Genomic DNA, 72,089 nt, shown 5'->3' with positions numbered 1-72,089 from the left:
TAACGCGTTCATCCGCGTCGGGTTTGGGAACGTCGGAGTCGCGAGTGAAACTCCAATGCTCGGAGATCATGCCTTCGTTTTGAAGCTCCCGGAGCTCCGCGTCAGTTGTCTCGCAGGGCCACCATTGACCCCGCACCCCTTCACGGCTCCGGGCCTTGGAAGCTTTCTTGTTTTCCACCTCTTGTACCTTGGCTGCCATTCTAGCTTGGCCTTGTAGTTCCTCTTCGAGCTCTTGGGCTGTTGGGATCCGGCCTAGTAAAGTACTGGAAGAGGTGGAGAACGGTTGAGCAAGCCTAACGTCGGAAACATATGGTGGTAGATACGCAATGGGATCAGGGCAAATTGGTTCCACGGCACTGGGATCCGGGCTACTCGGAGAACTACCAGTGCAGTGAGGAGAACCATGAGGCATGCTTCCGGCTGCACCCATGCGAGCTAAGTTGAGTAACCGGAAAATCTACACTACAACTACTTTTTCTTCTACGAGACCGGTGCACGTACCGGCAATGGCGCGACGGTCCGGCGAAGCTCCGGTGAAGTAGAGGTCGATGAGCTAGCAGTTTCGAGCCTCCGATGACCACGAATCGGCGGCGGAGTTGATTTCCTGGTCAACCGTGGCAATCTTAGTTCGAGGAGAGGTTTGGGATGGCGGCGCGCGAAGCTCGCTGTGGCAAAGTTCGCAGGAGTTGAGATCCGTCGGGCGGCGCGGCGCGAGGAGGAAGATGAAGTGATGAGGAGCGGTGAAAGAATGAAGGGTTACCGCGGGCGAGGGTTATATATAGACCTCGCGCGGAGATTCGTGTTTCAGATCTGACGGTAGAAACTGAACAGTCACGCCGTTGGATGATCGACACGTGTCTTAGGTCAAATAACGGTAAAATGATGTGGAGGTAACTTAACTGTGCGCTCCCGAAATTTCCGGCTAGAAGATTTGTATCTCCGAAAATTTAGCGCGGGAAAAAAGGAAGTTGTGCGCGGGAGAAGTGGGCTTTCCGTTTCATTACCAGTCCAGAAGGAAGGAAGATTTCCGAATAGATGATACCAGAAACAAGTAAAGGTTTTTGAAGCTCTCCAAGATTCTCTTCGGATCCAAGCTGAATGAAGTCGGAGGAATGATGAATCTCGGAAAACTTCGGAGACTCTCTTGTTGTGGGTATACTTTATGGGTATATCGACGACATGGCCTGGATCCGGCAAGCCGGGTGGCCCACCGACGGTGATGGTGGCATGTGGCCCATCGGGCGGCCCGATTCTTGTTGATCGTGAAGGATGAAGTCCAGTCCAGGAACGAGGAGCCGGATCTTAACCGACCTACGAAGGAGGCCGGATCCGTGGAGGCCCATAAAGTATCCGGATCCAGCACGGCCTAGAAGGAAGGCGGATCCTTGACGTACACGGCAAGATATTGTACCGTAGTTAGGTAACTTGTATTCCGGCTAGGACTCTCCATGTAAACCCTAGATCCGTGCGCCTATATAAGCCGGATCCTGGGAGCCCTAGAGGCACAACCACAACTCATTGTAACATCGCGAAAGCGCCCAGATAATTCGGACAAGCGACGAGGCCCTGTCATCGTGCAGGTGTTCCGAAGCTGGGTAAATCGCGTACCACCGTCCCGAGTGCACTCCGCCCTATGGCCCCTACTTCTTCTCCCCCTCGTGAGGATCCCTCCTCCGGGGTACCGTCGATTAGGCAACGACAATTATATACATGTAACGTATGATATTACTACATGATACTATGCATTGTGAAGATAGTATCGTACACTAGTATCGTATGCATGATATACTATTATATGATACTCCATGTGACTAGTTTTATTCCAAAATTGATGACAAAGTAATGCCTAACTTATATGCATTCAAAGAGGCTTTCACGGTTCAACCATCCCCTATTTTCTAGTAAATGGAGCACCACATTATAATTTGGAAACAAGTTTGTTGATTCGTTCGAATGCTTGAGAATTTATTTTTGCATGGGTTCTCTTGGTTTTCTCCAACATCTCTCCATGTCTACACTATATTTGGTGTATTTGTTTCCAATAATATTTGCTTTGGTTTTTGTTTCCAATAATATTCTGTTTCCGCTATACTTTCAAGCCTACATAAACGACAGTTTGAGAAAAAGCTGCTGGCGTCGCGTCGGCCGTCGCGTCCGTCGCCCCCCTAAATTTCGGACGCCCGTGCGCGACAGTGCGTCGCCCGATCAGTTGCACGACTCCCGGATCCTGACGACCAGATCCTACGACAATTATTTACGATACCGGCGCCGCGCGCGGCCGCGTATACGTACGAACTTCTCCGGTCCTTGCTCGACATTTCTAGGATCCCCTCCCGGCTATGCCTCGTCGGATCCAAATGCGTCCAGTCATCTTGGCCTTGGACCATTTCTTGGACCAGATTCTGCGCATCCTGTTCATTCGACGCCACACGAGGCCACGAATACGGTATTTCCGTCAATGCGATACGCCGAATGTCTGTCGACTGTCGACCAGCCTGTCGCTAGGCGTGCCTCGTTTGTACAGTACCCTTCTTCCTGCCGCCGGTCCTATGTGCTGACAGAGTGACAGCAGTAGTACGTCGTATGGAGTGTGGACCTAGTCGCGAAGGGCAACGGGAAGCTCGTGCCGGCACTCAACGGTACTATAATTGCGTGAAGCAAAAGCTTGTGAATACCACACCCTCTCATCCATAATACTCCTTGGTAATGTATAGGAAGAAGGGGTCATCTTTTTCTTTTTTAGGGATAGGCAAATTTCGTCTATATGGTTCATTTTATATATAGCATAACAATCTCGGGCAAGAGTTTCCGATCATATATGTATTTCAACAAGGAAGGAGGATTTTCAATGTGGGATATAAAAACATATCTCACTCCGTCCATAAATAGATGCCAAAAATTTATTTAAATTTGGATGTATCTATACACTAAATCGTGTCTAGATACATTCAAATTTAGATAAACTTTTGGCATCTATTTATGGACAAAGGTAGTACTTGTTGCTGGATCGCATCTTTATATATAATATACAGACACCTAAAAACATCACTCCGCTCATCTATCAACCTTGTTCAAATAAATAAAAAATCTATCAACCATCAACTAGGAAAAAATGGAATGTTGAGCAAGCCATCTGAGGGAATGCTTGTATCCCAAGGATCAAGATGGACATCGATCTGACAATCCCTCATCTTAGGGAATTTGTGGCTTTGTGGAGGATGCTACATGAGTTGACACTTGGAGAAGAGGTCGAGAAGAAGGAGGATACTATCACATGGAACCTCATTGCGAATGGGGAATGCACTTCGGCTTCGGCATATGGGGCCCAATTCTTTGGCGGCGCTAGCACCTTAATGAATACTACTAAGATGGTGCGAAAGATGTGGGCCCCACCCAAAATTAAATTATTCGCATGGTTGGCAATTCAAAATAGGCTTTGGACGGCATATAGACTAGAGAGGAGGTGTTCACCTAATTGCGACTTTTGCCCTCTTTGCAAGCAAGCTCAAGAAACGGTAGCACATCTTTTCTCTCATTATTGCTACACTAAGAGGCTTTGGAATTTGATCGAGCAGTGGCTTTGGCATTGAGTCGATCAACACTAGGCTTTGGTCGAAGGACCTCTCCATTAGCAATTGGTGGACGCGCATGTAGAGGAAGAATAGAATGTTGCCAACCGTAAGGCCATGGCTAGCCTCACTATGCTTACTAGTTGGTCCATTTGGAATGAAAAAAAAAACATGAGGGTATTCAAGAACAAATCCTCTCCAATAACAATCCTCCTAAAGACTATCAAGGATGAAGCAAAAGTTTTAGTCTCCGCGGGCGCTAAACTGGAGAGTAGTTCGAATGCGCTAACTTTTTGTACTTTAACTTTATTTTGTCAAGGTACTTTTCCTTATTTAATGAATGGTGGCAAATCTTTTACCTCCTTTTCTGAAAAATAATATATAGACACATATTCAATCGTTTCAAACATGCGTGCGCGTAGCTTAAAACTAAAACTTTAGCCGTTAATTTGGTTAACGAAACATGAATTATATGTCTTGCCAAGTGATACGTCTCCGATGTATCGATAATTTCTTATGTTCCATGCCACATTATTGATGTTATCTACATGTTTTATGCACACTTTATGTCATATTCGTGCATTTTCTGGAACTAACCTATTAACAAGATGCCGAAGTGCCGATTCTTTGTTTTACTGCTGTTTTTGGTTTCAGTAAATCCTAGTAACGAAATATTCTCGGAATTGGACGAAATCAACGCCCGGGGTCCTATTTTGCCACGAAGCTTCCGGAAGTCCGAAGAGGAGACGAAGAGGGGCCACGAGGGGGCCACACCCTAGGGCGGCGCGGCCCCCCTTGGCCGCGCGGCCCTGTGGTGTGGGGCCTCGTGCCGCCTCCCCTGACCTGCCCTTCCGCCTACTTAAAGCCTCCGTTGCGAAACCCCCGGTCACAGAGAGCCACGATACGGAAAACCTTCCAGAGACGCCGCCGCCGCCGATCCCATCTCGGGGATCCAGGAGATCGCCTCCGGCACCTGTTGGAGAGGGGAATCATCTCCCGGAGGACTCTACGCCGCCATGGTCGCCTCCGGAGTGATGTGTGAGTAGTCTACCCCCTGGACTATGGGTCCATAGCGGTAGCTAGATGGTTGTCTTCTCCCCATTGTGCTATCATTGTCGGATCTTGTGAGCTGCCTAACATGATCAAGATCATCTATCTGTAATTCTATATGTTGCGTTTGTTGGGATCCGATGAATAGAGAATACTTGTTATGTTGATTATCAAAGTTATGTCTATGTGTTGTTTATGATCTTGCATGCTCTCCGTTACTAGTAGATGCTCTGGCCAAGTAGATGCTTGTAACTCCAAGAGGGAGTATTTATGCTCGATAGTGGGTTCATGCCTCCATTGATATACAGGACGATGTGAGAAAGGTCTAAGGTTGTGGATGTGCTGTTGCCACTAGGGATAAAACATTAGTGCTATGTTCAAGGATGTAGTTACTAGTTACATTACGCGCAATACTTAATGCAATTGTCTGTTGTTAGCAACTTAATACTGGAGGGGGTTCGGATGATAACCTGAAGGTGGACTTTTTAGGCATAGATGCATGCTGGATGGCGGTCTATGTACTTTGTCGTAATGCCCAATTAAATCTCACTATACTCATCATGATATGTATGTGCATGGTCATGCCCTCTTTATTTGTCAATTGCCCAACTGTAATTTGTTCACCCAACATGCTGTTTATCTTATGGGAGAGACACCTCTAGTGAACTGTAGACCCCGGTCCAATTCTTTATACTGAAATACAATCTACTGCAATACTTGTTCTACTGTTTTCTGCAAACAATCATCTTCCACACAATACGGTTAATCCTTTGTTACAGCAAGCCGGTGAGATTGACAACATCACTGTTTCGTTGGGGCAAAGTACTTTGGTTGTGTTGTGCAGGTTCCACGTTGGCGCCGGAATCCCTGATGTTGCGCCGCATTACATCCCGCCGCCATCAACCTTCAACGTGCTTCTTGGCTCCTCCTGGTTCGATAAACCTTGGTTTCTTTCTGAGGGAAAACTTGCTGCTGTGCGCATCATACCTTCCTCTTGGGGTTCCCAACGAACGTGTGAGTTACACGCCATCAAGCTCTTTTTCTGGCGCCGTTACCGGGGAGATCAAGACACGCTGCAAGGGGAGTCTCCACATCCCAATCTCTTTACTTTGTTTTTGTCTTGCTTAGTTTTATTTACTACTTTGTTTGCTGCACTAAATCAAAATACAAAAAATTAGTTGCTAGTTTTACTTTATTTGCTATCTTGTTTGCTATATCAAAAACACAAAAAAATTAGTTACTTGGATTTACTTTATCTAGTTTGCTTTATCTACTATTGCTAAAATGAGTAATCCTGAAGTTGAAGTTCGTTCGTTTAAGCAACAAGGGGGAGAATGTTTAAGAGATGCTTGGTATAGAATTAGTAATGCCCATAATAGGTGCACTAAGAAACACTCCACCACTATTTTACTCAGGAATTTTTATGTTGGTATCTCTAGCTGGAATAGGTATGTTCTTGATTTTCTCGCAGGAGGTAACTTCTTAAGTACTCCTGCATTAGAAGCTAGCTGCATTATTGAGAGTCTATTTGGAATACCCCCTGTTGATGAAGTTAAAACTGAAATCTCTCTTGAAGATGTTATAAAAAAATTGGAAACCATAGAGAAATTTTTTCCAAGTGTTGAAACTAAATTGGAAATGTTACTTGATAAAACTGATGAACTTGATAAATCCTTAGGAGGAATTGATGAAAGAATTAGTGTCCTAGGAACTTGTGTTGTCCATGATGATCAAATTAATAGGATTGATGAACTTGAAAAAGCTATGGGAACCTTGGGTTCAACATTTTCTTCTCTTAAATATAAGGAGAAAGCTTATGTGGGTAAGGAGCAAAAGTTTATGTATGTCTCTAAAGTGCCTAAACCAAAGAAATATTACTATAGGACTAAAATTGATAAAGCCCTTAGTACCACCACGGATGGGGGAGCTTGTGATAACGATACACCATCTCTCGATAATACTTGATACACACTTTCTGCGCCTAGCTGAAAGGCGTTAAAGAAAAGCGCTTATGGGAGACAACCCATGTTTTTACCTACAGTACTTTGTTTTTATTTTGTGTCTTGGAAGTTGTTTACTACTGTAGCAACCTCTCCTTATCTTAGTTTAGTGTTTTGTTGTGCCAAGTAAAGCCGTTGATAGAAAAGTTCATACTAGATTTGGATTACTGCGCAGTTCCAGATTTCTTTGCTGTCACGAATCTGGGTCTACCTCCCTGTAGGTAGCTCAGACAATTAAGCCAATTTACGTGCATGATCCTCAGATATGTACGCAACTTTCATTCAATTTGAGCATTTTCATTTGAGCAAGTCTGGTGCCTCGATAAAATTCGTCAATACGAACTGTTCTGTTTTGACAGATTCTGCCTTTTATTTCGCATTGCCTCTTTTGCTATGTTGGATGAATTTCTTTGATCCACTAATGTCCAGTAGCTTTATGCAATGTCCAGAAGTGTTAAGAATGATTGTGTCACCTCTGAACATGTTAATTTTTATTGTCGCTAACCCTCTAATGAGTTGTTCTAAGTTTGGTGTGGAGGAAGTTTTCAAGGATCAAAAGAGGAGTATGATGCAACATGATCAAGGAGAGTGAAAGCTCTAAGCTTGGGGATGCCCCGGTGGTTCACCCCTGCATATATCAAGAAGACTCAAGCGTCTAAGCTTGGGGATGCCTTGGGCATCCCCTTCTTCATCGACAACATTATCAGGTTCCTCCCCTGAAACTATATTTTTATTCCATCACATCTTATGTGCTTTGCTTGGAGCGTCGGTTTGTTTTTGTTTTTTGTTTTGTTTGAATAAAATGGATCCTAGCATTCACTTTATGGGAGAGAGACACGCTCCGCTGTAGCATATGGACAAGTATGTCCTTAGTTTCTACTCATAGTATTCATGGCGAAGTTTCTTCTTCATTAAATTGTTATATGGTTGGAATTGGAAAATGATACATGCAGTAATTGCTATTAATGTCTTGGGTAATGTGATACTTGGCAATTGTTGTGCTCATGTTTAAGCTCTTGCATCATATGCTTTGCACCCATTAATGAAGAAATACTTAGAGCATGCTAAAATTTGGTTTGCATATTTGGTTTCTCTAAGGTCTAGATAATTTCTAGTATTGAGTTTGAACAACAAGGAAGACGGTGTAGAGTCTTATAATGTTTTCAATATGTCTTTTATGTGAGTTTTGCTGCACCGGTTCATCCTTGTGTTTGTTTCAAATAAGCCTTGCTAGCCTAAATCTTGTATCGAGAGGGAATACTTCTCATGCATCCAAAATACTTGAGCCAACCACTATGCCATTTGTGTCCACCATACCTACCTACTACATGGTATTTCCCGCCATTCCAAAGTAAATTGCTTGAGTGCTACCTTTAAAATTCCATCATTCACCTTTGCAATATATAGCTCATGGGACAAATAGCTTAAAAACTATTGTGGTATTGAATATGTAATTATGCACTTTATCTCTTATTAAGTTGCTTGTTGTGCGATAACCATGTTCACTGGGGACGCCATCAACTACTCTTTGTTAAATTTCATGTGAGTTGCTATGCATGTTCGTCTTGTCTGAAGTAAGAGAGATCTACCACCTTATGGTTAAGCATGCATATTGTTAGAGAAGAACATTGGGCCGCTAACTAAAGCCATGATCCATGGTGGAAGTTTCAGTTTTGGACAATATCCTCAATCTCATATGAGAAAATTATTAATTGTTGTTACATGTTTATGCATAAAAGAGGAGTCCATTATCTGTTGTCTATGTTGTCCCGGTATGGATGTCTAAGTTGAGAATAATCAATAGCGAGAAATCCAATGCGAGCTTTCTCCTTAGACCTTTGTACAGGCGGCATAGAGGTACCCCTTTGTGACACTTGGTTAAAACATGTGCATTGCGATGATCCGGTAGTCCAAGCTAATTAGGACAAGGTGCGGGCACTATTAGTACACTATGCATGAGGCTTGCAACTTGTAAGATATAATTTACATGATACATATGCTTTATTACTACCGTTGACAAAATTGTTTCACGTTTTCAAAATCAAAGCTCTAGCACAAATATAGCAATCGATGCTTTTCCTCTATGGAGGACCATTCTTTTACTTTCAATGTTGAGGCAGTTCACCTATTTCTCTCCACCTCAAGAAGCAAACACTTGTGTGAACTGTGCATTGATTCCTACATACTTGCTTATTGCACTTATTATATTACTCTATGTTGACAATATCCATGAGATATACATGTTATGAGTTGAAAGCAACCGCTGAAACTTAATCTTCCTTTGTGTTGCTTCAATGTTTTTTCTTTGAATTATTGCTTTATGAGTTAACTCTTATGCAAGACTTATTGATGCTTGTCTTGAAGTGCTATTCATGAAAAGTCTTTGCTTTATGATTCACTTGTTTACTCATGTCATATACATTGTTTTGATCGCTGCATTCACTACATATGCCTTACAAATAGTATGATCAAGGTTATGATGGCATGTCACTCCAGAAATTATCTGTGTTATCGTTTTACCTGCTCGGGACGACGAGCGAACTAAGCTTGGGGATGCTGATACGTCTCCGATGTATCGATAATTTCTTATGTTCCATGCCACATTATTGATGTTATCTACATGTTTTATGCACACTTTATGTCATATTCGTGCATTTTCTGGAACTAACCTATTAACAAGATGCCGAAGTGCCAGTTGCTGTTTTCTGCTGTTTTTGGTTTCAGAAATCCTAGTACCGAAATATTCTCGGAATTGGACGAAATCAACTCCCAGGGTCCTATTTTGCCACGAAGTTTCCAGAAGTCCGAAGAGGAGACGAAGAGGGGCCACGAGGGGGCCACACCCTAGGGCGGCGCGGCCCCCCCTTGGCCGCGCGGCCCTGTGGTGTGGGGCCCTCGTGCCGCCTCCTGACCTGCCCTTCCGCCTACTTAAAGCCTCCGTTGCGAAACCCCCAGTACCGAGAGCCACGATACGGAAAACCTTCCAGAGACGCCGCCGCCGCCGATCCCATCTCGGGGGATCCAGAGATTGCCTCCGGCACCTGCCGGGAGAGGGGAATCATCTCCCGGAGGACTCTACGCCGCCATGGTCGCCTCCGGAGTGATGTGTGAGTAGTCTACCCCTGGACTATGGGTCCATAGCAGTAGCTAGATGGTTGTCTTCTCCCCATTGTGCTATCATTGTCGGATCTTGTGAGCTGCCTAACATGATCAAGATCATCTATCTGTAATTCTATATGTTGCGTTTGTTGGGATCCGATGAATAGAGAATACTTGTTATGTTGATTATCAAAGTTATGTCTATGTGTTGTTTATGATCTTGCATGCTCTCCGTTACTAGTAGATGCTCTGGCCAAGTAGATGCTTGTAACTCCAACAGGGAGTATTTATGCTCGATATTGTGTTCATGCCTCCATTGATATCTCGGGACGATGACGAAAGTTCTAAGGTTGTGGATGTGCCGTTGCCACTAGGGATAAAACATTAGTGCTATGTTCAAGGATGTAGTTACTAGTTACATTACGCGCAATACTTAATGCAATTGTCTGTTGTTAGCAACTTAATACCGAGGGGGTTCGGATGATAACCCTTTGAAGGTGGACTTTTTAGGCATAGATGCATGCTGGATGGCGGTCTATGTACTTTGTCGTAATGCCCAATTAAATCTCACTATACTCATCATGATATGTATGTGCATGGTCATGCCCTCTTTATTTGTCAATTGCCCAACTGTAATTTGTTCACCCAACATGCTGTTTATCTTATGGGAGAGACACCTCTAGTGAACTGTGGACCCCGGTCCAATTCTTTATACTGAAATACAATCTACTGCAATACTTGTTCTACTGTTTTCTGCAAACAATCATCTTCCACACAATACGGTTAATCCTTTGTTACAGCAAGCCGGTGAGATTGACAACCTCACTGTTTCGTTGGGGCAAAGTACTTTGGTTGTGTTGTGCAGGTTCCACGTTGGCGCCGGAATTCCTGGTGTTGCGCCGCACTACATCCCGCCGCCATCAACCTTCAACGTGCTTCTTGGCTCCTCCTGGTTCGATAAACCTTGGTTTCTTTCTGAGGGAAAACTTGCTGCTGTGCGCATCATACCTTTCTCTTGGGGTTCCCAACGAACGTGTGAGTTACACGCCATCACCAAGACACTTCTCCTTATTTAATAAATGGTGGCAAATCTTTTGCCCTCTTTAAAAAAAAAAGATATAGACACATATTCAATCGTTTCAAACATGCGTGTGCACATAGCTTAAAACTAAAACTTTAGCCATTAATTTGGTTAACGAAATATGAATTACATGTCTAAAAGATATACTCCCATTAAATTCAAATATAAGAATAGTTTTTGATGATATAATTTTTGTGCTTTAACTTTTTCCTGTCAACATACTTCTCCTTATTTAATGAATCGTGGCACATCTTTTGCCTCCTTTTCTAAAAAATAATATATAGACACTTATCCACTCGTTTCAAACATGTGTGCGCGTAGCTTAAAACTAAAACTTTAGCCGTTAATTTGGTTAACGAAACATGAATTACATGTCTAAAAGATATTCTCCCATTAAATTCAAATATAAGAATAGTTTTCGATGATAGTTAATATTTTGTTGATCGAAATAATGATCAAAGTAATTTCTTAAGAATTACTCCTACAATTGATTACTGAAGTAACGGTGGGTAAGTAGAAGAGCTGAGTGGACTATAAGTGCAGTGTATCACAGAAAAGATGTGCGCATCCGAAATCAGAATCCGCAATTACTCCGCCAGCAAGGCACTAGCTGCTCTCCTCGCAAAATGCCGATAAAGGCGCTGCGTCCCTGCCGGATGGATGGAAAGCTACCTTGCTTTCCAATACATCGGCCTACACACCAAAGGTAGGGCAAGAGAAACAGAGCCAAAGCCGAGGAGCCGGCGATATAGAGGAGAGCAGAGCAGAGGAAGGAACAGAGGAGAAGCTGAGTCAAGTATATCAGCAATGGCGTGTCGCTTCGTTTTGGTCTTGGTCTTGGCCGTCGCCGTCCTGCTGGCGCCGTCTTCTTGCTTCGCCGCGGACGAGCTCCTGGTCCCGCTGCCGGAGACGGCGGCGCCGGCGCTCACCTTCGGGGAGGGCTATACGCAGCTGTTCGGGGACTCCAACCTCAGGCTCCACGGCGACGGGAGGCGAGTCCACATCTCCCTCGACGAGAGGACAGGTAACTGCCCGCACCGACGCCTACATTGATTGACCGAGTAATTCATTGAGTAATTCATCGATGCAACAATCGACGTTACGCCTGCCTCTGTTCCGTTTCAGGCTCCGGGTTCGCCTCGCAGGCCGCGCACCTCCACGGCTTCTTCGGCGCCAGCATCAAGCTGCCCTCCGACCACACCGCCGGCGTCGTCGTCGCCTTCTACGTGAGTATATATATGCAGCACCCCCCGCCCTCCACACGCTAGTGAAAACGAAACGACGCCGAGCGGCCAACAGAGATTAACTGTGTTGGCATTGTTGCGAACGCTTCTGGTGGTGGTGGTTGCAGATGTCCAACGGCGACGTGTACGAGAAGACGCACGACGAGCTGGACTTCGAGTTCCTGGGGAACGTCAGGGGCAGGGAGTGGAGGGTGCAGACCAACGTCTACGGCGACGGCAGCACGGCGGTCGGGAGGGAGGAGCGGTACGGCCTCTGGTTCGACCCCACGGAGGACTTCCACCGCTACGCCATCCGGTGGACCAATCGCACCATCATGTAAGAACAACCCCGCCTGCTCTGCTCTCCCATTATTACTCGCCCGATTTACTGTACTCTACTCGTGATCGACACACTGCATTGCCTGCACGTACGGTTGCGACTCTGGGCTGTTGCATTCATCGATCACTGCAAGGGCTGATGAGCTCAAGCTCTGAATACGCACGTTTACACGAGTTCACAAATTCGGAATTCAGATAGGGGAACCTAAATATAGGCTTCTGCCGTATGTACAGAAGAGTTTACTTTAAACAGCTGTAGCCAGTTGCCTGAAGTAAGGTTTAATGGGATCAAACTTTGAACACGCACGTTTACACGGGGACCTGAAGTAAGGCTTCTGCCATATGGGTACAAGAGTTTAGTTGAAACTGTTGTAGCCAGTTAGTTCTACTCCATTAAATTTACTTGCTCGAACTATACATGATCGCTGTTCTAGAATGTTTACGATATTATTACCATCGAAACAAGTTTCACACTAACTTTGCAATGCCGGACGTCTGCGTCACAGCTGTTGATCTGTACTTTGTATATACAGTTTCGAAGTACAAAATGCAGAAAATTTGTGATTTTGAGTATGAATAAGCATCTTCTATGCTTGTGGAACATAGTACAGTAAGATCTTTCCGCACATAAATGAAATAGTGCCAGCGATTGATTCATCTTCTTCCTGGTACTAGTACTTAGCAATGCTGCATGCGCTAGGACAATGAGGTTAATCTTCACTATCATTAGCTTCAGGTAGTACCTCTTTTTCCCTTCTTCTTTCACTTTCTTTATCCTTTTTTTTTTCACTCTCGTGACATGATTGAGCGTTATTGGCTCTTCTTCTTTACAGCTTATAGATTCCTTATGCCACTGCCGCTTTAATAATTTCAAGTACCGAGGGCCCAAAATCGAGTAGATAGCGTTGCCACAACGGGTATGGAAATGCATGACAATGCGTTGCTAATATGCTTCAGGATTGCTGGCTTGGAACAAGAAATGTTCCAAGATGAAAATCTAGCCGAGAAACCAATGTCTTCTTCCACCTGAATTACTAGCCCAGATTGCTGAATCTCTTAACTGATTAGCATACCCGTAACATTGCGCAACATTTGGTATTTGGGATTAGAAGGGCTACAGCTTATAGTACTGCAAAATACCAATGCATAGTACTGCAAATTACCTATGCAACTTACTAGTTACTACTCACATTATTATTACCTGCGAAAGAAGTTTCTGTTGAATCCTGCAATGTCGGCCGTCTGCATCACAAATGTTGATGTGTACCCTGTATATACAGTTTCACATACTGAACATACACATGCAGAAGATTAGTATTCTCAAGTACACATTAACATTTTCAAAGCCTGTAGAATACAGTAAGATCCTTGTGCACATCGATGAAATAGTGTCAGTACTCCACTGATCTACTTCCAGGTAATACAGTACTGCTTAGCAATGCTGCTTGTGCTAGAACAATGTGGTTAATGTTCTCTATCATTAGCTTCAGGTAGTACCTCATTTTTCCTTCCTCTTTCACTTTCTTTTTCCCTTTTTTTTCACTCTCTTTTTTCATGATTGAGCGTTATTGGCTCTTCATCTTTACAGCTTATAGATTCCTTATGCAATTGCCACTTTAATAATTTCAAGTACCGAGGGCCCATAATTGAGTAGATAGCATCGCCACAGCGGGTATGGAAATGACAATGCGTTGCTAATATGCATGCTTCAGGATTGTTGGCTTTGTAGAAGAAACTTCCGAGATCAAAATCTCGGCTAGAAACCATGTCTTCTCCCACCTGAATTACTAGCCCAGATTGTATAATCTGTTAACTGACTAACATAGCCCGTGTAGACTGTATAATTGTGCATCATTCATAGTACCGCAAATTACCTACTACTGTATGCAACTTACTACTCACACAGTCACGCTCCCACTCAGACTGCATGTCCCTGTGAGTGAGCGAGTTAAAGTTGGCATGCGAAATGGGTCGTCCGCTTTTACAGTTTCCATCCACTAAACCCTGAACATTCATCACACCATGTGCACTGGACTCTCGATCACACCCTGCGCCTGATCCTTCCACCAAGATCCCCGTGCCGCCTTTCCTCGCATAATTGCGTCTCCCACATGCTTTCTACTCTACCCTCTGCAGGAGTTGTGTGATCGCTCGCAAGTCAGGCTTTTAATGGAGAAGGTGGGTGAAAAGAAAGTTCACCACCACCACCCAGCCCACTTTTCACCATGCGTTTCACATGAGCTAACCCGCCCTGTTCAGTTTCACCTTTTATTACATGTCCAAAGTCTGAACTTGTCCAAATTTTCACTGCAAATCTGTTCAATCCTTCAGACTGTGATTAACACGTCACGCTTGCTGAATAAATTGCACCCATACACTATAGGTCTATTGCTGCTTGCTGTTTGATGGTGCGGATCGTGTTGAATTGCGTTGTGTTGATCGACTGCTTTTCTTTTTGTGTGTGTGTGTGTGCACAGGTTCTACATTGACGACACTCCGATCAGGGAGGTGGTGCGGAGCGAGCGGATGGGTGCGCAGTTCCCGTCCAAGCCTATGTCGCTGTACGCCACCATCTGGGATGGCTCCAGCTGGGCCACCTCCGGCGGCCGTTACAAGGTGGACTACAAGTACGCGCCCTACGTCGCCCAGTTCGCCGACCTTCAGCTCCAGCCTGAGCCGGACCACGACGCCGGCGAGATGACGATGTCGCCAGCGCGGCGGGCGGCCATGGAGAGGGTCCGCGCGAGGTACATGACGTACGGGTACTGCTACGACCGCGCGCGGTACCCGGCACCGCTGCCGGAGTGCAGCGTGGGCGCGGAGGCGGCGATGTACCTCCCGTCGGGCGAGGCGCGGTCCTGGGACCGGCGCAGGCGCGGCAGGCGCCACCGCCGTGCCGGCGCGGACTTCGCCCTCTGACGATATGATACGATCACTACTCACTGATGCCTGATGGGCGGTGCTAGCTAGCTAGTGTGTTCGCGGTGTGCCCCTCACGTTTGCGACGTGATTTATGTATGATCAGGTTAATTACCGCGATCCCGGAGATTCTCTTGATTGTAGCTTCACCATTGGGTAGTAATTAGCAGAGCTGATCTCGCAGTTTGGTTGATCAGTTCAGCATTGCGCACGGATCCTTGGTGGTGGTGCCGCACCCACGCTGTGGACCAGAATTAGCAGTACAAATTGAGCGGCGTTCACCTAGCTGGTAGTTAGTGCTCCTCTCGACGATACTATTTACTTAAGAGATTTATACATTTTACACGGCATCTGCGTAATTAAGATACACAACCATTTACCATCTAAATGTACGGATACAAAAATAGAGGCTCAATACACAAAAACGAAGTGCAACTGTATCGACGCGACGCCTAAGTCCGTGGAGATCCAATCCTAAGATCATGCTACCACCTATCATGAAGAGACGACCATGAACATAGCAAAATGGCGCACCGGTAGATAACCTGCATGAGAGAAGATTTTTATCATTAAAAAGCTTTATCAACACTACATAACCAAATCGACCAAATAACGGAAACACGCTCGCATTCTAGTAAGTATTTTAAACATATGATCCACTCTATTTAGTCAGTTGCCAAAAATATTAATAACGTTGCGTGGCTGATGTAAGGTAGAACCTATTTGAATGATTGACCATATAGACCAAGTAAACTGCCATTGGAAGAATAAGTGTTTTGTTGTCACATCCTAATGACAAATGACACATCTTTATTTCCCTTTCAGTCGCTTTTTGCAAGGTTATCACAACCCTCCTACGAAGATATCATGGAAGAACCTTAGTCTTTAGTGTTATCTTCATTTTCCAAATGAGCTTATTGTTACCAACTGGCTCAAAGAGGCTGAATCAAAGCTCTATACATGGAATCCACGGAGAATTTGCCATGAATTTCCATTTAGGTTCCAACGAAGCTCGTCCGACCCTTGCATCAAATGGACGAAAGCCAGACGTTGAAGCAAGCTTTCCAAGATGCAATCCGGGGTCCAAAAAGCTCTCTTGTGAACATCGCATTAGGTGGAGGAGGACACCATCACCTTAGCTAAGGTATCGCTTTTGTGACGTACAATATTGTACATATATGGATATTGTTCCCTGAGAGTGGTATTTCCTAACCATTTATCCTCCTGGAACTTTATCTTGGATCCATCCTTAATAGAGAAAGAACCATGTGTGAAGAAGTGTTTCTTCGTCACCATAAGGCTAGCCTAGAAATGTGAGTCCCAAGGTGTCAAATAAACTTGGGATAAGCAACCAACATACTTTCTCCTTAGAATGGTTTGCCAAACCCCAATTTTAGTAAGTAGCTTGGACAACCATTTACCCAGAAGAACCATGTTCTTAACCTCAAGGTCATGAACACCTAGCCCTCCTTGATCTTTGGGGCGGCAAACCATACTCCATTTAGTAAGTTGGTATTTTTTCCCACTATTCCCTTGCCAGAAGAATCTTGATATGAAATAATTCAGACGATACAAGACTTCTTTGGGTAACTGAAAGAAGAAAATCATATATATTACCATATTGGTTAGTACTGAATTAATAAGATCCAATCTTCCACCTAGAGTAGTAATTTGACTTTCCAACTAATAACATGCTTTTGCAATCTATCCTCAACATATTTCCATTCAACATTTGGGAGCCTTCGAAAAATGAATCGAAATGTCTAAATAGCTAATTGTAAACTGACCCAAGTTGCGGCCAAAAAGCTTTGCATAGAGGGCAGCCTTGTCTTGGTCTTCACCAAAACAGAACAACTCACTTTTATGACAATTAATTTTTAGATCGAATAATTGCTTGAAAGCTGGCAAAATTAGTTCTAGGTTTCTCGCTTTTTCAAGTTCATGTTCCATAAATAGAATCATATCATCAGCGTTAAAGAATAAATAACCATCAACAAGGTGAGGAACTAATCCTTTAATTTGCCCATCAGCCTTTGCACGCACAATAACTATAGCTAACATATCTGTCACTATATTAAATAGCATGGGTGATAATGGATCACACCTTGCCTTAAATCTTTTTTCGTTTGGTAGTATCGAAAAACGTCATCGATGAATTTGATGGCCACACTTTCTCCAAAAATAAAGTTATGTATTAGAGCGCGCTACTCATCAGAATTTTTTTCATTCTGAGTGTTTGTTGAAGGAAAGACACTTAATTTTATCATAGAATTATGCAAATCTTTAAGATGACACCATTCATCTTCTTGCGATGTAACCCATGGACTCTCTCATGCAAAGTTACAACACCATCCGGGATATATCATCCTTGCATGAAGGGAGTTTGAGTAGGTCGAACCACATGATCAGCAAATAAATTTAGCGTAATAGTAGCGGCTTTCGTGAAAAATTGAAAGCAAACATTAATGATGCAGATCAGCCTATATTGCCGAATCCTTTCTACTTCATTAACTTTTGGCAGTAAAATTATCTCACCGAAATTAAGGCGATATAGCTCAAGTTGTCCGGCATGGAGAGCATCGAAAAGCTCCATCAAGTCCGCTTTGATAATCTCATGCTGGAAAACCATCTGTACCCTGTGCTTTATTATGTTCCATGTGGAAAACTACCTTCTTTAATTCCTCCTAAGTAAGGAGCACTAAGGAGAGCATTTTCCTCATCGGAAACTTGAGGAATGCCATCAATTAGGGTTTCTTTCATCGAGAAGTTATCTTTCTCTGGATCCATAAACAAACCTTTATAATAATCTGTTATATAAGATTTAAGCTGCTCATGTCCTTCAACCGTGCCCTCATCTGTACAATAAAATGAATGAGTATCTTGTATTCAAACCCCATTCCAAAAGGAATTGAACCTTTGATCGCTGGTACCATTTAAGTTCCTCTTGGTGCAAGAGTCCAACTAACTGAGTATTGGATTGACTTCTCAGTTCAATCTCCTGCGTCGACAACGGATTCACTTATATGATATCTTCAATGTCATAAATAACCGACGACGATGCTATCTAGAGCAGAAAATAATCAAGTGTCTTATGTTTTGTTTCCATACCATACATATTGGAGGATTGGAAGTTTGGTCAACCATGTAGTAGGCAAAGTGGAGTGAGAGGGCCAGTTAATTTGGCCCTGCTAAACCATCAAGAGATCACGGCTCAGGCTTAGCCAACCTAGTTATCTCTTTTGTGAACTAGGATCATTACAGGTTTTGGAAATATATATTGAGTACTACGCCATGGAAGTGAGTCTGAGCTCAGTTAGGGTTTGGTAAGAGATGCTGACGAAGAGGGGACACTAACCTGAAGACATCTGGCTATGTATTTGGCTTATTCATGCATGTTGATTTCTTTAAAGAAAAAAGGGGTTGTCCCCTTAGTTCCATTTCATGCAACCGATGAAGTCACAATGTCAAGAAAAGGAGAACGAATTGATAATTAGTTTAATTCTCAGTCGACCCCTAAAACATAGGACTGCATTATGAGTTATGCTAGCATGCGTTGCAACAGCGGTTAAAACAGGGTTTTTTTTCTTGTTGCACATATGGTTGTGATACGTCTCCAACGTATCTATAATTTTTTATGTTCCATGCTTGTTTTATGACATTACCTACATGTTTTGCTCACACTTTATAATGTTTTTATGCGTTTTCCGGAACTAACCTATTAACAAGATGCCACAGTGCCAGTTCCTGTTTTCTGTTATTTTTGGTTCCAGAAAGGCTGTTCGGGCAATATTCTCGGAATTGGACGAAATCAACGTCCAGAACCTTATTTTTCCCGGAAGCTTCCAGAGAGCCAGAGTGGGACCAGAGGGGAGCCCTGAGGGCCCCACGCATGGTGGCGGCGCGGCCTAGGGGGGGCGCCCCCCTACTGTGAGGGGGCCCCGTGGCCCTTCCGACTCCGCCTCTTCGCCTATTTAAGCCGTCCTGACCTAAAACTTCGATACGAATTGACGAAACTCCAGAAAAAGACTCCAGGGGCGCTGCCGCCATCGCGAAACTCCGTTTCGGGGGACAGAAGTCTCTGTTCTGGCACGCCGCCGGGATGGGGAAGTGCCCCCGGAAGCCATCTCCATCGACTCCACCGCCTCCATCATGCTCCGTGAGTAGTTCCCCCATGGACTACGGGTTCTAGCTGTAGGTAGTTGGTACTCTCTCCCCCATGTACTTCAATACAATGATCTCATGAGCTGCCTTACATGATTGAGATTCATCTGATGTAATCGGTGTTGTGTTTGTTGGGATCCGATGGATTGTTACATTATGATTAGTCTATCTATAAAGTTTATGAAGTTATTGTTGCTGCAATCTTGTTGTGTTTAATGCCTGTCACTAGGGCCCGAGTGGCATGATCTTAGATTTAAGCTCTATACTTATTGCTTAGATTGTATCTACAAGTTGTTTGCACATGTCTATGTCCGGAACCCGAGACCCCAGAGTGACAGCAACTGGGATAACTGGAGGGGAAGGCTTAGGTATGAGGATCACATGTTTTCACGGAGTGTTAATGCTTTGCTCCAGTGCTCTATTAAAAGGAGTACCTTAATTTCCAGTAGATTCCCTAGAGGCCCGGCTGCCACCGGCTGGTAGGACAAAAGATGTTATGCAAGTTTCTCATTGCGAGCACGTATGACTATATATGGAAAACATGCCTACATGATTAATAATCTTGATGTTCTGTCTTAATGCTATTTCAATCCTATCAATTGCCCAACTGTAATTTGTTCACCCAACACTTGTCACTTGTTATTGGAGAGTTACCACTAGTGTAGATAGCTGGGAACCCCGGTCCATCTTTCATCATCATATACTCGTTTCTACATGTCATTGGAAGTAGTATCAACTATTTTCTGGTGCCATTGCTCTCATATTACTGCTACTGCTGCTGTGTTACTGTTACTACTGCTCTTATATTACTGCTGCTTTCACATCACCCCTGTTACTAGTGCTTTTCCAGGTGCAGCTGAATTAACAACTCAGTTGTTAAGGCTTATAAGTATTCTTTACCTCCCCTTGTGTCGAATCAATAAATTTGGGTTTTACTTCCCGAAAATCCATAAAAATTTGAAAAACCGAAAAATTAAAAACTGTCGTTATGGGAGAACCCACAACCTATTTGGAGCTTATTGAATTATATAATAATTATAGAGAATCAAGAACGGGAAAAGTTATGAGTGCTGTGATAGAAAAAATTGAATACAATTGCTAAAATCTTGCTTAAACGCCATGATATAAACTGTTGCTCTAAACAGGATACTAAACATCTGAAATTTCAATGTGGCTTTAGTGAGGAAGTTTTAATTAAGAACTATAATTGGAATAGCTATATTCATCTTGGGTTCGAAGAAGTAGAACAATTTGTTTTGTTTATGGGAGCTTCTGAAATAGAATCCTTCATGTCTAAAAATTATGAAACTTGTGTTGTTTGTAAGGACCTTAAAGATTATGTCTCTTCTATCCTTAATTTTTGCATAGAAAGTTACAGTGATAATCCTTATATCATTGATTATAAAGAGAGACTCATTAATGCACAAGAATGCACTCACAATTTGCAGGAACCAGTGGAAGAAGAAATTGATGAACCTGAAAGCTCATTTGATGAAAAAGAAGAGGAGAGTGATGAACAAAAGGAGGAAGAATGGATTAGCTACCCATGCCAATCTTCTAATGAGAGTAACTCTTTATCTCTTACACTATTTGATTGTCCTCCATGCTTACCAAAGGAGGATGAGTGTTATGTTCCTGTGGATTCTCTTGAAATATTCCCTATAAGTAAAACTTGTGAGAATAATTATGCTATTGTTATTTATGATAATCCATGCTATTTTGATAAATCTTATGATAATGCTTTGTTTGTGCCTGATGTTGAGATGCATGGTACCAAGGAGTTTTGCTTAGCAAATGTTTATGATAAAGCTCTAGATGATGGTCCTATGTTACTTGATAATATTAATTGTACTACTAATGAAAATGGGATTGGAAAGGTCTTGACTTTATCTAGGAGTCACATATCTTTTGAGATTGATCAATCATCTTGTTATATTATTGATAAAAGTGGTTTTGAAAGTTCTGATCCTATTATTTTTAAGCTTGATAAAAATCATGTGCTTATGGATCATGAAAAACATGCTTTATGTGATAGTTATATTGTTGAGTTTGTCCATGAAGCTACTGAAAATTATTATGAGAGAGGAAAATATGGTTGTAGAAATTTGCATGGTACTAAAACACCTCTCTATATGCTGAAACTTTTGAAGTTACTCTTGTTTTATCTTCTTATGCTTGTCACTATGTTCTTCATGAATTTATTTGTGTACAAGATTCCTATGCATATGAAGTGGGTTAGACTTAAATTTGTTTTGAATTTTCTTTTTGATGCTCTCTTTTGTTTCAACTCTTATTTCTTACGTGAGCATCATTAAAATTGCTGAGCCCATCTTAATGGCTATAAAGAAAGAACTTCTTGGGAGATAACCCATGTCTTTATTTTGCTACTGTTTTGTTGTGTCTTGGAAGTTTTTACTACTGTAGCAACCTCTCCTTATCTTTATTTTATTGCAATGTTGTGCCAAGTGAAGTCTCTAATAGAAGGTTGATACTAGATTTGGATTTCTGCGCAGAAACAGATTTCTATCTGTCACTAATTTGGGCAGGGCTCTCTGTAGGTAACTCAGAAAAATCTGCCAATTTACGTGCGTGATCCTCAGATATGTACGCAACTTTCATTAGTTTTGAGTTTTCTGATTTGAGCAACGGAAGTACCTCTTAAAAATTCGTGTTTACTGGCTGTTCTGTTTTGACAGATTCTGTCTCTGTTTTTTTGCATTGTCTCTTGTGGACTTTAAGCAAGGCTTTCTAGACGTGTGAGGTCTACGCCCCCTCCTTTTCCTGTAGACAGTGTTGGGCCTCCAAGAGCAGAGGTTTGTAGAACAGCAGCAAATTTTCCCTTAAGTGGATCACCCAAGGTTTATCGAACTCAGGGAGGAAGAGGTCAAAGATATCCCTCTCATGCAACCCTGCAACCACAAAGCAAGAAGTCTCTTGTGTCCCCAACACACCTAATAGGTGTACTAGTTCGGCGAAGAGATAGTGAAATACAGGTGGTATGAATATATATGAGCAGTAGCAACGGTGCCAGAAAATAGCTTGGTGGCGTGTAGTTGATGGTGGTAGTATTGCAGCAGTAGTAACACAGTAAAACAGTAAACAAGCAGCGATAGCAGTATTTAGGAACAAGGCCTAGGGATTACACTTTCACTAGTGGACACTCTCAACATTGATCACATAACAGAATAGATAAATGCATACTCTACACTCTTGTTGGATGATGAACACATTGCGTAGGATTACACGAACCCTCAATGCCGGAGTTAACAAGCTCCACAATTCAATGTTCATATTTAAATAACCTTAGAGTGCATGAAAGATCAATTCGACTAAACCAAGTACTAACATAGTATGCACACTATCACCTTCACACTATGTAGGAGGAATAGATCACATCAATACCATCATAGCAATAGTTAACTTCATAATCTACAAGAGATCATAATCATAGCATAAACCAAGTACTAACACGGATGCACACACTGTCACCATTACACCGTGCAGGAGGAATAAAACTACTTTAATAACATTGCTAGAGTAGCACATAGATAAATTGTGATACAAAATACATTGCAATCATAAAGGGATATAAATAAGCACTTCACTATGCCATTCATAATAGTGAATAAGTATTCTGTGAAATATAGCCTAAGAGACCCACACGGTGCACACACTGTCACCTTTACACACGTGGGACAAGGAGTCTCCGGAGATCAGATGAGTAAAATTCACTTGACTAGCATAACGACATCTAGATTACAAGCATCATCATATGAATCTCAATCATGTAAGGCAGCTCATGAGATTATTGTATTGAAGCACATATGAGAGAGATGAACCACATAATTACCGGTACAGCCCCGAGCCTCGATGGAGAACTACTCCCTCCTCATGGGAGCAGCAGCGGTGATGAAGATGGCGGTGGAGATGGCAGCGGTGTCGATGGAGAAGCCTTCCGGGGGCACTTCCCCGTTCCGGCGGCGTGCCGGAACAGAGACTCCTGTCCCCCAGATCTTGGCTTCGCGATGGCGGCGGCTCTGGAAGGTTTCTGTGGGTTTCGTCCAACGTGATAGGGTTTTCGCGACGGAGGCTTTAAATAGGCGGAAGGGCAGCCTCGGAAGGTCGAAGGGGCGCCGACACTATAGGGCGGCGCGGCCAGGGCCTGGGCCGCGCCGGCCTATGGTCTGGGCCCCCTGTGGGTCCACTCTGGCGACTCTCGGGTGTTCTGGATGCTTCCGGGCAAAATAAGAACCTGGGCGTTGATTTCGTCCAATTCCGAGAATATTTCGTTACTAGGATTTCTGAAACCAAAAACAGCACAAAACAGGAACTGGCACTTCGGCATCTTGTTAATAGGTTAGTTCCAGAAAATGCACGAATATGACATAAAGTGTGCATAAAACATGTAGATAACATCAATAATGTGGCATGGAACATAAGAAATTATCGATACGTTGGAGACGTATCAGCATCCCCAAGCTTAGTTCTGCTCGTCCCGAGCAGGTAAAACGATAACACAGATAATTTCTGGAGTGACATGCCATCATAACCTTGATCATACTATTTGTAAAGCATATGTAGTGAATGCAGCGATCAAAACAATGTATATGACATGAGTAAACAAGTGAATCATATAGCAAAGACTTTTCATGAATAGCACTTCAAGACAAGCATCAATAAGTCTTGCATAAGAGTTAACTCATAAAGCAATAATTCAAAGTAAAGGTATTGAAGCAACACAAAAGAAGATTAAGTTTCAGCGGTTGCTTTCAACTTGTAACGTGTATATCTCATGGATATTATCAACATAGAGTAATATAATAAGTGCAATAAGCAAGTATGTAGGAATCAATGCACAGTTCACACAAGTGTTTGCTTCTTGAGGTGGAGAGAAATAGGTGAACTGACTCAACATTGAAAGTAAAAGAATGGTCCTCCATAGAGGAAAAGCATCGATTGCTATATTTGTGCTAGAGCTTTGATTTTGAAAACATGAACAATTTTGTCAACGGTAGTAATAAAGCATATGTATCATGTAAATTATATCTTACAAGTTGCAAGCCTCATGCATAGTATACTAATAGTGCCCGCACCTTGTCCTAATTAGCTTGGACTACCGGATCATCGCAATGCACATGTTTTGACCAAGTGTCACAAAGGGGTACCTCTATGCCGCCTGTACAAAGGTCTAAGGAGAAAGCTCTCATTGGATTTCTCGCTATTGATTATTCTCAACTTAGACATCCATACCGGGACAACATAGACAACAGATAATGGACTCCTCTTTTATGCATAAGCATGTAACAACAATTAATAATTTTCTCATTTGAGATTGAGGATATTTGTCCAAAACTGAAACTTCCACCATGGATCATGGCTTTAGTTAGCGGCCCAATGCTCTTCTCTAACAATATGCATGCTTAACCATAAGGTGGTAGATCGCTCTTACTTCAGACAAGACGAACATGCATAGCAACTCACATGAAATTCAACAAAGAGTAGTTGAAGGCGTCCCCAGTGAACATGGTTATCGCACAACGAGCAACTTAATAAGAGATAAAGTGCATAATTACATATTCAATACCACAATAGTTTTTAAGCTATTTGTCCCATGAGCTATATATTGCAAAGGTGAATGATGGAATTTTAAAGGTAGCACTCAAGCAATTTACTTTGGAATGGCGGAAAAATACCATGTAGTAGGTAGGTATGGTGGACACAGATGGCATAGTGGTTGGCTCAAGTATTTTGGATGCATGAGAAGTATTCCCTCTCGATACAAGGTTTAGGCTAGCAAGGCTTATTTGAAACAAACACAAGGATGAACCGGTGCAGCAAAACTCACATAAAAGACATATTGTAAACATTATAAGACTCTACACCGTCTTCCTTGTTGTTCAAACTCAATACTAGAAATTATCTAGACCTTAGAGAAACCAAATATGCAAACCAAATTTTAGCATGCTCTATGTATTTCTTCATTAATGGGTGCAAAGCATATGATGCAAGAGCTTAAACATGAGCACAACAATTGCCAAGTATCACATTACCCAAGACATTTATAGCAAATTACTACATGTATCATTTTCCAATTCCAACCATATAACAATTTAACGAAGAAGAAACTTCGCCATGAATACTATGAGTAAAGCCTAAGGACATACTTGTCCATATGCTACAGCGGAGCGTGTCTCTCTCCCACACAAGCATGATGTAATCCAATTTATTCAAACACAAACAAAAACAAAAACAAACAGACGCTCCAAGTAAAGTACATAAGATGTGACCGAATAAAAATATAGTTTCAGGGGAGGAACCTGATAATGTTGTCGATGAAGAAGGGGATGCCTTGGGCATCCCCAAGCTTAGACGCTTGAGTCTTCTTGAAATATGCAGGGATGAACCACCGGGGCATCCCCAAGCTTAGACTCTTCACTCTTCTTGATCATAGTATATCATCCTCCTCTCTTGACCCTTGAAAACTTCCTCCACACCAAACTCGAAACAAACTCATTAGAGGGTTAGTGCATAATCAAAAACTCACATGTTCAGAGGTGACACAATCATTCTTAACACTTCTGGACATTGCCCAAAGCTACTGGAAGGTAATGAAATAAAGAAATCCACCCAACTCAGCGAAAGAAGCAATGCGAAATAAAAGGCAGAATCTGTCAAAACAGAACAGTCCGTAAAGACGAATTTTAAAATGGCACCAGACTTGCTCAGATGAAAATGCTCAAATTGAATGAAAGTTGCGTACATATCTGAGGATCACTCACGTAAATTGGCATAATTTTCTGAGTTACCTACAGAGAATTTTGCCCAGATTCGTGACAGCAAAGAAATCTGTTTCTGCGCAGTAATCCAAATCTAGTATGAACTTTACTATCAACGACTTTACTTGGCACAACAAAACACAAACCTAAGATAAGGAGAGGTTGCTACAGTAGTAAACAACTTCCAAGACACAAATATAAAACAAAGTACTGTAGCAAAATAACACATGGGTTATCTCCCAAGAAGTTCTTTCTTTATAGCCATTAAGATGGGCTCAGCAGTTTTAATGATGCACTTGCAAGAAATAGTATTTGAAGCAAAAGAGAGCATCAAGAGGCAAATTCAAAACACATTTAAGCCTAACATGTTTCCTATGCAAAGGAATCTTATAAATAAACAAGTTCATGAAGAGCAAAGTAACAAGCATAGGAAGATAAAACAAGTATAACTTCAAAAATTTCAGCACATAGAGAGGTGTTTTAGTAACATGAAAATTTCTACAACCATATTTTCCTCTCTCATAATAACTTTCAGTAGCATCATGAGCAAACTCAACAATATAAGTATCACATAAAGCATTCTTATTCACATGCATAAAAGTATCATTACTCTCCACATAAGCATAATCAATTTTATTAATTGTAGTGGGAGCAAATTCAACAAAGTAGCCATCATTATTATTCTCATCATCAAATATAGGAGGCATATTGTAATCATAATCAAATTTATCCTCCATAACAGGTGGTACTAAAAGACCAATATCATTATCATAAATAGGAGGCAAAGTATCATCAAAGTAAATTTTCTCCTCAATGCTTGGGGGAATAAAAAGATCATGAAAACCAGCTTCCCCAAGCTTAGAACTTTCTATATTATTATCAACAATGGTGTTCAAAGCGTTCATACTAATATTACTACCAGCATGCAAATAAGATTCCATATGTTTTTTAATTTTCGCATCAAACAATCCATGTTTTAAATCAGGAAATAGAAATAGAAGCTCATTCTTGTCCATTATGCCAAACTAGTGTAAACAAGAAACAAAAAGATGCAATTGCAGGATCTAAAGGAAATAGCTTCGAGTACTTACAACGGCGAAAATAGCTTAGTAGCCGAGATCCGGAGTGTGAGTACCTTTTACCTTTCCTCCCCGGCAACGGCGCCAGAAAATAGCTTGATGTCTACGCCCCCTCCTTTTCCTGTAGACAGTGTTGGGCCTCCAAGAGCAGAGGTTTGTAGAACAGCAGCAAGTTTTCCCTTAAGTGGATCACCCAAGGTTTATCGAACTCAGGGAGGAAGAGGTCAAAGATATCCCTCTCATGCAACCCTGCAACCACAAAGCAAGAAGTCTCTTGTGTCCCCAACACACCTAATAGGTGTACTAGTTCGGCGAAGAGATAGTGAAATACAGGTGGTATGAATATATATGAGCAGTAGCAACGGTGCCAGAAAATAGCTTGCTGGCGTGTAGTTGATGGTGGTAGTATTGCAGCAGTAGTAACACAGTAAAACAGTAAACAAGCAGCGATAGCAGTATTTAGGAACAAGGCCTAGGGATTACACTTTCACTAGTGGACACTCTCAACATTGATCACATAACAGAATAGATAAATGCATACTCTACACTCTTGTTGGATGATGAACACATTGCGTAGGATTACACGAACCCTCAATGCCGGAGTTAACAAGCTCCACAATTCAATGTTCATATTTAAATAACCTTAGAGTGCATGAAAGATCAATTCGACTAAACCAAGTACTAACATAGTATGCACACTGTCACCTTCACACTATGTAGGAGGAATAGATCACATCAATACCATCATAGCAATAGTTAACTTCATAATCTACAAGAGATCATAATCATAGCATAAACCAAGTACTAACACGGATGCACACACTGTCACCATTACACCGTGCAGGAGGAATAAAACTACTTTAATAACATTGCTAGAGTAGCACATAGATAAATTGTGATACAAAATACATTGCAATCATAAAGGGATATAAATAAGCACTTCACTATGCCATTCATAATAGTGAATAAGTATTCTGTGAAATATAGCCTAAGAGACCCACACGGTGCACACACTGTCACCTTTACACACGTGGGACAAGGAGTCTCAGGAGATCACATGAGTAAAATTCACTTGACTAGCATAACGACATCTAGATTACAAGCATCATCATATGAATCTCAATCATGTAAGGCAGCTCATGAGATTATTGTATTGAAGCACATATGAGAGAGATGAACCACATAGCTACCGGTACAGCCCCGAGCCTCGATGGAGAACTACTCCCTCCTCATGGGAGCAGCAGCGGTGATGAAGATGGCGGTGGAGATGGCAGCGGTGTCGATGGAGAAGCCTTCCGGGGGCACTTCCCCGTTCCGGTGGCGTGCCGGAACAGAGACTCCTGTCCCCCAGATCTTGGCTTCGCGATGGCGGCGGCTCTGGAAGGTTTCTGTGGGTTTCGTCCAACGTGATAGGGTTTTCGCGACGGAGGCTTTAAATAGGCGGAAGGGCAGCCTCGGAAGGTCGAAGGGGCGCCGACACTATAGGGCGGCGCGGCCAGGGCCTGGGCCACGCCGGCCTATGGTCTGGGCCCCCTGTGGGTCCACTCTGGCGACTCTCGGGTGTTCTGGATGCTTCCGGGCAAAATAGGAACCTGGGCGTTGATTTCGTCCAATTCCGAGAATATTTCGTTACTAGGATTTCTGAAACCAAAAACAGCACAAAACAGGAACTGGCACTTCGGCATCTTGTTAATAGGTTAGTTCCAGAAAATGCACGAATATGACATAAAGTGTGCATAAAACATGTAGATAACATCAATAATGTGGCATGGAACATAAGAAATTATCGATACGTTGGAGACGTATCAACGTGGAGAGCTGTAGCTAATGTTTTATTGAGTTCTTGCAATGTGTCACTACAGGGCTAAAGTGTATTAAAGTTTTTTGAGTACTAACCCCTCTAATGAAGTTTATGAGAAGTTTCGTGTGAAGGAAGTTTTCAAGGGTCAAGAGAGGAGGATGATATATGATCAAGAAGAGTGAAAATTCTAAGCTTGGGGATGCCCCCGTGGTTCATCCCTGCATATTTCAAGAAGACTCAAGCGTCTAAGCTTGGGGATGCCCAAGGCATCCCCTTCTTCATCAACTTATCAGGTTTCTTCTATTGAAACTATATTTTTATTCGGTCACATCATATGTGCTTTACTTGGAACGTCTGTGTGTTTTTATTTTTGCTTATGTTTGAATAAATTTGAATCCTAGCAATCCTTGTTTGGGAGAGAGACACGCTCCGCTTTTTCATATGAACACTCGTGTTCTTCGCTCTTACTTTTAATGTTCAATGACAAAAGTTGGAAGCTATTGCACTCATTGTTATTTGGTTGGAAACAGAAAATGCTTCATATTACCTTGAATAATTTGATACTTGGCAATTGTTTTTAGCTCTCAAGTATATCATGTTTAAGTTCTTGCATCATGTAGTTTAAATCTATTAGTGGAGAACTACCGTAGAGCTTGTTGAAATTTGGTTTGTGTGATTGGTCTCTCTAAGGTCTAGATATTTTCTGGTAAAAGTGTTTGAGCAACAAGGAAGACAGTGTAGAGTTTTATAATGCTTGCAATATGTTTTTATGTAAGTTTTGCTGTACCGGTTCATACTTGTGTTTGCTTCAAATAACCTTGCTAGCCAAAGCCTTGTACTGAGAGGGCATGCTTCTCGTGCATCCAAAACCTTGAGCCAAAACCTATGCCATTTGTGTCCACCATATCTACCTACTATGTGGTATTTCCTGCCATTCCAAGCAAATACTTCATGTGCTACCTTTAAACAATTCAAAAGCTATTATCTCTTATTTGTGTCAATGTTTTATAGCTCATGAGGAAGTATGTGGTGTTTTATCTTTCGATCTTGTCATTTACTTCGGACAGACTTTCAACAATGGACTAGTGGCACATCCGCTTATCTAATAATTTTGCAAAAAGAGCTGGCAAAGGGGTTCCCAGCCCCGATTAATTAACTTGCATTAATAATTCTCTTCACATGCTTTGCCCTGATCTATCAGCAAGCAACTTAATTTTGCAAATAGACACTCCTTCATGGTATGTGAATGTTGGAAGGCACCCGAGGATTCGGTTAGCCATGGCTTGTGAAAGCAAAAGGTTGGGAGAAGTGTCAACCATAAATAAAACTAAAATACATGTGTAAACAAAAGAGAAGAGGGATGATCTACCTTGCTGGTAGAGATAACGTCCTTCATGGGAGCCGCTCTTGAAAGTCTGGTTGATAAGGTAGTTAGAGTACCCATTACCATTCGTTGACAACAACAAACACCTCTCAAAACTTTATTTGTATGCTCTCTATATGATTTCAAAACTTGAAAAGCTCTAGCACATGATTTAATCCCTGCTTCCCTCTGCAAAGGGCCATTCTTTTACTTTTATGTTGAGTCAGTTTACCTACTTCCTTCCATCTTAGAAGCAAACACTTGTGTCAACTGTGCATTGATTCTTACATACTTGCTTATTTGCATTCATCATATTACTTTGTGTTGACAATTATCCATGAGATATGCATGTTGAAAGTTGAAAGCAACTGCTGAAACTTACATCTTTCTCTATGTTGCTTCAATGCTTTTACTTTGAATTTATTGCTTTATGAGTTAACTCTTATGCAAGACTTTTTGATGCTTGTCTTGAAAGTACTATTCATGAAAAGTTTTGCTATGTGTTATCTATTTGTTAGCAAACTATAGATCATTGCCTTGAGTCACTGCATTCATCTCATATGCTTTATAATAGTATGATCAAGGTTATGTAAGTAGCATGTCACTACAGAAATTATTCTTTTTATCGTTTACCTACTCGAGGGCGAGTAGGAACTAAGCTTGGGGATGCTGATACGTCTCCAACGTATCTATAATTTCTGATGTTCCATGCTTGTTTTATGACATTACCTACATGTTTTGCTCACACTTTATAATGTTTTTATGCGTTTTCCGGAACTAACCTATTAACAAGATGCCACAGTGCCAGTTCCTGTTTTCTGTTGTTTTTGGTTCCAGAAAGGCTGTTCGGGCAATATTCTCGGAATTGGACGAAATCAACGCCCAGAACCTTATTTTTCCCGGAAGCTTCCAGAGAGCCAGAGTGGGACCAGAGGGGAGCCCTAAGGGCCCCACACATGGTGGCGGCGCGGCCTAGGGGGGCGCCCCCTACTGTGAGGGGGCCCCGTGGCCCTTCCGACTCCGCCTCTTTGCCTATTTAAGCCGTCCTGACCTAAAACTTCGATACAAATTGACGAAACTCTAGAAAGACTCCAGGGGCGCCACCGCCATTGCGAAACTCCGTTTCGGGGGACAGAAGTCTCTGTTCCGGCACGTCGCCGGGACGGGGAAGTGCCCCCGGAAGCCATCTCCATCGACTCCACCGCCTCCATCATGCTCCTGTTGATCGCCAAAACCCACCGGCGGGCAGCGGCCTGTCAACACGGTAGAGCCGGGAAGAGCCTAGAGCTGCGGCTGGCTGAGACCCCTCCGAGCGACGGCCCGCAATGCTCTTCTGGTCACACGCGGCGATGCGAAGTGCAAGGGCGTGCCACCTGACCTATACCTGGTCAGGAAGGTGATGGGGATGCCTCGCTTAGTTCCTGCATGGCATACACGTAAACATTAAATACGAGCCTCGATCGGCTCTCAGTTATCTCGTGAATCGGCTCAAAGAGCCGATCCACCCATGATTCGTACGGGGTGCACGAATACTTGGTGATCCTGCTTGATCAAGATAAAGCTAATGAGATCTACGACGATTTAGGGTTTTCACCGCATAATCGGATCATCCTACTCCAGGTTGGGCCTCGCGGCCACGCACGGTGCTCATAAGCCGATCCTAAACAAGGCCAAAGAACCAACAATGATGTTGATCCGCGGAACATCCTGTTTAGAACTTGCGAACGCCACCCTACGTGCCGCTGGATCCTCCCCCCCTTTGTAAGGCCTAACTATTGCAGATATTAAACTAATCCTTGTAGAACAAGGAGCAATCGTAACAGATCAGATCTACTAAATAAAGAACAAGCAGGGTGCCGCCCCCACACCTGAGATAGGCGTGAGGGCGGCTAGACATGCAAGGGTTGCACTACGTAAGCATGTTATACGAAGAACTATGCTAACCCTAACACATCTATGATAACTACGTTGCCCGCCATCAAAGACGCTTCAGTACGGGCAACGCATGAACAACGTGGAGCTTGTGCTGCCTAGATCGCAAGATGCGATCTAGGCAGCATGTCGCTTACCTGATTGAAACCCTCGAGACGAAGGAGTTGGCGATGCGCCGAGATTGGTTTGTTTTTGGGGTGAACGTTGTGTTGTTGTTTATTCCATAAACCCTAGATACATATTTATAGTCCAGCGGACTTTCTAACGTGGGAATATCCCACCGTGCACGATACAAACTCTAACTTTTGATCTAAGATATAATCTACTATAATTAAAGATACACGGGCAAACTAGCCCAAATTCTCCGTGCAAGGCCGCTTCAAAGATCTTCCACGTGTAATCTTCCAAGCCCATCTCTCTTACGGCCCACCTCTGGATTTGACCAAAATCTGGTGATAACACATGCCCCCTGGTTTTGGAAATAATTTTTCCAAAATCATTATATTTTCCTCTCGAAGGGTCATGTCGTGGCAGAACAGAGCCATTTGCAGCCTCCGTCATCATTATGCCCTGTCCTTTCAGCTTCTCTGCAAAATTTGACAGCTCTGACATTACCCCTTCGGAAACTGTGATGGCAGTAATTCCCACCAGGTTTCTCATTATTTAACCGTGCCGACTGAATAGTCATCTTTATCCCCTTCCTCTGTTCCAGCCATCGGCACTCCAAAAAACCCTTCTGCGCACCATGTCCTCTTCTTCCTCTGCCTCGTCGGGACTTTCCTTCGAGTCCTCTTCTCCCGAGCCGATGCCAGCACTGAGCCCACAAGAAGTCCATGCGGCCAACATCCACGCCATTGAGGCCGGGGAGGAGTCAGACCATGACTTCTCCATCTGGTCCGAGGACGACCAATCCTCGACGGACGGGGAGAGCGACCTCCGCTTCCTCGCCAACGGGGAATCGGAAGAGGAGAGCGATGACGATCGCTTCTCCTGGGATGACTTTACCTCCTCCGAGGTGAAGGAAGAGGAAGAGGAAGAGGAGGACGACGACGACAGCCTCTCCGACGAGCCGCCGGCCAAGCGCCATTGCCCCTGGCCAGGGAATCTCAGTGATTATGATAGCGACGACGACGACGACGACGTGGAGGACGAGGACAACGAAGGTCCTGCCGGCGGCCGCTACAGCAGCGACGCGAGCTCGCCGGGAGCAGCGCCGACAGCGCTGACGATGGCGACGACGAGGGCAGTGACGGCCCGTAGAATAGGTCCTCTAGAATAGGATCAGCAATGAGACGGGGCAATGTATCCTTAGTACTCCCTTTTGAGAGCAATCAGCTCTTCTATGTAAGAAATCTGGTTTATCAATGAAGAACTTTTCCCCAATTTGAGTTTGCCGATTTCTTCGGAGTTTAATCGAGCCGATTCCCTCTTCCGCTGACCCTGCCGATCGTCACTTAGCCAATGCCCAACGAGCCGATAACAACGCACCAGTATCTCAATGCCCCACCCCTTTGAGCTCTGGCGGACAACTATGCAAATCGTCGTTCTCACGAGAGCCCCAGAATTGCTGCCGAAAACGACTTGATCCTGAAGTCGATACCACTGGGTTTTCAGCCTGATGAAATCTCAATCGGCTTCTTAAAAACGGCAAACTCTGCGCCATCAGTTGCCCCCCGAGCCTTTATCAAGGCGAGCATATCAGTGGACTGACCAAATGTGTCGCCATCGGTTTCCAAGTCATGATGCGGAACCAGCCGATTTCAGCAAAATCGGCTCTCCAGAGCAGAGAACCTTCAGGGTGAGCTGCCCCCCGAGCCTTCATCAAGGCAAGAATACCGGCGAGGATGCATAAGTCGTTGATCAGCTTTCTTTCTACTGAACATCGACGTTGATGTAAACCCTTGAGCACATAGCCAGTAGGTCTTGGTCCTGTAATCAGTACTAAAGTCGATGGCTGCGCATCGGCTTTGCTTCTGAAATTTTTTTTTTATTTGGCCGATTTTTCCTTAACCGGCCCCCAATGTTCCACTGCACGCATGTCTGCACATGTTTATCTGCATATGTTCATCTGACTATATGCCCCCCCGAGCCGAATCTGCTGAATGACTGCAGATATCGGCTTTCTTGGTTAGTCAGGGCACTGTACTTGCACGTCGGCTTCGCAAAGACTTATGCTGACTTTCATCTGCCGACGTGGCCACTGCCCAGTAGATCGTTGCGACCACAAACGTAATATGTGCAGAAGATAATTTTGGCCGATTGCTGGAATCGGCCTCCACCTTGCTCGTTCGATGAAGGTTTTGTAATGTCCCTCCATAAACTTTTGGGGCCGATCACAAGGATCAGCCTCGCACGGTTTGCTCATTGGTTTAATCTTGCTACTCGGTTAGGCTGGATAAAACCAACCCAACCTCTGACTTGACGCGCCTGCTGTCGTCCACCTTAAGTGCATCGTATAATCGTGGAACACTAAGCTCCGTCGGCAAGACAAGCACCATGTTTGTGCCAGCCGATGTTTCATCATCGGCTTTCTTTTGCTTGGGACGCCACTCCATTCTTCGTGGACGACCCTCTTCATCCAGGGCTCGCTGAACCTTTGCGGCCAGATCAGGCCGTGCCTTCCTTAGCGTATGCAGGTATAACCTTTCGGCTTCCTCCAGGCCGCGCAACCGCTGAACCCTGCGTTTTTGTGAACGACTGAGTCCGTCAGGGCACCACCTCGGACGGTGGCACCTGTCTTCTTCTTCTTCTTCTAGTCCTTCGTCTTCGGAATCCTCAAGATCTGCCCAACGAAGTGACTCAGCACGTTTGCTTGGTGGTGGGAGAGGCCCTAAGCGCTCAAACACAGACACGTTGGCTGCCTCCTTCTTCTTCTTGTTGCATTACGGGCAATTGCCGATTGTGGGCAATCGGCTCATTCCCGAATCCCAGCAAGAACCGAAGAAAGGGCAGTCCCAGTGTCTGGCGTTGTCATCTTGCTCCCTTGATGTGTCCGTGGCACGGCGCTCGTGCTCCTCCTCATAGCGATCCTGCCGACGATGTCTTCTGGCTTCTCTAGCCAGACGATCTCCTTCATCATCATAGTTGGACCGTCGGCGTTGGTCATACTGTCTCACATATTTGTTGAGGAGGTGATCAGAGAGAGGTCGTTGATATCTTATGTTCTTCACTTCTCCCTCTGTAACGTAGCGCTTGCCATCATGATGGAGCCGATCGCGTGGAGCGGCCTCCTCTGTATCCTTGCTATGAGAGCAGCTGCCCTCATCTCCATCTTTGCCAGAGTGGTTCCCAGGTCCTACCATGTTGATGCTGAACGTGGGACCTGGCTGGCAACTCTCAGTGTAGACGACTTCTACCATGTTAACGGCGGGGAAGGGCTGGGTGTCTACCTTCATGGCGTACTGGTTGAAAATTAAACGCCCCTTCTCTATCGCCGCTTGGATGTGCTGACGCCACACCCTGCAGTCGTTGGTGGCATGGGAAAGCGAGTTGTGGAACTTGCAGTATGGCTTTCCGTTTAGCTCTTGCGCCGTAGGGAACTTGAGACCTTCAGGAACCGTCAACTGTTTCTCCTTGAGCAGGAGGTCGAAGATTTGTTCAGTCTTGGTCACGTCAAAATCAAATCCCCTGGGCGGCCCTGGTGGCTTTACCCATTTGCGGGACACGGGGTTCCTCCCCGAGTCCATTCAGCCATCCGCTACTTCTTGGTCTCCCGCAGCACTTCACCTTCCTCTCGTATCGACCATGACTACCGCACGCTTGAACTTGTCTTGGTACAGTCTGGGTGGCGCTGTTCATATGCTGATAGTTTCGAACCATGTGCGCCAATGAGGGATAATCTGCTTGGGAGGCCATGTCCTTGAGCTGTGTTGCAAGGCCAGCCATCGCCAACTCGATCGCTTCCTTTTCAGCTTATACGAACCGAATAACATCGGTTCCTAAGATTCCCTGAAGCGCTGGATGTACTCTGTCACCGTTTCTCCGCGCTTCTGACGTAGTTGTGCTAGATCGGCAATGCTAGACTCGGAAGCTTCTGAATGATATTGCATATGGAACTGTTCTTCCAATTGCTTCCAAGACTGGATGGAGTTTGCTGGCAAAGAGGTATACCATCCAAAAGCCGATCCTGTGAGGGACTGTGAAAAGAGCCTCACACGTAGCTGATCCGACACTGAAGCCGGTCCTAGTTGCGCCAAATATCGGCCGATGTGCTCGATGGAGCTGGAGCCATCTGATCCACTGAATTTGGAGAAGTCGTGGAGCCGATATTTAGGTGGCAGCGGGATCATCTCGTACTCGTCGGGTACGGCTTAGAATAGCCGATTGCCCTCCTTTTCGGCATAATGCCGAACTGGTCTCTCGCATGGTACCGATCTGATCCGCCGTATCGGGCTGCAGGAGATGCACTCGAAGATTCGCCGGGGTGGCGTACTTAGCCAGCCATGTTTGCTTTTCCAGCTCGAGCCAACCGCAGGAGCTGGGCTCTGGAGTTTCGTCGGGGTGGCGTACTTAGTTAGCCACGTACGCTTCTCAAGCTCGTCGCTGACGTCCCTCCCGTCTCGTGGCCGGAGTCCCTGACGTTGTGGCCTGGTTTGAGAGTGGCCAGTTGCCACAATCTGGCACATACGTGCACGCGTATCCTTGAGGGATCTCCTTGGGCGCCTCAGCCAAGAACTGGTAGTCACTAGGGTCACCACCGATCTTGTAGACGACGAATGCCGGTGTAGCCGGCACTTCAGGTGGTGCTGCCAATGCATATGGCAGCGGTGGACGGGACTGGAGTGGCAACTCTCCTTGATGCGTCCCGAGAGCTGGTCCTGACGGCGAGTACTGGTGGCTCATGATCTCCTGGATCACGCGCAGAGCGAGACGCTCCAACACGTTGACCAAGTTTTCGAGTGGCGGTGTAGCGAGTGAGCCACCAAGTAGTTGATCTCTGCCGTAGGGCCCCGGTGCGTTCCTCCGACGGGGCAGAGATCTATCCCATCGAGTGCACCGTGTGGTGAGAATCCCTTCCATCTGATGCCATGGGTACGGGTTCTCTGAAAAGAGCCGATGAGGTCGGCTTCGAGGGTGGCCTTGATCTCGTCATGTTTCTTCTTGAGCTCAGCAGGCAGCTCCTCGTAGGTGATCGGCGTGCAGTCCCGTCGCCATCTCGTATGTAGATGGCGATGTGGTTGATGTAGATGATAGTCCCACCGGCGTGCCAGAATGTGTTGATCGCCAAAACCCACCGGCGGGCAGCGGCGGCCTGTCAACACGGTAGAGCCGGGAAGAGCCTAGAGCTGCGGCTGGCCGAGACCCTCCGAGCGACGGCCCGCAATGCTCTTCTCGGTCACACGCGGCGATGCGAAGTGCAAGGGCGTGCCACCTGACCTATACCTGGTCGGAAGGTGATGGGGATGCCTCGCTTAGTTCCTGCATGGCATACACGTAAACATTAAATACGAGCCTCGATCGGCTCTCAGTTATCTCGTGAATCGGCTCAAAGAGCCGATCCACCCATGATTCGTACGGGGTGCACGAATACTTGGTGATCCTGCTTGATCAAGATAAAGCTAATGAGATCTACGACGATTTAGGGTTTTCACCGCATAATCGGATCATCCTACTCCAGGTTGGGCCTCGCGGCCACGCACGGTGCTCATAAGCCGATCCTAAACAAGGCCAAAGAACCAACAATGATGTTGATCCGCGGAACATCCTGTTTAGAACTTGCGAACGCCACCCTACGTGCCGCTGGATCCTCCCCCCCTTTGTAAGGCCTAACTATTGCAGATATTAAACTAATCCTTGTAGAACAAGGAGCAATCGTAACAGATCAGATCTACTAAATAAAGAACAAGCAGGGTGCCGCCCCCACACCTGAGATAGGCGTGAGGGCGGCTAGACATGCAAGGGTTGCACTACGTAAGCATGTTATACGAAGAACTATGCTAACCCTAACACATCTATGATAACTACGTTGCCCGCCATCAAAGACGCTTCAGTACGGGCAACGCATGAACAACGTGGAGCTTGTGCTGCCTAGATCGCAAGATGCGATCTAGGCAGCATGTCGCTTACCTGATTGAAACCCTCGAGACGAAGGAGTTGGCGATGCGCCGAGATTAGTTTGTTTTTGGGGTGAACGTTGTGTTGTTGTTTATTCCATAAACCCTAGATACATATTTATAGTCCAGCGGACTTTCTAACGTGGGAATATCCCACCGTGCACGATACAAACTCTAACTTTTGATCTAAGATATAATCTACTATAATTAAAGATACACGGGCAAACTAGCCCAAATTCTCCGTGCAAGGCCGCTTCAAAGATCTTCCACGTGTAATCTTCCAAGCCCATCTCTCTTACGGCCCACCTCTGGATTTGACCAAAATCTGGTGATAACAGCTCCGTGAGTAGTTCCCCCATGGACTACGGGTTCTAGCTGTAGCTAGTTGGTACTCTCTCCCCATGTACTTCAATACAATGATCTCATGAGCTACCTTACATGATTGAGATTCATCTGATGTAATCGGTGTTGTGCTTGTTGGGATCCGATGGATTGTTACATTATGATTAGTCTATCTATAAAGTTTATGAAGTTATTGTTGCTGCAATCTTGTTGTGTTTAATGCCTGTCACTAGGGCCCGAGTGGCATGATCTTAGATTTAAGCTCTATACTTATTGCTTAGATTGTATCTACAAGTTGTTTGCACATGTCTATGTCCGGAACCCGAGACCCCAGAGTTACAGCAACTGGGATAACTGGAGGGGAAGGCTTAGGTATGAGGATCACATGTTTTCACGGAGTGTTAATGCTTTGCTCCGGTGCTCTATTAAAAGGAGTACCTTAATTTCCAGTAGATTCCCTAGAGGCCCGGCTGCCACCGGCTGGTAGGACAAAAGATGTTATGCAAGTTTCTCATTGCGAGCACGTATGACTATATATGGAAAACATGCCTACATGATTAATAATCTTGATGTTCTGTCTTAATGCTATTTCAATCCTATCAATTGCCCAACTGTAATTTGTTCACCCAACACTTGTCACTTGTTATTGGAGAGTTACCACTAATGTAGATAGCTGGGAACCCCGGTCCATCTTTCATCATCATATACTCGTTTCTACATGTCATTGGAAGTAGTATCAACTATTTTCTGGTGCCATTGCTCTCATATTACTGCTACTGCTGCTGTGTTACTGTTACTACTGCTCTCATATTACTGCTGCTTTCACATCACCCCTGTTACTAGTGCTTTTCCAGGTGCAGCTGAATTGACAACTCAGTTGTTAAGGCTTATAAGTATTCTTTACCTCCCCTTGTGTCGAATCAATAAATTTGGGTTTTACTTCCCGCGAAGACTGTTGCGATCCCCTATACTTGTGGGTTATCAGGTTGCAATCGAGAAAAATGTTTGGGCCAGTCGATCTGGATCATGCTAGTCATGACTTGCAACATAGGTTGATAGTGCCCCAAGATATTGTATTGCTTCGTGATTTGTGCTAGTCATGAGTGGAAACCTAGGTTGAAACTAAGATTCAATGGCATCACCCAACTGAGAATTAGTCACACCCAAAAGAAAAGAGGCTACACAAAATAAACCTATATCAAGAACAGGTACCGAGGAGGAGAGAGGGGCGATCATGAAGAAACCCATCTAGGGTTGCGTCTTTTGGACCATATGGATAAAATTTTGTATCCATTGACTTTTGGACCTCCTTAGGAGGGTTTTCTATGACTCACTAAGGTGTGATAAGAGGAATAGCTCGCCCACTCCTTTTCCTCTATCATTTACATTGTAATTCGTGAATGAGTTGAGATCGGGTCCATGCTTGTTGTGTGTAAATTAATTATATTTATTTTTTTAGACATTAATGGAGTATTAAGAAGCCAACCTTCTTGGATATATACTAGGAAGCATTGGCGCGATGTACCGCCGCACCCGTGATGTTATCTTTTTTGGTACGGATTGGTTTTATTTGCATAGATCTAGTCGGTTAGGCGTGGTCTGAATCGTTGATAGCCTGTTGTTTTTTGCCGTGAAAGAATGTGCTATTTAGTTGAGCATTTGGTAGAGGTAATATAAGCTAGATAATACAGTAGATGATGCTAAGAAAACTGGAGTGCAAATTAGTGGGTAGTTCAGTCAGTTCTTTTGGGCTGCATTTCATATTGCTACTGATATACATGCTGCTAGTGCGATTACATATTGGCTACTACCGCCAGTACATACTTCTACTGGATTACACAGTGGTAATAAGCTAGCCTGTGATACTAATCTACAGTAGTAATACACATTAATACTAACATAGATAGGCATCAGCATGGTCAAAATTGATAGAACTAATGCATACAAATTGGTAGAATAAAGGCAGATGGAAAATAACCTTGTTCCAAGATTCATCTGATGGCAATATAACAATTTCGATAACTGAAAAGCCACCAGGCTTTAGAGCATCTCCAGCAGTCTCCCCCAAAACGTCCCCCAAACGGCGTCGGATCGAGCGTTTGGGGGACGCGTTTTCTCCGTGCCACGTTCGGAGGATGTCGCTCCCCAGCTGCGTCCCCCAAACGCGGTCTCCAAACAGAAATTCAAATAGTTCACATTCAAAAGAGATCGTTCGCGCTGAAGTTGTCGCGATCGAAGTAGCCGCGATCAAAGTACTGGACGCGCGATCATATTACACACTGGTGGTGCAAGCTAAACACAAATTAGAAGAAGGGGTTCAACGATGCCGATGGCGCATCCTGATTCGACGTAGGCTCGTCGATCACGACGACCTCGTCGTGCTCTGCCGGTGTGCTTGCTCCGTCGCCGACGCCGAGGCCGATGCCGATGCAAATTCCGATGCACCACCCGCTGTCCCCTCTGCTCCGCCGTCGACAGCTTGCGCCGCAGGCAGTTTTGCTCCCACCTTTCGTCGGTCCAGTCTTCCGGCTTCTTCCTCGCCGCCGACGCCTTCCGCGGCTTCGCAAAAGGCGCCTTCGGCCCTTTTGTCGCTGCCTCAATGCCCGACGGCTTGGTGGCCGCTTTCTTGGCCATTTTTTGGGGTCTGTCAGCGACGTCATGGATGGGAGAGGGTAGCGGCTGCGGGAGGGAGAGAGTAGCAACTGCGGGAGGGAGAAATGAATCGGCGGGAGAGGCGGTGAAATATTTTGGGAGGGCAGAAATATGCGGCTGGAGGGCGGGTTGTGGCGGGAGAGGCGCAATGTGGCGGGAGGGGGTGGAGTTTTTATGTGTCACTGACGCGTGATACGTTGCAAAAGTATCTATAATTTTTGATGCTCCATGCTTGTTTTACACCAATTTCTATATATTTTATTTACACTTCGTGGCATTTTTATGCATTTTCTGAAACTAACCTATTAACAAGATGCCATAGTGTCTATTCCCTGTTTTCTGTTGTTTTGTATTTCAGAAAAGTTGTACAGGAAATATTCTCGGAATTGGATGAAACAAAAGCCAAACCTCCTATTTTTCCCGACACGAAGACGAAGTCCAGAGCAGAGGAAGAGGAGGGCCAGGAGGAGGCCACACCATGCCTGGGTGTGGCCCCCACCCTGGCCGCGCCTAGGGGTGGTGTGGGCCCCTCGGGCGCCAACCGACCTCGCCCTTCTTCCTATATATTTCATTCGACGCGAAAACCCTAAATACAGAGTCATATTCCCCTAAAAAAGTTCCGCAGCTCCGCCGCCATCGAAGACAAGTTTCAGGGGTCAGAATTTCCTGGTGAGGCACCCTACCGGGACGGGGATTGACCCCCTGAGCCATCTCCATCGATTCCACCGCCTCCACTTCAACTCCACGATGGTTTGTGACTAGTTCCCCCGTGGACTACAGGTTCTTGGTTGTACCTAGTTGGTACTCTCTCTCCCATGTACTTCAATACAATGATCTCATGAGCTGCCTTACATGATTGAGATCCATATGAGATTATTCTTCATATTATCATAGTATTGTTTATTTAAGATCTTGCATGCTCTCTGGTACTTGTTGTTACCCTGATCAAGTAGTTGCCGGTATCTCCAAGAGGGAGTATTTATGCTCGATACTGGGTTCATACCTCTAGTAATCTGGGAGAGTAACAATAACTCCTAAAGTTGTAGATGTGTTGTTGCTACTAGAGAGAAAACAACAATGTTTTATCCAAGAATAATTATATTGTTTACTTTACACACTTTACTTAATGCAATAATTTATTGCTTGCAACTTAATACTGAAAGGGGTGCGGATGCTAACCTGAAGGTGGATTATTAGTCATAGATGCAGTTAGAATACGGTCTATGAATCATGTTGTAATGCCCAATTAAATACTATAGTAAACTTTATCTTATCATAGCATGCATTGTCATGCCCTCACAATTATCAATTGCCCAACTGTAATTTGTTCATCCAACACATGTTATTTGTTTGGAGAGTTACCACTAGTGTAGATAGCTGGAAACCCCGGTCCTTCTGTCATCATCATTGCTCTACAGTCAACTACGCACTGGACTATTTCCTAGTGCCATTGCCTCTATGTTACTGCTACTGCTGCTGTGTTACTATTATTATCATTCTCATATTACTGTTGCTTTCACATCACCCATGTTAGTAGTGCTTTTCTAGGTGCAACTGAATTGACAACTCTGATGTTAAGACTTATAAGTATTCTTTGTCTCCCCTTGTGTCGAATCAACAAATTGGGATTTTACTTCTCTCGAAGACTGTTGCAGTCCCCTATACTTGTAGGTCATCAATGTGTCGGGCTCGCCATTCCCCGCCTCGCTTTTCGTTGTGTCCGACGTGCCCGAAGAGTCCCCTGTGGACCAGGGACGTGCTGGGGCGCCGGACACCGTATTAGACCGCGCTAGACGGAATGAGACTTTGGGGCGCGCGGCTGGGGACGAAAAATTATCCAACGTACCCCAAATACCTTTGGGGGACACTTTGGGGGATGCGGCTGGAGATGCTCTTATAAGTAGTAATGATCTAATTTTCGATCCCATCATTATTGCATCAAAATGAAGAAATGAATTAAAAGACAGAAATGTTAATAGATGTGCAAATCTAACTGGTTTACTATTTGTGTCGCAATAGAACTGAGTGGACCGGAAATAAGAGCAAAATACAAAGAACAGACATATTGGAGACAGTAAAAAGTGGCATAGTATGATTCTACATAGATGTAGCAACTTACAATGTAGTCCATAAAAAGAGAATATGCCTCTAACGAAAAAATAGTACTCTTGTTTACATCATAGAGCTTGCAGTTACTACTAGACATTATAACTTATGGATTTGGCATTTTTTCTTTGAAATGGAGGAATCGCACAATAATATCAAAGTGTTGTGCAACACTCTCCGATATTCTTGAAACTTGTGAAGGTCATGCTCTACCATGCAACTATGAGATCAATAACAACTAATATACCAAAGGCTATAATCTAGGCGATGGTATCTGTCCAACATGGACGACATTTGTCAAGACAATCTCTACGCCAACGGCTCAGAAGAATTGCCACTTTACTGAGTGCCAGGAGAGCTGTGAGAAGGATGTCGAGCATGCATTTGGTGTGCTTGAAACTCAATTTGCTATTGTTCGGCATCATGCTCTTTGTTAATCTCATGACCAAATGTGGAAGGTGATGAAAACTTGTGTGATCATGCACAATATGATCATCGAGAATGACTGCAAGACTCGTGCCAGGCATGTTGGTCCCTACGAGTGTCAGGGACCTCTTGCGGAGATTGATCACCAAGTGCCTACATAATTTGCTGATTTCCTCGCCATAGGTACGTAAATCCGTGATAGCATTGTTCATGCTCATCTGCAATATGATCTCGTAGAGCATCTATGGAGGCTCAAATGAGAGACATCAAGTGCGCCGGTGCCAGCCCAACTTCTATTTGTTTAGGTTTAGTTGTTTGTCACTTTCAGTTTGAGAATAATATTGTCAAATATATTTACTTGTGTGCTACGTATAAATTGGTTAGGTCTTCAAATACCCTGAACGCAAAATAAATAAATATTTGGAGGCTGCATTTTGGCCCGCCTCAAAAACGGCACCACGTCGCGGCGTCCCCCAAACAGTCGATCCAGCGTTTTTGGCGGATACGTTTTGAAGGACACGAGGAGATTCTCTCACTACTAGATAGATTCATGGTTGTCTAACTTGTGCTGTGATTGTAGCCCCTTCGGCCGCTCGATGTATTCGAGAGAGAAAAGGAGGTGCAAGTTATCGAAGAAGGAATAATTTCAGGCACGTCTAAGGTCAAAATGAACAATTTCTCGTATCTGGAGTTTTGAACTGTAGCTCAGGCACGCGATAACAAGTTAACAACTGTCTGTCTACCCGTTGGAGCACCTCTGGTGATCACCTCTGTTGATCTAGTCCCCTCCTGTAAACAATGTCCAACTAAGTAGTATGTACATACCACATACGATGGACAATGTAAATGATATTACAGGTAGTAGGAAATTGCCGGTGCTGATTTATGGATCAATCAAAGTTGTTGACAGCAACAAATGATCTTTTCCCTTTTTATTTTTATTTTTCAGTATCATTCCACCCCGATACAGGAGAGAACACGGCTACTGGCAGAACTAGAGCAGAGGATTCAAGACCTGCCCTGCGAAAAGCACAATGCCGCTATGGTCCTCCGTGACGAGGAACAGGAACGGGTGGTCCGCCACGAAGTCGACACGTTCAGGCTCCTCATAATCCTCGAGGCAGCACCCAAACATCATCTGAGCTTCGGTCGCCGCAGCGGCCATGGTCCCGTCCTCGTCGACCTCAACGACGCACTGGTGAAGCACGCTGCCCACCGCGAGAGGCTCCGAGCAGTCGACCATCTCCGCGAAGTCACGTGAAAAGACGAACGGGCGCTCCAGCCCCAGATCCTTGAGAAGGCCCGACGCCTCTATCTTCACTAGTGAAGAAGAGGCCTTTGGACCCAAGCAAATGACCCACTGCTGAACCAAACCGGGTCTAATGTCTCCATTGGACCCGGTTCGTTTCTGCCCAGGACGACCCCACCCGCTGGCGCCTGTCCTGTAGCGGCCTTTGGACCCGGTTTGTCATACAAACCGGGACCAAAGGGTCCACCCGCAGGGCGCGGCAGGCCGTGTCAGCCTGGGGAACCCTTTAGTCCCGGTTTGTATGACAAACCGGGTCCAAAGGCCCCCCTCTGGCTATATAACCTTGCCCCTGCCCAAGTGTGAGCCACACTTAGCCATTTTTTCACTATCTTCACAAGAGGGTGTATTGCTCTCCTCTCTTCTTCACATGCACAAGAGGTGTTTGATGAAATGCTTAAGAGGATTTGCCACTTGAGTTTACACAAATCAAGCCACACTTAACTTGCTTTTTTCTTCTTCATCGAGGTTAACAACTTTATCCTTTTCATCTGCAATTGATAAAATGCATGTGTATATATACATCGTGATGTTCTGTAATGGTTTTGATCAGCTTAATTATATCATGCAGATGAATCGGCAATGGATGTACATTGACCGACGGTTTGACGAGTTCACTGCGGGCCTGGATAATTTTATGGCCGTGGCGGAGGCAAACAAACATGGTGGCTTCATGTATTGTCCATGTGTGGACTGCAAGAATACCGTAAATTACGCTCGCTCGAGTCTCATTCACAGCCACCTTCTGCGATCCGGTTTCATGCCCAGTTACTATTGTTGGACCAAGCACGGAGAAAGAGGGGTTATGATGGAAGACAATGACGAAGAGGAAGAGGATGATGACGGTTATCCCAATTTCCCTGAATACGATGATACTGCAGAAGGCAATGAAGACAATAAAGTAGAAGATCAAGAGGCACCAGATGAGCCTGCTGATGATGATCTTGGCCGGGCCATTGCTGATGCAAGGAGAGAATGTGAAACTGAAAAGGAAAGGTTGGCCTTCGACAAGATGATAGAAGATCACAACAAATTGTTATACCCAACTTGCGAAGATGGCCATAAAAAGCTAGGCAGCACACTGGAATTGTTGCAATGGAAGGCAGAGAACGGTGTCACTGACTCAGGATTTGGAAAGTTGCTGACAATAATTAAGAGGAAGCTTCCAAGGGGTAACGAATTGCCCGCCAGTACGTACGAAGCGAAGAAGATTGTCTGCCCTCTAGGATTAGATGTGCAAAAGATACATGCATGCATTAATGACTGCATCCTCTACCGCGATGAGTACGAGAATTTGGATGCATGTCCGGTGTGCACTGCATTGCGGTATAAGATCAGACGAGATGACCCTGGTGATGTTGAGGGCGAGCGCCCCAGGAAGAGGGTTCCTACCAAGGTTATGTGGTATGCTCCTATAATACCACGGCTGAAACGCTTGTTCAGAAATAAAGAGCATGCTAGGTTGTTGCGATGGCACAAAGAAGACCGTAAGAAAGACGTGATGTTGAGGCACCCTGCTGATGGCTCCCAATGGAGAAAAATCGATAGAGAGTTCCCAAACTTTGCACAGGACACTCTCATAACAGCGGATCAAATAAAAGCAATTCAAGAGGAAATCGCGGGATTCTTTATTACCGAGGTCCTTACCCCAGGTGGAGAGCACTATCGGAAGATCGTGACGGCGGAGGATATTCGTTCAGGAAAAGTTGTATTGTAAATATGCATGCATTACGTGTACTGTGTTGACTATGTCGTGTACTGTTGACGATGTCTATATATATTCATGACGATTTTTTGTGGTTTCTTGAATGATATATATATGCATTGCTGAAACTCTGCCGCGGCAAGGGAAACAGACTGTTTCTCTGCCGCGGCAGAGAAACGCTGGTACAGCCCAAATCTGTGCCGCGGTAGAGAAATAGCAATTCTCTGCCGCGGCAGAGAAACATAGGCCCGGTTCGTACCACGAACCGGGACCAAAGCCCTTCCAGCGCGAGCTCCCTGGTCGCACCACGTGTTGAGGCCTTTAGGCCCGGTTTATCTTTGAACCGGGACTAAAGGGTACCCCCTTTAGTCCCGCCTAGTTGGTCCCGGTTCAGGAACCGGGTCTAAAGGCCCAAATGGACCGGGCCTATTGCCCAGTTTTCCACTAGTGCTTGAAGGACGCCTTGAACTTGGGGATCCTGAAGTCCCCCACCTTGACCGCCTGTTGAGGGACGCAGCGGTCCAGGAGCCCGGAAGTGTCGGAGCTGAGCTCGCGGACCAGCGCCTGTAAGCCGTCGCGGCCGTCGGGGAGGTAGATGTGCATGCTGAAGCGGTGGTTGCCGCGGCACTCGTAGGGCAGCCGCAGGACTTTGAAACCGGCATGGCAGCTGATGTACTGGCTGTTTGTGTTCCTCATGAACGGCACGCGCACAGGCCTGCTCTCCCCGGGCACGAAGAAGTCGCCGTCCTTGGTGTCGTCCGGGTCGAAGGGGTCGAGCCATGTGCCTCTCAGGTAGAGCGCGTTGCCGATGACGAGGACGGAGCCGCTGCTAAGGTGGCCTTCCGGCATGAGGTCTGTGATGAGGCCGCCCGTCTTGCACTCGAACCAACGGTTGATCTCGACTCTCGCCTCCTCAGCCTTTCGTTGAGCATGTAGTACATCAAAGCATGCAGAGCGCAGAGGCGATCGAATCTAGCTGATCGAAATTCCGCAAAAACTGTAGAAAGAAATGTTATTATTGCTAGTAGATCATCAGGTACCTTTTCTTGGAAAGGCATGGCACAGGCCGCGGCCTTGTACTGGGAGGCGACCTTCTCTGCAAAGGCGGGTCTAAGCCGGAACGACGAGTCCACCCAAACGCCTACCGCGGACCGGACGTCGGGCTCCACGCCCTTTCCACCGCCGGCGAGGATACCGGAGGCTACATGGGAGGCGAGGGATGCATGCGCTGTTCCGTCGGAGGGGCCGAGGAAGGAGACGATCTGGTCGAGGGTGTCGCCCGTGGCACCGGCGGCCAAAAGCACCAGGACGGAGTGGAAGGAGAGCGGTGAGAGGGCCAGGTTGGCTTTGTCGCTGCCGAGGTGGAGCAGGAGCCGCGTGGAGAGGGCGGCCAGGTCGCGGACGGCGTCCGTCATGCCCTCCGTGTTCATCGCAGCAGTGGACAATGGTGAACGTGCGGCGGCGCGGTGTACTACGGTACTGGTCTGCAGCGGATCGAAGTAGAGGGAGGGCACCTCAGGCACGCTGCGAATTACTAGCTACTTCCTCAACAGGCACTAGCTTTTGTATCCCAAGGCGTGGTGTTTTTTTTTTTTTTTGAGAAGACCACATGATATCATTAGCTTAACCATGGAGATTACAGCAAACGTGGCCATATCTGGAAGAATCCAGATGACAGCAGACACAGGAATTTGCACAAAGACCCCTAGAAAAAGAAAATATTACAAAGAAAGCCCTTCGGGTCCTTGAGCACATCCACATCTTGTCCCGTCGCAATCTCCGCCGCCGCTGTCGTCGGCACCGCCGCCGGAGAAGAAAAAGACGGAGAAACCACACTCCCAGCTCAGAGGAGATACCATCGGAGACTTGCTCCTTTGTGGACCACAAAAGTCGTCCGCTGCAAGCAGCGGCACCGTCATCTCTGGGGCTCGTCGGCCGGGGAAGAATCCCGTCACTCCTCAAAGCCAAGCACCGCCGCCTTCCGTCGACCACGTCGAGGAAGAACAACAGGGCCACAACCTTCGAACCTCGTTCCGCTCCTATGCAGCAATCTTCTGGACGAGGCCGGCGCACGCCGCCGACCATCTCCTGGTCGCTTCCCACCCGAATCCCGGACGGAACCGGAAACACTCCACCACGGGAGCAGCAAATCGGGGGGAACAAAATCCCACCTCGACCACGCCGATGCTGCCTCGACGTCGCCGCCCGGGAAACTCCTCCGCCCACCGGGATCTCAGATCCCGACCGCGGACACCTTATTTGCCACCGTCGGAGAACCGACGGCACACACACACCTATTTCACACCTATATACATGCCGGAGACGGAGATCCTGGGCCCCCCTACCCTCCCGCCGCCGAAGCAGCTGACGGAGGGGAGAGAGACCCAAGATCTCGCCGGCGGAGAAGGTGGAAAAGAGAGCTCGCCCCCGGATTCGCCTCTTTTTTACTGTAGAGGAGAGTGAGGGGAAAGACCGTGCGCGTTATGGGCTCGTTGCTTTTCAAGGCGTGGTGTTAATTTGTCGTCTTGTCTTCGTTTTTCTGCGGTGGATGGCATTCCACCAGAAATTTCCTGACCATTAATGGTTGGTTCGCAAATGGTAATAAACCTTTATTGAGTGAAATAATAGTATGCCTTAGCTGTGAAGTTATAGCTATAACTGAAAGATTTTCTTTCGGTGGCATACTTTTTTTTTCTGAGGGTATTACAGTTTCTTTCTTTTGTTTCTTTCTGTTTCGATATAAAAAATGTTCAAATGTAAAAGAAACATTTAAATTTAGAAGACCTATAAAGTTTAAAATTTAAAATTTTGGATTAAAAAATCTTAAATTTAAAATAAAAATTCAAACTTTCAAATGTGAAAAAATTCAAACTCCAAAAAAAATAAAAAAATACTATATCCATCCCAAGGCTTAAGACTTAATTTTTTTCTAAAAGTGAAACAAAATAAAGTCTAACCAAACTTTTAGAAGAATCTATAAAGAAATATGATATTTTGTAGATATCATATGAAAATATATTTTATTATCTATCTAATGATATTGATTATGTACTTTTCATGTTAATGATTTTTGATACAAACTTGGTCAAACTTGACATAGTTTGACTTTCTGAAGAAAAATATAGGTCTTAAGCCTTGATATGGAGGTAGTAAAAGTTCAAGTTTTAAATTTTAAAAAATCCTGACCGATAAAACCTAAGAAAACACAAAACCGAAAGAAAATAGAAGACACCGAAAGAAACCCACAATAAAATATATAAACCCTAAAGAAAACTGTCTACCTCGCAAATGAGTCCGGTCCAACCTACCCTGTCTTGTGTGGAGCCCTCGTGGTCGTTCCTCTTCTTGTCCATGGCGTTGCGGCGGCTCGTTGTGGCTGTCCATGTGTTTGGATGCAACCGTGGCGAGAAAGGTGTGGGTGATGTCATGATGTTGCCGGCGTGTGTCATTAATGGCGGCACAGAAGGCTAACTGCCGCCAGCCAGACCTATCACATCTTCTGAAGACGAGGAAAGTTGAAATACGATACAACCAGTGTGCTCCTATTTTAGACTTAAAGCGTTTTTTTGAGGGAAACACTGCATGTTTATAGGCAAACAGAATAGAACCATGATACCCGCACACATGATTCTAACTGAACATACCAGGGAAGCTAACAACACAAATTTCGCCTATCGCTCATCTCCGCCATAGCCGAAGCATTCGCTGGAAAATGAACCAGGAGACCATCGTGCCATGAGCCGAAGAAGCACCATCGCATCAATGCTTTGAGAGCCGATGAATTTCCCCATTGCAAAAACGACAAGGTTTTCTCCATTGTGACACGTCAACTAGGGAACATCCCCATGCCTCTGCCGCTCCAGAACCGCAACCTCCAACCAGCCACGTCAGCCGAAGGGCATTGGGCATGCACGCCATCTACCACCAACCATGCCCTAGAGCAACTGTCATCCCCAGAATGCCACCGTCACTACCAGAAGGAGCAACGGAATGACTCCTTTAGAAGACGACCTCACAAGCTTCTTGGTGATGCCGGAGCACACGCCACCGCGACGGGGGCGAAGCCGGAGGACCTTATTCAATGATGTGGTCGTCGTCGCCGCCTCGCCAACCATGCGAAGAACAACTAGCCTCGCCGAACCAAAGGGTCGACCAGGAAACCAACCCTCGAGCTCCTCGCCACCGCCGAGATGGCCAATGTCGAGATTGGACCGGAGCGAGGGAACAAACTTATTTATCTACGCCGCAGTCGTCACCATCAGAGCTACGCTGCTAGAAACCCTAGACCTAACCCTATCTACTAGCCAGACACGAGGACCCGGGGTTCCCCCCCTCCCGTCGCCGGAGCGGCGGACGGAGGAGCAGGGAACCCACAACCTTGCCGGCCTTCAACGATGGACAAGGAACCGCCTCCCTGTTCCCTGGTGGGGAAGGGGAACGAGAGGATAGACTTAAAGCCTTAAACTAGAGCAATTCCAATTTGCCGATCAGGTTAGGGCTTACGAAGCATCGTTTACCCTCAGGCGTATGGGCCGGCCCATTTTAGCCCAGCTTGTTTTTTCATGTTCGTTTTCTTTTCCTTTTTCTTCTATCTGTTTCATTGTTTGGATTCTTTGTAATACTCTGAATATTTATTCATTTTCTTCAAAAAAAATGAATGTTATTCATAGCTTGGTGGCTTTTAAAAAAGGGATTTGCTATGTCTCCGGTGACTGAGAATTCCTTATGTCTCAGTCGATTTTTTCAGCCGTTGGATCGTGATTTAAGATGCGTGCTGTTTTTGGGTTGTCCTGGGTTGTCCGTTACCCAGTATCGGCCTGTTGGGCCTGGTCTGCCTGTCTTGACCGCTATTTTTTTCTGTCGGTGTCATTTCTGTGGAGAAGCATTCGAAGCAGCAAATCCCCTTCCGCGCTGAAGGCGGTCGGCGAGCTCGCCGTCGCCGTCGCCTTCCCCGTCGCCGTCGCCTTCCTCGTCGCGTCGCCTGTCCCGTCGCCGTCGCCTTCCCCGTCGCCTCGCCTTCTCTGTCGCCATCGCCTTCCCCTTCGCCGTCGCCTTCCCCGTCGCCTTCCCCGTCGCCATCGCCTTCCCCTTCCCCGTCGCCTTCCCCATCGCCGTCGCCTTCGTCTGCCGCCGCCGTACCCTCGACAGAATCCGTAAGTTTTCCGCCGCCCCCCTCTCTCTCGTTCGATTCGTATACTTCTCCGTGCGCATGTTCCATGTAGATCTCTATCTCACTGTTTCTAAAATGATGAGCTCCTGTGGCATGGATGTAGCATGACTGTGTTGAATTGTTGATGTGCCTCAGTAACATTGATTTTGTTTTTGTCATATATTATGTGACCAATTTTGTTTGTCTCTTGACAAGTTGGTACACAACATGTAACTAGAATCACAGGGACACAGGAAATTAGTGAAGTAAGTAAGAGTACCAATAGCTTATATGAGCATGAATATTGGATTCCTACTGTCTACTCGTTCTAAAACTGCAATCCTATGGATTTATGTGTCTACGAGGCTAGCCAACTACTTAGAATCAGAGTTCTATGATGGGGGCGACTATGTCTATGGCATGTTTTATATGTGTTTCCATTGTTCATGCCTGATATCTAGCTGATTCCTCATGACCTACATTTTTTGTTTTTGTATTTTTCTTTTTAATTATCATGTGGTTTATTGATCCAGAAAAGTATGTAGAAGACCTTATTTTGTGTTTGTATTTTTGAATTGGACTAGAACAATGGAAGAAGCTACAGAACAAGGGATTTCTTTGATTAATCAGAATGACACACATCTTGTGCAGAGAAACCGTAACTCTGATAGTAGCGATGAGGTAAGAAATTTTTTATAAGTCTGCTTATTATTTACTTTATTTGTTTCTGCCATTCAATTGGTTTTGTTCATGCAATTTATACTTTCTCTGAAACTTTTTTAGGATGGATGTGACTCTGAAGAAGAAATAATTGTACTTGAGGCTGTGAGTTCAATTGTAAGATTCATCCACTTTTGTTTCTGCCATTCAACCTTCTCTTGGCTAGCCATTGGTCAAAATATATATATGAAAAGAATAACCTTAATCATGTTAATATAATCTTGTTCAGATAAAAAGAAGTCTAAAACGAAAGCGCAGACCTAGTAATATTCACAAGCAGAAAAGGACGGTGAGTTGTCAATCTGTGCTTAATTTATTTTCTAATTTTTGCAGTTTATTTATCTTTTTGATTTTCTGTTTATGATCTGTACCATGCAACTCATAGTTTTTTTTTGTTTTTTAATATATTAGAAAATTGTTCGAGATAGAAGACAAGGAAGACAAGTTTTTGACAAAGATGTTTTATCTGCAAAAAGCAGATATAATGTGAGTTCACTGGTTCAGATAATGCAAGATTTTGATGAAATCCAGAAGGGGTATCTAAGAGAAATAGATTTTGGAGCCATACTTGATCTCACTAGTGGTACTGTTCCATGGTCCTTTGTTCAATGGCTAGCCGATCATGTTGATATAAAGAAAGAAGGATTTGCTTTTCAGCAGAAATTTATTCCAATCAGTCCAGAATCATTTGGTCATGTCCTCGGTGTTCCAGCCATAGGTATTCCTGTCCCTCCAGAATCCAAGGTCACGACAGCTGAATTCCTTCAGTTTTTTGGATTATCAGAAATGCCACCCATCAAGTTCTTTCGCGATAAGATAAAAAGGGCCAAGAGAAGGTTGCGTTCATAAGGTGCTTCATGATTGTAGCCCTTTCATCTTTCTACTATCCAACTTCAAGTACAAAGCCGAGCACAGCTTATCTTGGCGCCCTTATGAATGTTGAGATCATCAAGAGTTACAATTGGGCAAAATACTTTCAAGAGTGGAATTTATGGTATATCAAGAAATACCAAAATTCATCATCAACCTTAGCTGTATGCAACTTCTATATCGCGGTGAGCCTCTCAGATCTTCTATATGTACTATTTTATCTTAATTTGTTTATTCCTAGTTTTTCATTTCAAGTATAACATTTGTAAATCTGCCTACATCAGGTGAGATATCTTGATTTTCTAGACTTTGGATCTGTCCAAATCCAATCTTCTCTCCCAAGGATATCAGTGTGGAAAGGAGATATGATTAAAGAGTACATCAAGTGGGACATGGATGAGGACAACTTTTATGGCAAGCTGCAAGTAAGTATAATATGAATTCATATGTATGCATCAAACAACAAGGAATGATATGATTTCTGTTTGCTTATCAATTTCTTATCAATTCAAATCTGTTTCTGGTATATATGTAAGAGAAATTAATATGTTGTTACCCTTTTCTTTTCTTTGAAAAAGATCAATGATATTAAGGATACATGTTATGGACAAGCTTCTTCATTCAGTGCTGCTTCCAGTGGGTTCTCTATCGAGCATTTTAGATTGTCTCTTGATTCTTTCCAACAGTCCTCTTTGAGTGATAAGTTACTCTTTTCCTCCTCTTTTTTAATAGTTACAACACATTTCTTTTCTCTGAAATAATTTCATTACTTGATTGTTTTCGTGCACTTACATTTGTTCTGGTGTCTATTTCAAGCAGGTAAAAACCAGTATCTCCTCATTGTTTGAGGAATTTGTTCAAAGTGAAACACACTCAAATTGTTCCAAAGTTCAAGATCTTCTCATTAATGTACTACATTGCCTGGTAGAGAATAAATGCATATGTTCACAAAGCACTGAGAAATTGAATTGCTCTTCACAAGATGAAAACATATCTGTTGGTACTAACATGGAATCTGGTGACACTTTGAAACTGCCCTCAACTGATACAAGCAATAAAAGACCCAGAGCTACCACATTTCAGTTATTATATGCCTAAACCTTTTTCTTCTCTCTCTTTTTTCATCATCACAGGAAACTCAGTTAGATGTTCTGGCAGCCAACAGTCCAACAATTCGGCAAATGCAACTAATTTGTTTCACGAAGAACAACTACCAGAGACCAAGCAACTTCAAAAAGATCCAATGATTGCAACAACAGATCAGGTTAGTTATCTTTTCTATACCACTATCTGTATGTTTTTGAAATAGTTCTACATTATAATAGCTTTTTTTAATATGTTATCCTTCTTCTAAATAAATGAATACAGATAATTTCACGACTTGTTGAACATATGCACGATGTTAATAGTGCATTGCTTAACTTACAAATAAAAGACCCAGAGCTACCACATCAAACCAGAAAGGTTGGAAGAACATATGTTTTTATTTTCTTTCTGAATAATTCTTTTTTATATTCATATCTCATGTTTATTTTGTCTTTATTATATCAAGGATGAAAGCAAAGAAAATTTTGTTGCTGAACAATCATATGGTAATAGCGCTAGCTTAGATCACATGTTGAACAATGGAAAAGATGTTGTAGGTTTGAATTGTGATGCCCACACATCCAGAGGTAATTTTTGATGTGCCAAACCTTCTATTTTTTCCACCATGCTTTCTTTTATTTTCACTACTCTTAGAACTAACCTCATAACTTCTATTTTTTACATTTCTTTTATCGAGTTCACACAGATGATGACTTATCGCACAAGAAGGACGAACCGGAAGAAATTGTCAACTCAGAGTTTACCACTCCACAAAAACTTCATGCGATGTTTACAGGAATCAATAACATGGGTAAGAGATAACTGTTGTGTTTCAGTTTTCCTAATATTAAATAATTGGTTTGAATTTGACCACATTTATCCCAAATACTTGTATCCAATTATTAAATTTGTTGTTCTCTAAGAAGGAAAAGAAAATTCAGGAACAGACAATTCATCTGGTCGCCAGAGCAGTTCCATCCAATGTGGTCAGAGAACACATAACTATGAATCCCAGTCATTGTCAGGCAGAAACATAAACAGCAAGTTATCTGCAACCAACAGCAATCTAGAATTAAGTTCTGAGTCAAGAATTCAAAGTTATTCGAGTCATCAGTATGATGGGTTTGAGAATATCGGCATTGATGATTTTGAGGTATGTTATATTTCCATTTTTCCATTTTTGCTTCTTTTTTGCCAATGCAAATAGTTCGGTTCTGGTATTTGATTCAACGAAAGACGGGCGTAGTAAGCCGAACGAAGAGTGAATGCTCAAAAGCTTTACCTGTTAATTCAATGGTTGACTTGTGGCTCTTGCCCAAACTAGTAAGATCTGGAGGTCTCGATCTTTGCTGTTAGTGAATAAGTGTGTTCTTTTTGTTTTATTTGAGTGTCCCAGCTCAAGAAAAGAGATGATGCAGCTCAAGCCCTATTGTTAGAAATTGGATTCGGCGAATAACTAGGAGATAGTTGTCTCACACTAGAGCCTGTAAGAATTGGCCTCTTTTTTTTATTGAACAAAACTGCAACCCTACCAGGGTTGCATATTTTCTTTTGTTGAAGAGTTGTGTGTAACTAAACATATGAAATGTGTATCTACTGTCTACTTTAATTTATTTTTACAACCTGCTCAACAAACGTGACATTCAAACCAACTTCTGCATATTTCTTTGATAAACATGCAACTTCTATCTGGTTACACAAATCGTTGATATACATATAACTTTGAGAAACGTGCAACTTTTGACTTTTTACTATGTCATTTTTTCAATTGATGTCTACTTGCACCTTTTGTCGAGATACGTGCAACTCAACCCGGGTTGCACGTATCTCAAAGAAGCACGAGGGTTGAGTTGCACGTTTCGTCGAGATACATGCAACTAATCACGGATTCACTTGCACATTGCATCAAGAAACGTGCAACCCGGCAACCCAAACGGGTTGCACGACAATTTCTCAAAGAGAGTTATATCTAGTTTGACTTTTCCTTTTTTTTAAATATGTCAAAGTAGTGTCTACATTATCTTTGGGGTTACACCTTTCATCGAGATATGTGCAACTCAACCCCGGGTTAGTCAAGATATGTGCAACTCAACCCTGGGTTGCATGTTTACTCAAAGAAATACGAAACAAAACGTGGAGGTGGCGGTGCGTGGAGTGGGATTATCCTATCTATTTTTTGGATTGTTGTTGTGCACTTGCACATTTCTTCGAGAAATATGCATCTAATCCCTGGTTCACTTTCACTTTTTCTTCATTGTATGTTTGTGATTTGCAAGTTACACTTTTTGTCAAGAAATATGTGGTTGCACGTTTCTCGAAGAAACGTGCAACCCAATAAGAGTTGCACATTTTTGAGATGCAAATTTCTTCGAGAAGCTTGCAACTCAAATATGGGTTGTACAATTGTTCTGAACATGAGTTTTGCACTTTGACTTGCTTGTCCTATCTATTTTTTGGATTTGTTGTTGTGCACTTGCACATTTCTCCGAGGTACATGCAACTCAACCCCGGGTTGCACGTTTCTCAAAGAAACGTGAAACCCAATAAGATTTGCACATATTTGAGTTGCAAATTTCTTCAAGAAGCATGCAACTCAAATATGATTTTTTCATTTGTTGTGTGCTTGCATAATTCTTCAAGAAATATGCAACTCACCCTTGGGTTGCATGTTTTCTCAAAGAAATATGAAACTAAACGTGGAGGTGGTGGTGGGTGGGGTGGGATTGTCCTATCTATTTTTGGATTGTTGTTGTGCACTTGCACATTTCTTTTGAGAAATATGCATCTAATCCCTGGTTCACTTGCACTTTTTCTTCATTGTATCTTGTGATTTGCAAGTTACACCTCTTGTCAAGAAATATGTGGTTGCACTTTTCTCGAAGAAATGCGCAACGCAATAAGAGTTGCACATTTTTGAGATGCAAATTTCTTCGAGAAGCTTGCAACTCAAATATGGGTTGTACAATTTGAGTTGCACTTGCACATTTCTTCGAGGTACATGCAACTCAACCCCGGGTTGCACGTTTCTCAAAGAAACGTGCAACCCAATAAGATTTGCACATATTTTGAGTTGCAAATTTCTTCAAGAAGCATGCAACTCAAATATGATTTCTTCATTTGTTGTGTGCTTGCACATTTCTTCAAGAAATATGCAACTCAACCCTGCGTTGCATGTTTTCTCAAAGAAATATGAAACTAAACGTGGAGGTGGCGGTGGGTGGGGTGGGATTGTCCTATCTATTTTTGGATTGTTGTTGTGCACTTGCACATTTCTTTTGAGAAATATGCATCTAATCCCTGGTTCACTTGCACTTTTTCTTTCATTTGTATCTTGTGATTTGCAAGTTACACCTTTTTGTCAAGAAAAATGTGGTTGCACGTTTCTCGAAGAAATGCGCAACCCAACAAGAGTTGCACATTTTTGAGATGCAAATTTCTTCGAGAAGCTTGCAACTCAAATATGGGTTGTACAATTGTTCTGAACATGAGTTTTTGCACTTTGAGTTGCTTGTCCTATGTATTTTTTGGTTTGTTTGTTGTGCACTTGCACATTTCTTCGAGGTACATGCAACTCAACCCCGGGTTGCACGTTTCTCAAAGAAATGTGCAACCCAATAAGAGTTGCACATATTTGAGTTGCAAATATTTTCAAGAAGCATGCAACTCAAATATGATTTCTTCATTTGTTGTTTGCTTGCACATTTCTTCAAGAAATATGCAACTAATCACGGGTTCACTTGCACTTTTTCTTCATAGTTTTTGTGGTTTTGCAAGTTACACCTATCGTCGAGAAATATGTGGATGTAGTGTCTATCTTCAGTTACACCTTTCATCGAGGTAGATTCAACTGAATCCTGGGTTGCACGTTTCTCAAAGAAACGTGCAACCCAATAAGAGTTGCACATATTTGAGTTGCAAATTTCTTCAAGAAGCATGCAACTCAAATATGATTCCTACATTTGTTGTGAACATGAATTTTCTGCGGTTTAACTTTGCTTTAGTGTGTGTTCTTTCACATTTTTTACATATGTTTTATCTGAACTATCTATTTCTGCATAATAGATTGATGATGGTAGACCAACATTATCATTCAGGGAAAGTTGGCTTGCAAGCCCAAGAGGACAGGTGATTTATTTTTTCTAATTTTTTGTTTGTAATGCAATCAAGTATGATTTTCTTTTCCCTCTGTTTCACATACACATAACATGGATTGGTATTTTTTAGGTGCTTAGACATGAACATATGAGAAAGTTAGCACAAAGGCAGTCTGCGAGTATAAATGAAGAAGGATTCCAACATCCTCAAACCACTTTCCATGCTGTTCATGTACCTTCTGCTCGAAAGGTTGATTCATTTCGAACAACAACATCTCCACAAAGGACAAATTATGTTCCCAGCCCCAATTCACCTGCAAGAAACGGAGGAAATGACATAATATCAATAGTATGTGTGCATATAACAAATTCTGTGTTTATCTTAATTCTTATATACATGGTGTATCTCTAATTTTGTAATATATGCATCTATATATATTTTTTACCTCTATATGGCTATCTACCTTTTGCATTAACATCTATAGATATTATGCTGTACTGATGTTGATTTTTTCAAAAATCAGAGCTCGCAAGAATCTCCATAGGTTGTTTTTCTGAAGGAAATCAGAGGCAGCGAAATCAACAACTCGCAAGACAGTTATGATGATGTTTACATTGGAAAACATCGGCTAAGCCCAGTCCGGAGGCATACATCTGAGGCCATTGATGCAATGTATGACAAGGAAAACCTATCTAACCAGAAATCCCAAGCAAGCTCCTCATCAATATTGCCACCAAGGCGTATAGTAATGCCAAGCAGATATGTTTCATCTCCTTATGATGAAAACATATCGAGTTATGAACAAGATCAAGATCAAAAAAAGCACTATCAAGCAATTATCCGTCTCGCAAATATGGATGGTTACAAGCAGTAAGTAGAGACCAATGTACCGTTTCTGTCTTTTTTTTCACATATTATTTAGTTGTTGAACATTCTATTTTTCCCTTACATGCTTTTCTTATACTATCTAAAACAGTAAGATGGCTATTCAAATTGGTAACTGTAAGGTCAGTGTGGAAACTTTTGGGAATTCTTTCAAACCTGGAGTAACTGTTGAAGCTTGGGTCATAAACTTGTATTGCCGTATCCTATTCTTGTCTAACCACCCAAAAACCTCAAACAGACACACATTCTTCCATACATCAAGTGTAAGTTATTTTTCTATATATTTTTAATCTATGTCCTCTTAATAGTTACTGCATAACAATCTAATTTATCTTCTATATAGTACTGACCGATATTTTTTGTCATGTTGCAATAACAAACTGAAATAGGAATATTTTCTTGAAAAATGGGAGAATGAATCAAGAAGATTGTACATGAAAGAACAAGCCATAAAAGCTTTTGAAGGAGCTGGAAAAGCAAGGAAACTACACTTGACAGATTCGGTATTTTTTATTTTTTATTTTTAATCTTTTCATTGTTTCTTTGCTTTTTCATAAATCATTTTCTTTTATAAGTTTAACCAAACCACTTTTCCTTGTTTCGACAGTTGCACTTCCCATCCCTGTACAACTACCACTGGTTCCTATTCACTGTTGACATAAGGGACAAAAAGTTCATCTTTATGGACTCCCTTTTTGACAAGAATTCAGATTTACACCAAGAAGTTGATAATCGAATGGTACCTTTTCTATCATGGTTTCTTTCTTACTTTTTCCCAGTAAACACTATTGATTTTTATATCTAATGGTTATTTGTAATACATTTACCTTGTGTTATGTGGAAGATTATGAACTTTGGAAGAACTTGGAGTGAATGCCGCTTGAAAGAGATTAACTTCCAAGAATTTGAAGTCATCTACCCACCTGTACCAAAGCAAAGAAATGGGTACGTTTATGTTTTTACAGTCTTATACCGTTTCTACTTTGTCTTCATTACTGTTTTGTTTTATATGACTAGAATCTGCTCTTTCTCTCTTTTATAAAAATCAAGAAAGACTGCGGAATACACTTGATGAAAAGTATCGAACTATTTAAGCCAAGAACTAGTTTGATGGGAAAATTTTCACACAAAGATATTCCAGATTTTCGAATTCAGATGGCTAATGAGATGATGTTCTGCGAACACAACGAGATGCATGAAATCCAGGAAGCTGTGATGACATTTAAACCTCATGTAAGATATTTATGTTTTGTAATTTTTTTGTTTTGTTTCCTAATCATCTGAATTAATTTTTAATCCAATATGCAACTTATTTGTTACTAGTATGGCAGGCTATGCCTTTTTTGCTTTCATGAATTTTTCTAATTTTGTTACTTTCTGATTCCCAATATGAATTTAACATCAATAGACATGTTCATGCTTTCAACTTATAATAGTTAATGCAAATGGGTACATACAATGGTTATGATTAATATGAAGTGGAGAGCTTATGATCATGAGCTGTCAGGTGTTTAGTCATAAATCTTTGTACTATCTTTTATTTCACTCCAGTAATTGACTGCTTTGTCTGTTTGTTTTCTCCAGGTTCATGGCTCATATGCAAGGATGGGGTGATAAAGAAATCAAGTTCTCCTGTGTATTTTCAATATGTTAGAAAAAGGCTTTAGTAGTTCCAAGTTTATTTTTATTTTTATGTAAAGAGAGTTTTTGCGTCGAACTCACTGGTAAATTTTGAGGGCCAAATCGAAGATATAGTTTTTGGCTAAATGCACAACCACTATGTGCTATAGTTTCTAGGGTTATGAGTTGACAGAACCCCATCTGGTGATGTTATGTTTTGGGCAAGTCACAATCGTTCTTTTCAGTTATATCTGTTGCACTCTACAACTATGTGTGTTCATATATGTTCATAATATATGTATAGAGTTTCTCTTTTTCTATAATTCAAAGTAAATTTGGCACATCATAAATTTTTTCTGCAATCATTTTCCTTTTTGCACTTTGGCAATGTTGTTTTAATTTTGTACTATGCAAAAAAGATATGCTGAGTTTCAGCGCTGAGTTCTAGTGTTGTGCCACTGTTTAAGCATATCGGACGCTGCCTTATCTACTTACTGTCAAAACTTCCAGGTTTGTTTTTGTCGTCCACTATCTACTTACTGTCACATTTTACTCACGAATGCATGGTGATCTTAGCAAATCTATTCCTTTTGTCCTGATATTTCTTGATATAACTTTTCTGAGGAAATGGCTACATGTAGTTGGAAATGTGCTTGTTTGTGCAAAAATTTTAAATAGTAAAAAATACTGTTTTACGCAAGCTATTTTATAAGGCAAATAACGTATGTGCTAGGAAACACCTTTTTTAGCATGTTGGTTGTTTTGTGCTTCTTGCAAAATACACTTAGCTACTCACTTAGAGTACATCATATGTTTTTAATCTGTGTGTCCTATCTAAAGAACATATCATTCAACATAATGCATAGCACATCACTTAGAATAGTTCTTAAACACAAAGTGAAATATTAAGAATTACAATTCATACTCAATCATAGTTTAAATCTCTTTATTAGTACAACTTATATCAGTTGTTCTAACTGTTCCTGTTTTTCACTTTCTGAATCTGAAGGATCACACTCAATCATGCAGACGAATCATGTTGTCCGTATGATGTAAGTCTTCCATTACTTCTCTTTTGTCTTTCTTGCCTTCTTGCTACTTGCATCTGTATCATTTTTCTTCGCTGAAATACATTTAATTCCAAACTTGTTAGATGAAAAAATAGGTATGACAAAATTAAACCAGCTTCTTTATGCACATAGTTTATACCTCTAGGGTTAGGTTTCGACTTCTTGTTGTTTGGAAACAATGATGCATCCAAGTGTAAATTTCCACATGTTTGAATATTATGGTAATGTGACCCGCAGTGGCTGCATGTAATCTGTTGTTTCCCCAAAAACTCCTCTGCAAATGTCCTGTACCTTCCATCCGGCTTTTGCTTTGCTGAACTAGTTGGTCTTCCCTTAGACTTCACAACCTTGGGATCATTTAAGTAACCATATTCACTTTGAATATCACCAAGATCACCAACTTGTTCATTAGTTTTATCTTTGGGATCTACTTCTTTTGCTTTCTCCTCAGCCAATGTCATTGCATCTAATTTCTCTGCAATCTTCTTGACTTCTTGTGTGACAAACAGGTATTTCTCATTACTTTTCGAGCCATCAGATGCTACATTGATGCAAACCTTGGATAGCACATTAAATCTCAGTTGGCTGCAATCTCCTGTTATCTCCAAAGGTACATTGTACCTCAAATCTCTTATATCTTTCTTCTCTCTTGGCTTCCATCTAGCAATAAAATATTTTTCTGGAATTTGTACAAAGTTTAGATGGATAAGAACTTTAAGAACATGAGAGCATAAAATTCCATCCTTGTTGAACTTGGAACAAATGCATGTGAAATCTTCACTTGATAAATCAACAATAACTAGGTATTTTCTTGTTCTGTAATCTCTCGTTGCAGCCAGGCCAGATTTGAACACTTCATATTTCTTGTTTGTCTCAACCTCTTGTACATGTAGATAGGAAGTAAATTTCAGTTGCTTCTGAAACCTATAAAATATCTTCCTATTATATATCTTTCCAGCATGCACTTCCATATCATTTCCACACCAATATGTAGGTGTTGTTGTTCTTGTGATGGAATCTTCATGTATCTCATTTTGTTCAATATTTTCTGCTATCTTATCATACTCAGTCAGAAAGCTGCTGACACTGTATGTTGATCCAACATTATCTTTGAAAACAGCATTGGTGCCTTCGCTCCTTGATGTACTGTGAATAAACGGGAAGAAGTCATTCTTGAAGAATACAGGTATAAACTTCTTTCTATTCTCCCACATTGTTTTCAAGTACTTAAGGTTGCCGACTTCATATTTCTGTATCATTTCTTGCCATGATGCTTCAAACTCTGCCACTGTCAATGAGAAATGGATAGTGTCTTTGAATTCATTGTGTAGATTAGGTATTTTTCCAAAACTTTTTGGGTGCTTCTCTTCAGCTTTCTTTACAACATGGAAAAGGCAATTTTTGTGTACAGTGTGTATGAAAACCGCAGGAATTGCTCTTGCCATAGCTGCATCTTGATCTGTTATAATTGTCTTTGGAGACTTTCCTCCCATGCATTTCAAGAAAGTTAGGAATAACCACTCAAATGTCTCTGCACTTTCATTCTGAAGGATGGCACAACCGAAAAGGCAGTTGTCACCATGTCCCGTTACTCCAACAAAAGGGGCAAACGGCATGTTGTATCTGTTGGTCTTGAATGTGGTGTCAAAACTGATACAATCACCATATAGCTCATACATTCTTCTAGATGTAGCATCACACCAGAAAATGTTCTCCACTGTATTTGTTTTCTTGTCCACTTTGAAATCATAGTAGAACCTTGGATCATCAGATTGTTTCTTCTTAAAATATTCAAGAGATTGCATCATGTCATTAAGCCTGCTCTCTTTTCTCATTGCAGTTCTTAAGTTGCTCACAAACTTTTTGGTATATGGAACAGCCCTGGAACAACCACCTCTCAAGTAAGGTAGTATTGCCATGATTTTTCTAGTCGGAAGCTTCACTGAATTAAATGTCCTTATGAAAAGCTTCTCTTCATTTGTCATGTGTTTATGTGACCTCAAAAATCTAGATTCTTCGGGCGGGCTCAACTCATGGTTGTGTTCCATATTCAGACTAGTTACCACCCATTTATCTCCTTTGAGAGTCACAATCATTTCAGCAAGACAGCCTGTAATTTCCACATTGTTTCTTTTCCTCTTTTTAGGTTGATCTTTAGGTGGAACACCTGGTGGTGGTGAAGGCTTCAAAGGTTCAGTCTCTCCTTTCTCTTGCATTTTCTTCCTTTTAGTTTCTTGCCTCTTCAGATCTCTTTTTCTCTTCCTTTCTTCTTTAGTTTCTTCATCCAAAACTTTCCCAGAGCAGTTGCATTTGAAAGTATACCTAGTTGCTTTATTATTCTTTCTGCAATGATAGTTTCCTGCTATTTTAGCTGAAAACCCAATTATCTCTGAGTAAGTGTTGTAGAACTCAAAAGCAGCCTCATGTGTATCAAAAACCTGAACAATATGTGGTACATGGTGGCTACGCACTTCCTGACTGCATGTTTGAGCGGCCTTTAGACTTTCATTCTCAAGAAATATTTCGATATCTTCTTGAGTCAATTCTTGTACAACATCTTCTCCCACTGACCTTACTTCACCATCACTTTCTTCTCCTTGTAATTCAACTGTGCTAGCAACATTCGGTTCCTCTCAATTATCAGGAATGTCAGGCTGAGAGCATTCTTGTTCCGCACCATCACTGTTGTCCGAGTTCTGACCTGACTGCGGGGGATTAACCCATGTATCATTGTATTTGTATGCACTATCCCCTTGAGCATCTGAATACTCATCTGGTTGGCCATTTCTCAAGTATGTGTCATTCAAACTGCAGGCATTACCTCCATGAGCATAATCTTGATCACTGTTATGAACATATTCACTTCTGCCAGTTATCATGAACATTTGATTCTGGAATTTCACAGTAAAGGACAATTAGAGAATATAATACGTGTTAAACATGAAATGTTTTTGTAGGTCTTGTTAAAATTGATCAACATTTTATTACCTCAGTACCCATTGGTCCAGTGAGCAAATCCATGAAACTACCTTCACCTTGCTGAAAATATGAAAACATCAGGTCAATCAATCTTTGAATTATTTTTTTCAATAATAGGAGAACATATAGAACTTTTTGTTTGTGCATTAACCTGAGAAAGTTGCATCGATTCAATGCTCTGCATCATTTGAGAGTATGTCATGCCACTGGCTTGTGATGGGTTCAGCTGCATTTTTCATGTTAATATCAGATATATACAATCAGATATATACTACTTTCATTTCTTCATAATTTTAGATTCTACACTCACTGCATTTTCTTGGGTATCTATGCTTGCAGGCTGTAGGTCTAAGTGACAGGGCGGAGGAACTTGTAGAAAGGACAAACATTTGTCATTCAAAATGTCAGCTACAGGAATAGAAGTTAAGTTAACTATAGTGTAGTCCCTATGATCATATAAAATGAAAATTCTTCAATACTGCCTATGTGTTCACTTTTTTAAGTGCAAACCAACTGTGTAGACTGTACATGCAAATCGAAAGTTTTCCTTTTGAGTTTTATACTGCATTTTACCTGTGTACACTCTACATGATGTTGATCTTCAAAGAATTCAACCTGAATAAAAGCAAAACATGTTGAATTGTTTCAAAAAATAGATTCAGACAAATAGATTCAAGAATGTAAAAGTGTTACTGAAACTAGTCAGAGAACTAAAGTTTGACTTATCTTGTTACCTGTGGATCAGATGAAGATGATACAACAGAATTGCTAAAGAGAAGCTGCTCTGAATATGTTGATGATTGGTCGAAATTCCAAGGTTGCCCATGCAAAGGTGTGTAAGATGAAACCTACATTTTTAAGATCGTTTTTAAATTGTCAATTTGTTTCTACAGCATACTTATAGAAAATTGCAAGTTCTGCCATATGTCAACAAAGGATTACTTGACTTTTGCCTTCGAGGAATGAACCATATGATGCATATATACTTGCCTCTTTAAATGCTCTTGCATTTCCTACAAATTTGTGAAAATCTGTTTATTTTTTTCGTGTTTGTATATGATGCATATATTCTTGCCTATTCAAACTGCAGGCATTTCCCACACAAGCACTGGCCTGATGGCCATCCAATTACTGCTACTCAAGCTTCTTATGCAGCAGCATGTCAATTTTTTAGCAGCAGCTGCTCTGCTAAGTAAGTACACTTTTGTAGTCATAAGAAATGTTATCCTAACTGTACTACACTAACACTCACAAGAGAAGTTAGAGCTGTAGACTAAAATCAGGGTTGTGGTGCATGCCGATATCGTTGTTTTTGCCTTGTTCTAGCTGTTTTATCATAGCATTATATATGTTTAAGCAATTGTGTTATAATCTTCCATGCAATTGTTATTCTTACTGGTAACTCTGAATCTGTCATATGTCTATTTGTTTGAACTGCAACAGGAATAGAAGTGTAGTCCCTATCATCATATAAAATGGGGCGGGAGGTGTGCAGCGCTCGCAGGATGCCGACGTCGGCAGCTAGACTAATACTACATGGAAGAAAGCACAGGTACTCTTAAGTAATGGCTTCAGTCCAGTCCAGTTAAGTTATCTTTTGTTGCCCCAACAAGAAACAATAAAACATATGGAAGTATGGCACTCGATCAAACTTGCATGGAAGGTAGTGCCTTGCTTCTTTTCCCCTTCCATGTTGTAATATGCATTTTGTTTTGCCTTTTGACTGACAAAATTTGTGGTTGAAACTGTGGAGCTCTAACAGTAGAGTTCAACCTATGTTTTATCATAGCATTATATATGTTCTAACAGTAGAGTTCAACCTGTGTAGACTGTTCATGCGAATCGGAAGTTTTCCTTTTTTCTGTTTATAGTGCATTTTACCTGTGTACATTGTACATTTTACCTGTGTTACCTGTAGTTAACTTAACTTCTATTTCTTGGAATCTAATCCTTTTTTCTTTGAACTGCTACTCAATTGGAATCAATTTTTTCAACACAGGAATCAACAATTGAGAAGAGGACATGATCTTTTCTGATGCACAAGGTACAGTACAGATCTGGGAGAAATTTTTCAACAGAAATTGAGGAGAAAAAATTGTTGGATTTCAAGCAGATCATACCTGGGTAAGATTCTGATCCATTCTCCATCTACTTGAGATCCTTTTCGACCTGGAGGTTTTTGGGGAAGAATTTTGCTAAGCCTTACTGGGATCTCTTCTCCCCATGGCCAGCAAGGTCTCGACGGGAGGAAGGAGACGATGCCACGATCTGATCTCTGCCTGTCCTTTCTTTTTCTTGCGCAAGGGGTTCAGCTATGACTTGGTCAGCCCACAGGAGCCCAGCCAGCAACATAATTGCACAGCAGATGGAGTCCAGCTGTGACTTGGTCAAAATCAGTCAAAAGCCCAGAAAGCGATCAGGTGACATAGCAGGGATCGACGTCGGCCCAGAAAGCGATCAGGTGACACAGCAGAAAGACACGAGACAGAAAGAAACGATCAGAGATCGATGGTTTCTGGGCGTCGACTGAGACTTCAAATTTTCTCAGTCGACTGAGACCCAGGCACTCCGTTTAAAAAAAATTAAGGAAAACACAGGAGGAGTTCGATCCATGAAACATCGATGACGTCGACACCCTATAATACCCTGAAAGCAGAACGAAAAAAATAGAGAAAACAACGCACGCACGTGGCTCTCCGCTGGTGCCCCGCGCCCGCTCCCCCATCCCGCACCCTCTACACCCTGCACCCGCGTCGCTGGAGGACACCCTGCCCCAGTCGAAAAAAACCTCAAGAGCTAACCAATACAGTATATAGCTGGGGAACGGGACGGAGAAGATCCCAGCAAAGCCGATCGAGATTGCAATTCCGGGCCTGCAAGATGGAGAGAAAGTTGCCTCCTATTGCTCCGGCAAGGCCGTCGACGGGGACTTTGGCCGGGAGGAAGCGCAAAAGTAGTGCCTCCTTGGCTCCGGTCGCTCCCAGCAAGCGCGTGGCGCGGGCAAGCCGTGGCTGGGCGTCCCTGCCCACCGACATAGTCTTACTCGTCCTCCGCCGGGTCCTAGCCGGCGGCGACATTGTGGACTGCATCGCCTTCCGCGCCGTCTGCTTCTACTGGCGCGCCTGCACGCCCCCGCTGCGCGACCCCACCCTGCGGGACCGACGCCTCCGCCCGTGCCGCTGGGTGGCGCTGTGCGGAGGCGACGCGGTCCGGCCTGACGACGCGTGCGAGATCGCCTTGTTCAACACGCGCACGGCGAGGCGCATCCGCGCGCACCCGCCGGAGCTCCGGCGCCACAGGATCGTGGGCTTCACCGACGGCCTCGTGATCCTCCTGCACAAGAGCACCACCGCGGTCCGGGTGCTCCACCCCTTGACGCGAATCGCCGTCGACCTCCCGCCCCTCGCCCGCGTGTACCGCCAGGAGGTGGATCGGTGGTGGAAGCACCACCTGCTTGATATGAACGCCGTGGTATGCGACAGCGCAAACTCGCCGAGCTCCATCGCAGTCGTGGTGTGGTTCCGCTGGAGGGAGGCGGTGTTCGCCGCGGAGGCAGGTGATTCGGACTGGAAGGTGCTCTATCGAGATCGAGGTCGAGGGTCTTCTTTACTAAGCAAAAGCATGTTGCCGTTCCAAGGAAAGCTCTACGCCACCTCATCAGCTTCAAGACAGATCCTGCAGCTATATCCACCATCGCTCGAGCTCGACGACGACGTGCCAGTGCCAGCGGTGGTTGCTCATGTTCCAGATGTCCATAGATTCTCCCGGTATTTCCTGGTGGAGGTCGGTGGACGAATGCTGCTCGTCGTCCATCCACTCGACCACGACCGCTTTGCACTCTTTGTAGTGCACTTGCGCAGAAGCGGCGGCGGCATCGGCAAGCTGATTCCGGTGAAGTGTCTGGGTGATCGCGTGCTGTTCCTCAACAGGGACCGCTGCATGTCTGTTTCTGCCAGGGACCTCCCTTCTCTGATGGGCAACTCCATCTACTTCTCTCAAAATAACGGAAGCCCTGTCGTGCTGCACTCGCTGGTTACTAAATCGTCGGAGGACTTGGCAAAGCACTGCCAGATACACAACATGGTGGATAGGATCCGCCCCTCCGTGCGCCCCTTCACCATTGCTGATCATCTATTCACCTACTGACATCCTAAAGAGTGGTAAGTTTTACGTACAGCTCAGTTTCCTTCCTTGCATCTACGCACGCAGTATACTGAATCTATGTGTGTAACTCTTCTGGATCCTGATGGCCTTCTCTTCCAAAACATGCATCTGTAGGGCTGAAGGACTCATGTTTCACGAGTACCACCATATACCTGAATCTTTCAAGGAGCTCAGGGAGAGCATCAGGGCAAAAAATTCAAAACTGCGCATGCCGCCGCGCGTGAGGACAGAGTGAATTACTACTGCACATTGATTTATAGCTTGATTCATTTACCATATGATCAGCTTAATAGTTGGACAGCACATTAATTCCAATCACCAGTTGACCACAGTGCCGACACATATTCACTTCAAGGTGAAGTGACTAATTTTCAGTTTACTGGGAGTTCATCAAATTTCAGCCCCTTCGTCTATAAAAAAATATCGGTTATTTGTCTAGTTTTTATTTGCGACGTTATTTGTCTAGATTGAGATGTATCTATATATCAAAAATTATCTAGATACATTTGGTAATTAGAAAAATTAATTATTTAACGGTGAGCCCTCCAAAGCCGGTATACCCATACGTGGATATATCGTATACAGAGAGCAGACACGATCTCCATTAAAGGCTCCTGATATGAACGTCCTCAACTAGTCGAGCTGTCGTTGCCGATCACGTCCGCCGCCACCGTTGCCGATCACGTCCACTACCGCAAGCGATCAAGTCCGCCACCGCCGGACATGCCGTCGGAGTCCGATACTGCGCTTCTTCTTCCTTAACGTGCCTCTGCCTTGCCGTGCCTCCCGCCTAGCAAAGTCGCCGCCGATGAGTCGACAATGGCGTACGTGCACCCAACCATACCTATATGTATTCTACATATTTGTACAAATAAGTTAGGTCATACGGATCTTGTATAAAGCTATGTATACATGCTTAGTTTTCCAAAAGACCATCGTGGCATTAATTGAAGGGTATGGTCTTTGTGTTTGAGCCCAAATTGAGTTTGAGGAAGGGGGTTTAATGATTAACATGTATCACGAAGCAATTTAAAGATTTGGGTATTTGACATGTTGCAATTCATGGACGTTTTTCTCCGAGGCAATATTAAAACTTATAACTAGCGTGAATTACGCAATTATATATGCTATGAGTTGACTTGAAATTTAGCCGAGATTTAGAGCATCTCCAACAGACACGCTATATATGCCGCGCTGTAAATAAACCGTTGATATGCAGCGCGCGGTAGGAAAACAGGCGCTCCAGCAGACGCGGTAAACGGCGCGGCGCTGCAAAAAAAATTGGGCGCGCGGCGTTTTGCAAAATCCAGAGCACCATATGTGACGGGTCGGCTACAACGCCCGGCATCGCTCGTCCACGCGCGAAGAAACCCCCGCGTTGAATTTTCCCCTTCCCGCCTCACCGCCCGCCCGCGCAATCCCTCGGCTTCGCGCGGCCGCCGGCGCAATCCTGACGATGGACGGGCCCTCCGGCAACCCAACGACCCCTCCCTACTCCGTCCCGCCCTCTGCCGCCGCGTCCGCAGCGCCGCCGCCCACGGCAAACCCTAGCGGTGGCGGCGACGCCGGCAACACAACGGCTGCTGCTCGTGCGATGTTCGTTCCGCAACGCGGGACACTGCACACAGACGCTGCCACCACGTAGATGGGAGCCGCGCATGCCGCCGGCAATGCGCGGGCGGCGCCGAGGAGGAAGGCGTCGTCGAACAAACGTCCGTCCATCGCCGCCGCCTCCGTCGCGCCGCCGAAGAAACCGAAGGCACCCACCTCCCGCCGGCCGCAGCCTCCGCCGCCTCCTCCACCGACGAACCAGACGCCGCCAGCGCCTCCATCCGGCAACCCCGCGGGCGCACATACGGTCCATGATGAAATGCCCGAGAGGTAAAAAACACTACTTTTCATCCAAATTTTAGTTTAGATTCATACATAGCCGGAGAATAATGAATTTCATTGCAATGTAGAGTCGATGATGACACATTCATGGAGACAATGAATGTTGGATCTTCGTTCATGCATGATGAGACCGTTGAGGGATATGAGGAATATGAGGATGTAGATGAGGAAGGAGAAGGGTTGATCGAACCTCGCCATCCCGGTCGGTCGGCGAACTACACCATAGCGGAGGACAAGTTGCTTTGCAAGACGTGGTTGACAATTGGAATGGATCCAACAACCGGTACCGATCAAACAAGAGAAACATATTGGGTGAGGATGACAGAGTACTTCAACACACACAACACAAGTGGGAACAAGCGAACCATGCGCTCACTTCCGTCACGTTGGTCCGGCATCAACACCGATTGCCAAAATGGGCGGGCGTGCAAGCCAACGTCGATGTTCTTAATCCAAGTGGCACAAATGAGAATGATAGGGTAAGTCATTCTACTACTATGTCGACCATATGGCTCATATGGGAAGAATATGGTTGTAGTTCATATAGCTCATCTATTCTCTTTTGCTTGCTTTGTA

The 72,089-nt window shown here is 43.6% G+C and overlaps 3 protein-coding genes and 1 long non-coding RNA gene across 4 annotated transcripts; 3 read left to right on the top strand and 1 right to left on the bottom strand.

Moving 5' to 3' along the window:
* Positions 1 to 11,407: 11,407 nt before the first annotated feature.
* On the top strand, positions 11,408 to 15,576 carry LOC127296342 (probable xyloglucan endotransglucosylase/hydrolase protein 27). The gene is made up of 4 exons (XM_051326400.2): positions 11,408 to 11,823; positions 11,925 to 12,025; positions 12,151 to 12,359; positions 14,839 to 15,576. Exons 1-4 carry the CDS (start codon positions 11,460 to 11,462, stop codon positions 15,278 to 15,280), a joined length of 1,116 nt encoding a protein of 371 aa, XP_051182360.1. The 5' UTR covers positions 11,408 to 11,459; the 3' UTR covers positions 15,281 to 15,576.
* A 29,271-nt stretch (positions 15,577 to 44,847) lies between these two features.
* LOC127296341 (serpin-Z1-like) lies at positions 44,848 to 48,527 on the bottom strand. The gene is made up of 3 exons (XM_071818237.1): positions 48,023 to 48,527; positions 47,429 to 47,900; positions 44,848 to 45,291 (listed from the first exon to the last, which is right to left on the bottom strand). The coding sequence occupies exons 1-3, from the start codon at positions 48,410 to 48,412 to the stop codon at positions 44,966 to 44,968; spliced, it is 1,188 nt and encodes a 395-aa protein (XP_071674338.1). The 5' UTR covers positions 48,413 to 48,527; the 3' UTR covers positions 44,848 to 44,965.
* A 4,224-nt stretch (positions 48,528 to 52,751) lies between these two features.
* Positions 52,752 to 53,183, top strand: LOC127349080 (uncharacterized). Its single transcript, XR_007880113.2, has 3 exons — positions 52,752 to 52,812; positions 52,915 to 52,968; positions 53,081 to 53,183. It is a non-coding gene; the product is annotated as an uncharacterized lncRNA (long non-coding RNA).
* Positions 53,184 to 68,336: 15,153 nt separating this feature from the next.
* Positions 68,337 to 69,602, top strand: LOC139830231 (uncharacterized). The gene has a single exon (XM_071818236.1). It carries the CDS (start codon positions 68,337 to 68,339, stop codon positions 69,600 to 69,602), a length of 1,266 nt encoding a protein of 421 aa, XP_071674337.1.
* Positions 69,603 to 72,089: the final 2,487 nt, after the last annotated feature.

Source organism: Lolium perenne, chromosome 4, assembly GCF_019359855.2.
Source record: "Lolium perenne isolate Kyuss_39 chromosome 4, Kyuss_2.0, whole genome shotgun sequence".
NCBI lineage: Eukaryota > Viridiplantae > Streptophyta > Magnoliopsida > Poales > Poaceae > Lolium > Lolium perenne.
Note: the sequence above shows the minus strand (reverse complement) of the source record. Positions and strands in the feature narration are given on the sequence as shown.

Excerpts from the sequence above, each read along its gene's own strand:
- LOC127296342 (XM_051326400.2), top strand. The coding sequence starts at position 11,460 with ATGGAAAGCTACCTTGCTTTCCAATACATCGGCCTACACACCAAAGGT. Across the intron at positions 12,026-12,150 it reads GCGTCGTCGTCGCCTTCTAC|ATGTCCAACGGCGACGTGTA; the intron begins GTGAGTATATAT and ends TGGTGGTTGCAG. Across the intron at positions 12,360-14,838 it reads TGGACCAATCGCACCATCAT|GTTCTACATTGACGACACTC; the intron begins GTAAGAACAACC and ends GTGTGTGCACAG.
- LOC127296341 (XM_071818237.1), bottom strand. The coding sequence starts at position 48,412 with ATGAACACGGAGGGCATGACGGACGCCGTCCGCGACCTGGCCGCCCTC. Across the intron at positions 47,901-48,022 it reads CCATGCCTTTCCAAGAAAAG|GCTGAGGAGGCGAGAGTCGA; the intron begins GTACCTGATGAT and ends GCTCAACGAAAG. Across the intron at positions 45,292-47,428 it reads CAAGGCGTCCTTCAAGCACT|TGAAGATAGAGGCGTCGGGC; the intron begins AGTGGAAAACTG and ends CTTCTTCACTAG.
- LOC139830231 (XM_071818236.1), top strand. The coding sequence starts at position 68,337 with ATGGAGAGAAAGTTGCCTCCTATTGCTCCGGCAAGGCCGTCGACGGGG.